This window comes from Macrobrachium rosenbergii, chromosome 42 (assembly GCF_040412425.1).
Source record: "Macrobrachium rosenbergii isolate ZJJX-2024 chromosome 42, ASM4041242v1, whole genome shotgun sequence".
Classification (NCBI taxonomy): Eukaryota; Metazoa; Arthropoda; class Malacostraca; order Decapoda; family Palaemonidae; genus Macrobrachium; species Macrobrachium rosenbergii.
Genome location: NC_089782.1, coordinates 60474723 through 60546811, shown reverse-complemented (window position 1 = coordinate 60546811; position 72089 = coordinate 60474723). Strand labels below are relative to the sequence as shown.

Sequence of the window (72089 nt, the reverse complement as noted above, 5' to 3'; positions counted from 1 at the left end):
TTTGTGCATAAGTAGACATTTAGTACTTTCATAATATCATCCAACGATGCTAACCCATGCAAGTTTTCTTAAATTGGCATCTCAAAGTTGTAAGCAATTTAATTTCTGGCATATGAAAGTCTATAAATTTTCCTAAACCTACGTAGCACGTATGTAGCCTCATAGAGAAAATTACTACGCAAAAATTACTTATAGCATTAATCATTAAGATAGTAGTAGTAGTAGTAGTAGTAGTAGTAGTAGTAGTAGTAGTAGCTGTTAGCAGTAGTTGTAACCATAGGACCATTGCCCTTTTGACAATTATTCAAAGTCTTTTGGTGATAATAACTTTGTGAATAAAACTGCTAAGAATTCGTGTTGTCTTTAATCCAATTACATAATTCGAAAATACTCAGCGCAAAACCCTACCAAACACAAAACGAATTCGTTGTCCTCCACACCAGTTTAATTGTTTGGTACAGTCTTATTGGCTGGAGAACTTGTTCTTAAACATAATAATGTTAATGATGTGTTTGAGGAAAAAATCTGATATACTCTTATGTCTACAGAAATGTTAACAAATAATCCTTACTTTACCAACCAATGCTCTCACAATCTTATCACCTTTTTTTTTTTTTTTTTTGCACAAACCACAGGTTTTAGGAACTTCCTTTTTCGATATCATCTGGGCAACTTATAGCTGAAAATGAAAGAGAGAATTCTATTCACAGTTGTTACATATGTTTTAAGTATTAAAGTAACCGAAAAAAAGACACTGAGAGACAAGATAGTGAAGGCAGCAATGATCTAATAGACTGTTGATATCCCTTTTACCCACTGGGAAGTTTAAGTCTTAGACTGCACCAAAGTGACTCAAAAGATAGCCTTTGTTTTATACAGCCTTTAAAGATTGATTTTTCTTGAGCACCTATTGTGAATTGTCATCACAATATTTATTCTTGGGTCAAAGGAAAAGTATAAGAAAGAAATTAAAATCTAAGGTCCATAATATGGCTGTAAAGTTGTAATCAACCTTTCCTTTGTCCCAGAATAATCGCTCTTTCATGAGGGTTCAGCTGAAATGTCACGAGGTCCGAAATTCAATCTCGGTCGCCTGGGCAAGCTCTTGTTTCGTCGGTGGATTCTCTTGCGTCTGGAGACGCCTCTCTCTCTCTCTCTCTCTCTCTCTCTCTCTCTCTCTCTCTCTACGTTTTATCTTTATCTTACTCTCTTTGACCACATTTGATAGCTTAATTGATATGAAAATGTCCTTTGTCTTACTCTCTTTGACCACATTTAATAGCTTAATCGATATCAAAATGTCCTTTGTCTTACTCTCTTTGACCACATTTAATAGCTTAATCGATATCAAAATGTCTTTCCCGGATTTTGTTTGCCACTGATGCTATGTTATCATATCCATCACTTGATGAATATATTTTTACGCCAAAATATAGTTGTATCATCTGTTATATAGTCAACCCTGCATCGTCGTAGCCGATATTTCTGATTTGACCTTTATTTTGCTGAGGTAAGTAACAACGTTTTATCTCTACGATTAGTTTTACTAATTTGACTGCTTTTATGAGCGCAGTTCTGAATATACGAATCTTTCAAAAGATAATTAGGATGAAAAAAGTTAGAAAAAAATCTTAGAAACAAATCGAACACCTTTCCATAATATCCCAAAGCTAAAGGGGAACAGTTAGCGGATATATATTTGTTTCCATGGCAATGGAGATTTTGGGAAAACTATTTTTCACTACTACCTTTGTATGATTTATAGAGTAATCTGTTCGTACAGTAACTTTTTTCGCTGGGGATTTCGTAAATACACGGTATTTATTGATTAAATATTTTCAGCAGTCGAGAATTTCGAGGAAAAATGAACTGGATTTTTTCCTTTCAGTTTATTGCATTTTGCTCTATGCAACAGCAATGATTATAGGCCTCTCTATTGGATACAGTTTTTACTGGGATATGTGCTAACTCAGGGTAGAATTTTATCTCATCTTTTTATGGGATATACCGTATATTTCATTGTACTGTAAATTCGTGACTTTTTTTGTTGCGATTTTTTTGTTCATAGTCAGAAGATAGTATGTTAAAGTTTCCTTTAAGTAAAATTATCTATTCTAGATCTACATAAATAAATCTTGATTATATATTATACAAGAACAAGATGAATAAACCATTATTTCAAACTAGTATAGGGTAAAAATATATAATGTCATTTTTTTTTCTATCACACTGTGAAGCTACATATAACCAGAATCGTATCCTTTCTGGTATTGTAAATGAGTTGTTGGCGTCAAAGATTAAGCGTTTTCGTTCCTACCTGATCTCTTTTCCTTGCAATTTACAATGCCCTGTTTTCCTCTCAGTCATGCGGAATTATATAGCTAAATCCTCTATCAGAAACGAGTGTGTGTCTGTATGTGTGCATCTGATAAAGAAATAATTGATAAGAAGGTAGATGTTAACAAAATAAATTAGCTGTACTCATTTTTCAGCTGATTAAGTTTTACAGTGTCTACAGAATGTTTTAGGATTATGTCAATGTTATGGCTTGTTACGATGGGTCTCTCAGATGAAACGACGGATAGAATATCCTTCCTATTATGCAAACCGGACAAAGGAACAATAAAAGTTCATTTGGTACGAAAAAGAATAATTTAGTTTACGGACATACTGTAAGTCTAAGATTTTAGGCTAACAAAATTACAGAAATCTTTAATCATCCTGTTTTTCTTTGTTGGTACAAATTATATACAGTTTTCAAAAGTTTCCCACATCGGGATATATCCAGCCAAACGACATGATGAAATATAGATGCAATATACATATTTATCTTTGGTGACGCTTGACAGAAGGAGTAAAAGAGTCATCTAGTTTCAGCACAGCACGAAGAAATTTCCAACCAAAGAATTCTGGACTCAGAGAAGAAGCTTTGGACGAGATTTATCTTCGTGTACAAATTGCCGAGTGTTGACTTCAAGAGAAAAGTCAGTGGAATGAATTTCTTTCGTATCCGACAACAGGGAATATCACAATATCTGGTTTCCACCTGGATTCAGTATAGAAATACATTGTGATTAGAGTGACCCTGAAATATCTGTTGCCTTCTGGATTTCAGAGATTAGATTGCAAATGCTACCGTGTCATCTCCTCGAGGTAAAGAAAATAAATTCTTTAAATTCCCTGATTTCATTTGCAACGCGAATATGGAGCAAAAGCATATTGCTTAGGTTTATAATTCCTATGACACAATTGAAGAGAAACTATAAGGTTAAAGTTCTCCTATTTCAGAAAGGAGGAGAGGAAAAAAATGAAAGGGAAATTCAAGGGGAATTAGAGATGAGGTTCGGTCATACTGATTTTTCTGTTTGGTAAGTTTTATTGGTCTTCTTGAAAAACTATTTAACCATTTTTTCTTCACCAAAGTTTGCGTCCTTACCAATAAAATATTTTGGAATATCCTGAACCCTTGTCTTTACCTAATCCGTTTCCCTTTGATTTTGGGAAAGCCTTGCATCAATGCTAAAAGGTTAAGAATAAAAGCATCCGATACATTTTAGTTTTTGGTAAAAGAAAACTAAAGTGCCGGCTTTGTCTATCCGTCCGCACTTTTTCTGTCCGCCCTCAGATCTTAAAATCTACTAAGGTTAGAGGGCTGCAAATTGGTATGTTGATCATCCACCCTCCAATCATCAAACAGATGAAATTGCAGCCCTCTAGCCTAGGAAGTTTTTATTTTATTTAAGGTTAAAATTTAACCATAATCGTGAGTCTGGCATGCAGCACCACAGACCACCACGCCCAGCTGAGAGTTTCATGGGCCGTGGCTGAGAGTTTCATACAGCATTAGACAACGTACAGAAAACTCGATTGTGCCGAAGAAACTTTGGCGCATTTTTTACTTGTTTTTGTTAACATCAAAATGTGGAGGGGGTTGACCCTCTGAAGTAAAAACTAAAAAGAAGAAAATATTGAAACTGCATAATTCCGTGCTATCATGAGGTATAAAGGAAACATTATTTCATTGCTATATCTATATATGGTACAAGCGAGAGGAAGATAAATTAACCAGGGAGACAGTGACTTTTTTATAAACAGGTAACGAAAGTCTGATATAATTGACATTCTGTATATTTCTACCTTTTAAAAACGACGGTGAAAATTCACCGCCACTGAAAAGGGTGAAAAACGTTGAGTTTTTAGGGATGCCTCCATCTACAGTATGTTTCCTAACCAAAAGGCGCCGTTTCCGATTTGGTGGTCCAGCTTTACTTACTTTTTTTTTTTTTTTGATCTAGTTATCTTGTTTCCATAGTTTTGATTTTCTTCAGCCTCTACTTTCTAGATGATAATTCTCACTTGATGCTTCACGTTTGCAGAACTATTATTTTCATCATTGTAAGTTCTCTTATTTCGATTTTTTCTCAGATTTTACCTCCTTAGTCAAATCTAGTTCTCTCTCTCTTCTCTCTCTCTCTCTCTCTCTCTCTCTCTCTCTCTCTCTCACATACACACACACACGCACAAACACACACATTCACTGTAGAAAGTCTCATCAGGCGTTTGTCCAGGTCTTCATGGTACCTTTATGCAGAAATCTCCAGCAAACAAATAATGGATTGGTATTCCGTCTTGGGATACGAAGCAAAATCTAGAGGATATATAATGTCCTGGTCCAACTAGCTTCTAATTTGACGGATGACAGGAATTTTCTAAGGAATGAAGTTTTTATTTATCTAGAATATTATCATCATGATAAGGAAAGAAGATTGTGGAATGCACACATGCAATCAATGTTTATAACCTTTATATAATTGACGGCCTTCATTGACTGTAATAGAAAGGGAGATGGAGAAAAAGATAGGGAATAAGAGAGAGAGAGAGAGACAGACAAACAGACAGACAGACAGACTATAGGCGTAAAAATTTAACAAGAAAATCATGAAGATTTTAATAGCCAACCTCGTCACAACAAACAGGTTTATCGTTTGATCCTCACCATTTTGCCATGTGAATTTTATCTGGTATCTCACGTAAAGTGAAAAGGTTAAAATCAAAGGAGCCTCCAAAACGTCTGATATTGAGATGTGGTGTCCCAAAATTCCTGTTTGTGATAAGGACTTCGGTTAATGCTGGATTAAAGTTGAAGGTTAACTGGACCTGAGTGGGGAAAAGCTGACATTCATTCCAGAAATATAGATATAAATTAATCTACATCTTCAGATACACATTTCATATTGATAATCGATTAGCCTTTAATGATATTTAATTTTACATTCCTTTTCCTGAAGTGTAATTTTAATCATTGGCTATTATGATTTATTTTTAACTGGAATCATAAGACACTGAACAGTTTTAGTACTTGTTTTCACGTAGATGAACTTTGGGTACTGAAAGTCCGTTATTTTGTATTCCCGATGAATGGATATTATCAATAATTATATTTTATATATTTTTTGCATGGCAGGGAACCTATGAAGAATCATGGATTAAATGAATCAATAGAATGTTTAAAAATTTTTGGGACTCAGATTGAATGATAGAGACAAAGATAGACAGATATTAAACGAAAGTCAAAATACATGACAAATTTTGTTTCCATGCCTCTGTCTCCAGTTTATCACCCGTTGTGAACCCCAGACTAGGGCACGCTTTCAGTATTGACAAGGGTTTCATACTGGATAAACACTCATGTTTAAGAGGCTGTTCTGATGCGAAAAGACTTATTAATCTCTGCACAAATTCTGAGGGGAAACATTTTTTTTTTTTTGGAAAAATTATAGTAGATATTTTTAGGTTTTAAGCATGACATATCAGAGAGAGAGAGAGAGAGAGAGAGAGAGAGAGAGAGAGAGAGAGAGAGAGAGAGATGTATTTTTACCAAGCAGTCAACATTTATTTTCTCTACTGTTTCAGTCTTTCTTTTGTTTTTTAAAGAAATCTCATTAAGAAATTTACATGTAGCTAATTAAGGTGGCATTTGGCTCGTAGTCTGTAATTAAAGCTGAATTGTAAAAAAATAATCATGTGTTTATTATTAAAGAAGAAATTATTATTGATTTAAAAGGAATTTTACCACGTGAATTTCAAACTAAGTTGCCTCATAAGATCAGGAGATGTTTATAAGATTTTGGCGAAAGCTGTTAGCAGACAATTTCAATTAAAATTTTGTAACCAGTATCCCAAACAAAGTTTATCAACTTAGCAAACGGCTGGCATACTTAGAAGGAAGGCAAATTTTCTATAACGCTCTGTCTCAAACGGAGAGTAAAAGCGAGGGAGAGACAGACCGACAGAGAGACCAGAGAAAGTTAAAATGCTGCTCGAATGACCATCTATTTACAGCCTTAGTGCCTATCATTAATCGTTCCATCTATAACGGAGTTATTTAATCTGTGATTTTATCAGTCAAAATAATAAAATCCTAGGCGAAACTCAGTTCTTGTTAAAAACTACCTCGAATTTTGCAGCCCACTGCAACCAGTTGTTGTAGAATGGGAGGAGAAAGAAGTATGCAAAATCAAGCAAAATAATATAGCTTTTTTGTCTGAGCATTGCTTTTTGGGTTTCTTTCATAATACTAAGATATACAATTGATTTCTTCATGATCATGCAATACTCACAGAAGCAGTTCTAAGAAATAGCGAAACAATGAAAATTGTCTCTGATTTTTTTTCTATGAAAATTAAATATAAAATAGGATCCCAGCTTCTTTGCCTGGCAGAGTAATAGAAACTGCCTTTGTGAAGCTGATTTTGAGTTTACCCTTAATGCTGATGCCGTTTCTGTGGAACAGGATGCAGATAATGAATCCTTGCGGGGATACTGGCCTTGGTGAGAAACTTCCCTTGCGCCTGATGACATCTCAGTCTGGCGTCGATCATTCGCATCGTCACGTTGTGCCCGTTATCAACGGCCGTGGTAGTTGGCGGTAAGTAAAGCCCAGCAACTCAGACTACACGAACCCCCGAATTTGGCCCTTTATAACTCTGGAAATATTCAGCTGACTGGGATGAAACTCTGGCTTTAGAGGTTTCCCACTAAGGTCTTTAATTGTGCAAAATTTCATCGAAATCTGTTGAGCCGTTCCGGAGATCCAGATATTGATTTTTGGCGTTCAGGGAATGTGGTAGGAGGTGGGTGGGTTGGTGAGGGTCCTAACATTCTGTGGACCAATAACGGTAAAAGATACAGCCGTGAAACTTAATTTTCTGAAAGGTCGTATTCTGGTTGGGTGCCCTTCGGGGCTTGTTTTTTGAAATAATGAATTTTAAAAGTACAGTGGGCCATTCAAAGTAGTCCCCAAAATTCAAATTTCCTGATGCTCAGGTAAGTACTGCTAACAACATTAGAAATGACGCCGTTTTCGTAATGTGTGTGAATAGTGAGTGGTGTTAGGAGAGGCTGGTCTAAGAAAACTATATCTAAAAGCTAAACAGGCTCATTCTTTTGGTACCACATTTTTCCTTAGTCTACAGTAGGGCATTGTCATTGAAAAAAGGGACTGAAATCACAGGCAAAAAGGTGACGAAATCACAAAAGTGATTTTTAAAGCCCAGCCACAAGAGACAAATATGAATGTCAGGGCTTTACTTCGCATCCTGATAAATGGTGATGAAAGATGAAAAGTAGAAGTAGGAGTCTTTGCTCAATCAGTATAGAAAGCGAATGCCATTATGATATGCATACTGAAAAGGCTTTGGTTTGTACGAACCACCGCTGATGATGTGAAAATTAAGTAGATGCACTTACTTACTACCCAACACTGACCCGGCCCAGGTTTTTATTGAACATTATTCTAGTCTCCGCAACAGCAACAACAACAATTGAGATGAATTCACCGTATTATTCTCGACGACAAAGAAAAAGAAGAAAAAAAAATGTCACCCACAAAGAAGGGTTGCGTTTATATGATCGCGCACTTCTGATTGGATACATTTGCGCTATGTCTTCAAATTGTATTGCTTGAAGAAGTGCCAGTGTGCGTCTCTTCAGATATAGTTAGCGTTGTGCGTATTATAATGGCACTCGCTTTCTATAATGATTGAGAAAAGACTCCAACTGCTGCTTTTCTCTTCCATCATAATTTATCAGGTTGCAGAGTAAAGCCCTACGCCCTAGCCGTTACTTTGTAGTCCCTGACCTCCATATCTGTCTCTTGTGGCTGGGCTCTACTACCCCTTTTGTGATTTCATCACTTTTTACCTGCGATTTGTTATAAGGGGGTGCTGTTGTTTGGTGTTTGCCTCCTGTGGGTAAATGATGCTGGTCACCGTGGAAAGAATATCTGAGCATCAAGGAAATTCTTCATTGAAAGAAAAGTGAGACAGTTCGTTCCGTTCATTGATACTCACGAATAATATAGATTTTCTGTATAAAATGTTCGACTCCATAAAGTACTTAAAGATTGTTGTTGTTGTTTAATAATTTATGTTTTTGTGTGGAGGGGGCTTCTTAGGTTCTCCAAAAGCGTCTAAACAGGGGTGATCGTTTAAATGCATAATGTCTTCATAGTATATTAATTTAAACCTCTGCTGAACATGTGTTGTTTCTGAGAAAACTAGGCAACCGGTGCTCTTCATCAATGTTGGGATGCTGTATGAACTACAGTACAATCCCAGCTGGAATTGTGGACAAATATGTAAAATACTGTAAACAATTTGTGCATTTACATAGTAAAAATTCTGTTTCAAAATATTATAAATCTCTATACTCACTCATACACTAATATAGTAATGTTGGTAAGCAAACTTTATCAGTACATTATATTAGCACACGTGTTCAATATATATATATATATATATATATATATATATATATATATATATATATATATATATATATATATATATATATATATATATATATATATATATATATATATATATATATAACACACCCACACACACAAACAACACACACACACACACACACTATATATATATATATATATATATATATATATATATATATATATATATATATATATATATATATACTATATATATATATATATATATATATATATATATATATATATATATATATATATATATATATATATATATATATATATATATATATATATATATATATATATATATACATATATATATATATATATATATATATATATATATATATATATATATATATATATATATATATATATATATATATATATATATATATATATATATACATATATATATATATATATATATATATATATATATATATATATATATATATATATATATATATATATATATATATATATATATATATATATATATATACATATATACATATATACATATATATATATACATATATACATATATACATATATATATATATATATATATATATATATATATATATATATATATATATATATATATATATATATATATATATATATATATATATATATATATATATATTATATATATATATATATATATATATATATATATATATATATATATATATATATATATATATATATATATATATATATATATATATATATATATATATATATATATATATATATATATATATATATATACATCAGGACAACCAGTGGGTCGTTATGCAGGTTCTTTAATATACTCAGGACGGGCTGTCATGACTGACGGCAGATGCAACAAACAAAGGAGGGGAAAACAACAAAAACAATAAAATGAGCTTAATATTAATTTATTTATAATATTTACAAAGTGAGTCAGGTCTGGCAAAAAGATAAAAACCATAAATACAAAAAAAAGCCAAAGGCAGCACTAAACAAAATCCAGTTAAAATAAACAAAAAGTAGCTTTAAACAAAAAAAAAGGCAAAAATAAACAACAGCAGGCAGAAAAAAAATACCAAACATACGTCCTCCATCGGGTCACCAAGACAGCCCTCAGCTGCACAACAGGGACAAGACCCCACAAACCAGAATGCCCTGATGGAGACGTCAGGACAGCCTCACGCTGTCATCAAAGATGAGCAGCTCGTGGTCACACGACTACTCATGGTCACACTCCACCTCTACGTCGTGCTCCACTTCGTAGCCGTGCTCCAATTTGCTGCTCAAAACTCGACCAACGTCGACTCCAAAAACTGCCTGCTGCTGCTGCCACTGCCGCTACTCTCGCTGCCCTACCAGATCCGACTGAAGCAAGAAAACGGCAGCTCACTGACGAAAACATCAAAACAAAAAAACTTGAAGGTAAGAGGCAGCAATCCACAAAGGGAACGAGCGGGGAACCAGCAGTTCCGCAAAACCATCACTTAACGTGACACCTCCCCACCTAAAAGAAAAAAAAAAAAAAAATTATTATTTTTTTACACTCATGATCCCCTCCAATGCAGTAACAACCCGCCAGCCAAAAACAGAGCCGCCCTGTCACAGTCGCCATTGTAACAACGACCCGAGTGGGTCGTTATGCAGGTTCTTTAATATACTCAGGACGGGGCTGTCATGACTGACGGCAGATGCAACAAACAAAGGAGGGAAAACAAACAAAACAATAAAATGAGCTTAATATTAATTTATTTATAATATTTACAAGTGAGTCAGGTCTGGCAAAAGATAAAACCATAAATACAAAAAACCAAAAGGCAGCACTAAACAAAATCAAGTTAAATAAACAATAAAAAAGTAGCTTTAAAAAAAAAAAGGCAAAAACAAACAACAGCAGGCAGAAAAAAAATACCAAACATACGTCCTCCATCGGGTCACCAAGACAGCCCTCAGCTGCACAACAGGGACAAGACCCACAAACCAGAATACCCCGATGGAGACGTCAGGACAGCCTCACGCTGTCATCAAAGACGAGCAGCTCGTGGTCACACGACTACTCATGGTCACACTCCACCTCTACGTCGTGCTCCACTTCGTAGCCGTGCTCCAATTTGCTGCTCAAAACTCGACCAACGTCGACTCAAAAAACTGCCTGCTGCTGCTGCCACTGCCGCTACTCGCTGCCCTACCAGACCCGACTGAAGCAAGAAAAACGGCAGCTCACTGACGAAAACATCAAAAAAAAAAAAACTTGAAGGTAAGGAGGCAGCAATCCACAAGGGAACGAGCAGGGGAACCAGCAGTTCCGCAAAACCATCACTTAACGTGACACTATATATATGACATATCCCTATATATATTATATATAATAATATATAATAATATAATAAATATTTATATATATATTATACATAAGATATATATATATATATATATATATATATATATATATCATATATATATACATATATATATATATAAATATATATATATATATATAATATATAATATATTACAATAATATATATATATATAAAAATATATGTAGTTATATATATAATAGATATATATATATATTATATCGAAATATAAATATATACATAAATATATATATATAATATATCATATAAGGAATATATATATATAAATATATATATAAATATATTATATAGCAATAATATATATATATATATATATTATATTTATTAATAGAATCCTAATATAAAATATATATTATATAACAACTGATTGATGGAATGCCAGATGATGTATAAATAAAAGAAAATGCTGTTGAAACAACTCAGAGTGATTGCTAATACCTTTAGACACAGACTGATGAAAGATATGAAATCAAAGTTCTCAGAAATCTCGTATAATTGACAGATGATAACAGATATCTCTGAGGATGGGGATTATACGAGGATTTTTTGCACCTGGAATCCAACACAGTTGAAAGAATTAGTGGACCTATCAAAAACAGGCAAATCTTTGAGAGGCTTTACAAAGGATTAGACCCAATTGGCTCAAGAGCAGTGGAGGAATCAATTAAATGATAATATAGGGAAGAGACCTACCACCAAAAATGACCTTTAAATGAATAAGCTGATTACATATTTAAAAAGCACGAACCTTAATATATTCTCCTTTTGGTAAACAATAACAATATTTGCAAAAAGAACATTTTCAAAAAACTATTTAACATGCGCATACATTGAAAATATATATGAAGGTAATTAATTAGTAATTAAGCCAGTGATTTTATCTTTAAGGTCATTCTTGTACATTTTACGGTCCAAATAATGATGCCAGGGCTAAAGTTGAAATTACAGCTGGAAGTGAGTTGTATAATTGCAGATTCTAAAAGATTTCGTGAAGAGAAACCTTTCCATCTGGCAATCACTGAACTGTCAGTCCAATTGATCCTGAGTGTGTTTTCGCTTAAATGAATGAATGTTGTATTGCATGTTTACCCAGTTTTCACTGAATACTTATGCTCCTTAATTCTTACTTCTGAATCCTTACTGGATTGACTTATATAAGAAGAGCAGTCCAAGCATAGATTTTATATATTATGTTGTTGTTTTCCTTGGGGCTATTTTTTATTAGTATTCCTTTTAGTGTGTTAGTATAGAGGTTTCTTCCTCCATGTTACTTTCACTATAAAACTTTGTGTGGACTTTATTGTAGCAGTTATCTAGTATATGTGAAGGGTAACATAATTCTGTCCCTATTTTTCTAATGTATCCGATTTCTTCTTGATCCAAATACTGGGAACTGACAATGTGCACTGCTCGTAAAACATAGAAGAAAAAATGGATGATTTGAAATTAAAGTGGTGGCATGGATAGAAATGGACATAAATGAAATTGTTGGTTGGTTAACTATAAATATTGAATTTGCATTGAAATGGCTTTCTGTGTACTAAAACATCTAAGAAAGGAAGGCAATTGTCTTTTTCTAAATCTAAAATAAATTTAATGGTGGTATCTGGTTATTCAAATTGGAGAGTAAATCATTTTGCATTATCCCAGCAGGCAAAAAGCTAAAACATCATGAACATATCTATACCACTTCGAGGGGTATAAATGATATTAGATAAATATCGTTTTTCCAAAAATTCCACATGCAAGTTTGAGAGGAGTGGGGATGAAGGGTTGCCCATTACCATTCCAAATATTTGTTGGCAGAATTCACCATCAAATATAAATTTACAATCACAAATGCACAACCTAGTGAGGGAAATAAATGGCTGACAGTGGGACAAAAAGTTATTTTGTTTAATTTATCAACTAAATCTATAGTTATTATATATGTGAGAATCAGGCAGATCAAGTAACGGGGAAAGGGGCTTGGTAATATATTTTGAAAATTTATATGATATTGTTTTGGTAGGTTCACTAATTCTTCAACTGTGCTGGATTCCAGGTGCATCTATTCCTTATAATCACCATACTCAGGATATCTATATGTAATCTGTCAATTACACGACCTTTCTTGTAACTTTACTTTTTATCTTTCATCAGTCTGCTAAGCAAAGGACCATGTGTTGAAAGGCCTGCCAACCATTCCATTGTTTCACTTTTTCTTTGTATTTGCTTTTATTATAAATTATTATATATATATAATATAAATATATATATATATATATATATATATATATATATATATATATACATACATAGCATACAATCATGAAGCTACAAATGTCGCTTAATATCGAAATTCACTCTACCTCGGTATATCTCCGTTGGAGAATTGTCATGAAGGGAATTTATATAAGTGATAAATGAATTGGAATCGTCGGGACACATATAAATTCCCCTTCGGCGACAATTCTCAACGGAGATATACCGAGGTAGAGTGAATTTCGATAAAAGGACATTTGTAGCTTCATGATTGTATATAAATCATTGTGATAAAATTTCATATATATATATATATATATATATATATATATATATATATATATATATATATATATATATATATATATATATATATATATATATATATATATATATATATAAATTATCAGATTGACAAAATATATGTACATACACTAGCTGACCAAACCATTTGCTGCCCAGAGGAACTTTGAAGAACTCAGAAAATTTTTCCTTCATCCCTTTGAATTGTTTTGTCATGTAAAATAAACCCGTACTATCATAGAAAATACAGTTTTCGTTCCTTTTGATTAATAATTCTGTCTTCAATTCATTACTTTAAATAAGCATGATATAAACATGTACACATACATCTTGGCATTTATCTGATTTAAAATGGTAAAAAGAGAGAGAGAGAGAGAGAGAGAGAGAGAGAGAGAGAGAGAGAGAGACAATGACTGACTTTCAGTGGGAAACATTCTCGTTCTTTTTTACTAGTATTCATATAGAGAATTTATAAATGAGAGAGAGAGAGAGAGAGAGATATTGCAAGCCATGAATTTAATTGCAATAGTTAAAAACCTCATGGATAAATTCCATTCCAGATTCTTTGAGTGATGCCTTGAGAAAAGGGGAAAGAGATAGAGAGAGGACGTTTGGTAGAGGTGGTATGGTCAATTATTGGCGTAAATGGTGGTGGATTGCCTAACTACACGCTAATTAATTTCAGACCTCATTTAAACCGACTTTTTATAAGGAATACATTAGCGTAGCGTCACGAAGCAGTCGCTACAGCGAATTCCGAAGGTAAAAACGAGAAAAATAAATATTGTATGTGTATAATTGACAGATGACAACAGATATCTCTGAGGATGGGGATTATAAGGAACAGATGCACCTGGAATCCAACACAGTTGAAGAATTAGTGGACCTACCAAAAAACAGGCAAATCTAGTAGCTAGTCAAGATACAGTGTCCGTTCTATCTAAATATTAAATTATTATCATAATTGTAATTTTAGACACCGTAAAAAGAGCTGCAAGTGTTTTCGATTTTCTGTACGTGTTAAGGAACATGTTTCAGTTTCCTTCCAAACGTTTCTGAATAAAGTGTAGGCTGAATTTTGAATGGTCTAATATAGAAATTGTTGATAAATGGTGATTTTTAGTGGATTAAGTAAATTGGATATGATAATGGTAATACATCAAGGTACTAAAGAATTTGTATTTTTCTTAGCAATATATAATTAAGATACGTTTGGCTTAAGATGAACACTGAAAAAATTTGGTATTTTCATCAACGAGTAATCATTAATGAGTGGTAGTTTTATCACAGAAACATTTAGTCTGCTAATACGGATGTGAGAATGGTAATGGATTTGTTTCGTCTCGTCGATGAATCATTTATTTCTTGACCTCCAAAGTTGTGATCATAACTACGAAGTTTTTTTTTTAGGATTGAGAAGTTAGATATGATGATGGTAATACCACAGGGTACTTGAGAATTTGTATTTTATTGGCAAGGTATGATTAAGATACGTTTGGCTTAAAATGAACGCTGAAAAAAGGTGGCAATTTCGTTGCAAGTAATTTTTTAATGAGGGATATGTCTATCATAGAAGCATTTGGTCTGTTACTTTTTCCGTGGAGAGGATTGTAAACCACATTTAAAATAAAATAAAATAAAATGAATGGTGGAGAAAAGGAGGATTTACAGTAGAAGAAATGTTTTTCTTTACTATATATATCCATTCACTACTACTACCACCTCTGCCACTACATAAAAAAAATGTATTATTCTTGCTGTTTCGAATATCATGTTAAAAAAAAAAATTAAAATAATCATCTTCGAATGAAAAATTGATCGGATGATAATTTTTTAGGCATACTTTTGCCAAATTTGCCACACATTTTGTACTCTTTTCGAAAAACTTGTATGAAAACATAAAAAAATTACTGTGATTAACATTGAAAATTTTATTTAGGGGATGATGTATAAAGTAAATATGTATGTCAATTATTTCACAAATGTCTCCATTTGTGATATTAACTGATGATAATGATATTTGTAAAAAGTAATTAATAATGTCTTTATCTAAAAAGATTCCCATACTTTTGGCTATGTTTTTAATACATTTTTTCAATGTTTTAGTACATGACCTTTACTTTCTTCTTCCATTCATCTTTTTTTAATGAAGAGAGAGCGGAGGGGGTTAGTAATAATTTTTATGTATAAAATATAAGAGACATTAGGGTTGGGTTGGCGGATGGGAGGTTTATAAATATAAAGTATATATATAATATATATATAAATAATATATATATATATATATAAATATATATATATATATATATATATATATATATAAAATGGGAAAAGCACGTTAAAGAAGAAGAAGAAGATATATATATAAATATAATATATAATATATAAATATATATATATATATATATATAAATATATATATATAAAATAATGGGAAAAAAAACGTTCAAGAAGAAGAAGATATATACATATATATATATATATATATATATATATATATATATATATATATGATATATAATATATATATATATATATATATAATAGGAAAAAGAAGAAGAAGAAGATATATATATATATATATATATAAGAAATATATATATATATATATATATATATGGTCGATAATAAATATCATAATTAAAAAATAAATAATATATTTATATATAACATATATATACATGTAAACACAGAACTTGTATGAATAAAACAATTTCTTTCCTTGAAATTTACAGGCAAATGCGTATTGGTGTAAATGACTTTAGTAAATAAACGTTTTTTCTTGTTTTGTTATTAAATTTCACGATGTTTTTTTAACCCAATTTCATAAACAATGATTGTTTCCTCCTTCCCGTCTTCTCCGTCAGATACAAGAGTTAAGGGTATTTCTCGTTTAACTTTTAAATTTCTGTCGTCTATTTTTTTTTTTTTTTTTTTTTTACAAATTTAACGTGATAATCATACTCAAAATACCCTTTCTCAGTAGAATGTAGAAACTGCAAATTCTCTTCTTCGTTTATTAAATAATACCAAAAACCTTTTTTTAAATCTTCGTCGGTTTTTCATCTTTTGATAATATTTTATGTTTATTTATTACATCGATAAATTCAATATAACTACTATCCTTCATATTCCACTTGTTTGCTTGAGTTTCACACGTAATAATTAATCTTTTACAATACTTTTTTCCATCTTCAGAAACAAGAGTGAAATGTTTTTCTCGTATTTTTTTAATAAATCTTTTTCGTTGATAGCACTGTCTTCGATTTTTTATGAATGTCTAACATAATAGAATTATCGTCTGTAGAATTAATAAAGAAATCATCTTTTCCTTTGTTAAATAAAACCATTTACCATTTTTTTTACATTTTTTTTCAGTTTTTTCTTATTAATAACTGTTGACGATAATTTTTGATGAAGAGGAAAAGAGTGTTTCATTTCCTATCCATTATCACATACACCTACCATATATTTTATTATTATATATTTTTTCATAATAATATTTTTTGTCTGCCTATAAGAAACAGAAAATTCCGGCATGTGCCAGCCATATTTTTTTTATCCATATTGTTGTAAACAACAAGAAAACCGCTTTGAAAATGTATTAAAAAAAGTTTACATTAAATTTTGTTGAAATAGAATAAAGCTCGGAAAACAAAATTAAAAATGTTGTATAATAACGATGTATTTTTTCTATCTAATCAGTTTTATTATACGCCCCTGTCAATACTATTACTACTGCTTTTTAACAATATTTTTGTTAAAACAAAAAATAAATTTGAGTTATTATGAAGCTCTTTATATTTTTTTTTATTTATTAATAAAATAATAAAAGTTATATTATTCAATATACATAAAGATAAAATATAAATAGACCGCACCTATATTATAAAAAAAAATTTCGTGACCATGGAGATGGCTTTGGTGGATAAACAAAATTTCTTCTTCTGTTATTGTTATAGAGTCTCACGCTGTTTTTTAAAGTCATTTTCATAGATAAATAAAAATACACCGCACTTGTATAATTAAAACAATTTCTTGTGACCTTTACAGGCAAATACTTATTGGTGTAAATGGCTTTAGTAGATAAACGTTTTTTCTTCTTTAGTTATTTAATTTCACGATGTTTTCTTGACTCAATTTCATGAATAATGATTTTTCCTCCTTCCCGTCTTCTCCGTCAGATACAAAAAGTTAAGGGCATTTCTCGTTTTACTTTTAAATTTCTCTCGTCTATTTTTCTTTGCAAATTTAACGTGATAATCATACTCAAAATATCCTTTCTCAGTAGAATGTAGAAGCTTCAAATTCTCTTCTTCTTCCTCTATTAAATAATACCAAAAACCATTTTCTACATTTGCGCCGTTTATTTTTTTTATCTTTTGATAATATTTTATCATTGTTTACTGGATCTATAAATTTAATATAACTACTATACTTTATATTCCCCCTGTTTGCTTCGGTTTTGTCCCTTTACATATTACTGTTTAACAGATGATAATATTGGTGATGATATTTTTATTCATACTTTTTTACAAAACTGTAGGGTGGAAGTTGAAAAATGTATTCAAAAAGTTTTCATCAAATTTTGTTAAAACAGAATAAATTTTGTAAAACAAGTTAAAAATGGTGAATTTATTTTGTTATTCTATTTGACAGATTTTATTACACGTCCCCGTCATAATTATTACTTTTTGATAATTAAAAAAATTTATGAAAATGAATTTGAATTATTTTATTATAATAAAGTCCATTATATATTTTCTTATTTATTAGAAAATAATAAAATAATATATATATATATATATATATATATATATATATATATATATATATATATATATATATATATATATATATATATATATATATATATATATATATATATATATATATATATATACTGTATATATTAGCGCGAAGGTGGACCATGGAAACGTACTCATCTCAACATAATTCTTTATTTCCAAGGTTTCGTAATAAAAAGCTATAAAAAGCTTTATTACATCATCAGGGAATCTGTTAAATAATGAATAAAATTACTTAAAAAATTGCTCTGAAATTCAATAAAATTCATAAAATACTTCACAGTTAGAATACAAGATAGAAAAAACGAAAAAACAAAAAAAAGACATAAAAGCAAAACCAAAGACCTCTAACCAACCTTATACCAAGAAGGCAGAAAACAGAATGCATAAAAAAAGTTAACTCAGGTACACTGAGTGGAGGAGGTCTGGGTATTTAACTGGGGAACTAGTTTAATAAATAATAATTCCACGATAGGCAGTTCGCAAGCATTAGTTGTTTGGCCTATGATACAGAAATCGTTTCTATCAATATATGTTTTACAAATTTTCGAATGGTTTCTTATGCTTGAATGCTCGGGATTGGAGAGCCTACAGCCAGTCCGAAAACTTAATCCCCGATGAGAGTCGATTCTGACCATCAGTAACTTCCTCGTAGATCCGACATATGTCCCCGAGTTACACTTAGGGCAAGTATACTTATATACCACATTAGAGGTCAAAAGAGGGTTTAATCGATCTTTGTACCTGAAAAAGGAACCAATCGTTAGTGGGTTTTTAGGGATTAATTTATGAACAATTTGTGCGAACCTTTGTCGAAAAGAATCATCATGTAAAAATGGAAATTTGGCATAAAAAGTTAATTTTGGTACTGTACAAGGTTTGGCGACATTCATGAATTTTAAAATTAGCGCCCTGTAATAAAACTTTATCCTTAAAAGAGTAAGAATTGCAGAGAGTAACACCATTTTTAGTCAGCGGTTCTAAAAGAGGTACCAAATATTTAGCTAACTTATAATTAGGTGTATTATGATGCCAAGATGGGTCTCATAGGTGTATTAGGCTTAAGATTTGTTTGTCACCGGATCATCCTTTGGAGTTTTATACGGTCTCCCAAAAATACATAAGCCTAATAAACCTATGAGACCAATCTTGGCATCATATAATACACCTAATTATAAGTTAGTTAAATTTGGTACCTCTTTTAGAACCGCTGACTAAAAATGATTTTACTCGGCAATTCTTACTCTTTAAGGATAAAGGTTTATTACAGGACGCTAATTTTAAAATGGCTAGTTTAGATGTTGAATCTATTTTTACTAATGTTCCTGCAAAAAGAAACTATCGATATTATCTTACATAAACTTTTTCCTGAACCAGATTCTGTTTTAACAATTTTAATCGTATGTTTTTAAAACTCTTTTTAGAGCTGGCAGTGCTGGACACTGCCTTTGTTTTGATGGCAAACTTTTAAACTAACTGCCAGTGTAGCCATGGGCTCTCCTTTTGGTCCTACTTTTGCCAACATCTTCATGTGCTCGCTGGAAGAGCGCATGTTAGATGAATGTCCACTTAGGTTCCACCCACTATTTAATGGTAGGTATATTGATGACACCTTCGCCTTATTTAAGAATGATTGTGATATTGACTCGTTTTTAGCATATGTTAATACTAAACATAATAACATGAAGTTTACCGTAGAAAAAGAGGTGAATAATCATTTGCCTTTCCTAGACGTTCTTGTTACTTTTATCTTATTCAAACATGAGTTCGATGCAGACCGGTTCTTGGAGTTTTCTAATAATTACCATAATAATATTAATTTTACAATGGAAAAAGAACAAATTCAAAATTAGCCTTCTTAGATATTTTGGTCTCTAAGGAAAATGACTATTTCTGTACCTCAATTTTTAGAAAGAAAACATTTACTGGTCTCGGTTCCAACTTCTATAGTTTCTGTTTCCTCAGTTTCAAACTTAACTCTATATATACCTTGCTCTATCGTTCGTTGTTTCTTACCCATAACTGGACTCTCTTCCACAACGAAATTACTTTTCTCCTCCAGTACTTCTCTAATAACTGCTTTCCTTCTAAGACCTTCTATAAAATTTTAAATAAACTTCTTAATAAAAAGTTTTCTGAACATCCTTTACGTTTTAACGTCTCTTTATGCCAGTTTCCCGTATCTACTAGATGACAATTTTCGGAGACATTTTACTAAGATCGTACATAAACATTTTGGAGCCATAAATCTAAAGCCTATACCTAAGAATCCTAACACCATTGGCTCGCTCTTTGATGACGTCGGGCGTCGTTTATGAATACACTTGTCCCAGATGTAATCTGGGAAAATATATTGGATCTACCCGGCGTCATCTCAGGGTCAGGGCCGATTCTCATCGGGGCGTTAGTTATAGAACTGGTTGTAAGCTATCTAACCCGGAAGCTTCTTATATAAGGAACCATATTATCAAATGTAAAAGTACCATCAAATATGAAGATTTAAAAATTATTGGCCAAACAAAGGAACTCAACAAACTGCTGATTTTGGAAACGTTAAACATCAAATTACGAGTTCCGACTCTAAACAACCATTCCTCTGCTGTGCCGTTGTTTTTAGCCTAAATTTTGACGTTGTTTACTTTTAGTGTGTTTTTATCTTTGATGCTGAAAGGTTGGTTGTGTGTAGCTGTCTTCAACTGTAGTTTTATGAGTGTATAATTTTTGCTTTTTATTGTATGTGTTGGCGTTCTTTTTATTTATATATAATTTTGCCGAGCTATTTAGATGTTCGTTTCGTTTTTATATAATTTTTTTTTTTGTACCTCTAGTCTCAGTTTTAATCAAGTGTGCATGTAATTTAAGTCTGTAAGTTGTAATTTTACCATTAAAATTGTTTTAGCTTTTTTCAACTACTGGATCTTATAATCAGCTCTTATTTTATGTTAACATATTATATTTTATTTTGTAGAAAATTCCTGAAGATGTGGCGATGTTGTCAAGAAACGTAGGATTAAAACAAAATGTGTATCGCATCGTATTCTGCCCTTTATCTGCTTCATCGTATATATATATATATATATATATATATATATATATATATATATATATATATATATATATATATATATATATATATATATATATATATATATATATATATATATATATATCAAATATATACATATATACACACACACATATATATATATATATATATATATATATATATATATATATATATATATATATATAAATATATATATATATATATATATATATATATATATATATATATATATATATATATATATATATATATATATATATATATATATATATATATATATATATATATATATATATATATATATATATATATATATATATATATATATATAGATATATATATATATATATATATATATATATATATATTTATATATATATATATATATATATATATATATATATATATATATATATATATATATATATATATATATATATATATATATAGATATATAGATATATATATATATATATATATATATATATATATATATATATATAATATATATATATATATATATATATATATTTATATATATATATATATTAGAAATATAATAATTTTTATTATTTTGTAATAAATAAAAAAATATATAAATAACTTTATTATAATAAAATAATTCCAATTAATTTTTAAAAAAATTCAAATGATCAAAAGTAATAATAATGATGGGGACGTATAATAAAATCGATCAAATAGAAAAAAAAACAATAAATTCATATTTTTTAAAATTTTGTTTTACATAATTTATTCTGTTTTAACAAAAATTTGATGAAAACCTTTGTTACAAATTTTTTCAAAAGTGGTTTTCGTGTTGTATAAAACAATATGAATGAAAAATATCATCATCACCAATATTATCATCTGTTAAACAGAAATATGTAAAGGGACCAAATTGACCAGTATAATTTTTATATATATAATTTTCAACGTAATTGTACTTTCTATAATAGTAAACACCTTTCATTTCAAAGTATAAAATCTCTTATTATTATTATTATTATTATTATTATTATTATTATTATTATTATTATTATTATTATTATTATTATTATTATTATTATTATTATTATTAAAAACTTTTTATTATTCTTCCGGTAACACGAATAAAATATCCTCTACGCGGAGACTAAAATGAGAGTAATAAATATGCTTATCATCCCACATGCAATACAGTCGATCTAGATCTAAGGGGAGAATTCCAAAAGATTTTAGGTAATTGTTTTCATCAATCCAATTTCCCCTTTCCGAAGGAGGAATGCATTTTTAAATAAACGTTGGAAACTGAAAATCTCCTTGCAGTAAGTATTTTGCAACATATCTACGCAAAGATGTTCCATACTTGGTTGATTGATGGCAACTGGTGTTTCATAATAATAATAAAACATCTCTTCATCCTCCTCTTCATTATCAAAATCTCTTCAAGAATGCAGTTTGTACGTGGTTAGAGCATTCTAAAACGTAATAATTATTATTATTATTTATTATTAAATGATCTCGTATTTTCGAATCTCGTTGACTATCTAAGCAAATGAAACAAAGTTCAGAATTATGAATATATTCGTCGCTTTTGGGGAAATTTTTTTAAAGTTTGAATATGTTGTTTCCATTTTATCTTTTTATATATAAGAATAAGTAAAGACAAAAAAACTCTACTAATATTAATATAAAATAAAATTTTAACTATAGATTTCTTTATTTATTTATTATCATCGTTTCTATAATTATATATTTTAATAATATAATTATATATATATATATATATATATATATATATATATATATATATATATATATATATATATATATATATATATATATATATATATTATATATAAAAGTCTTTGACGAACTATGTGCTGGTTTCGTCAGAAACACATTGCAGGCGCAGTTGTGTCGATGTTGGAGGTTTAAACGGTTAGGTACAACGAGGTGCCTGACGCATGCGTTTGTGCTTTCCTGACCATGATCAGGATTTAAGTATGTGGAGACAGCGTGATCTTCGAACACTGAACTGGGGTCGTCACATTTCCAGGAAGTAAATAAGTGAGTGCGTATGTGTGTTGCACTCTCTAATGGTATATTATCTGAGGAACAGACACTCACAGGGGAACTTCATTTTGTGATTGGGTGTGATTTGTTTGTGGTGTAGTGTTTAAGAACCACCACCGTGAAAATACCTTATCTGTGGCCATAGGAAAGTGAGTAGCATAAGTCATGAACACATATCTTTTCCATACATTAGTGGAAATACCCAGTTGTGCTGTAGTGAAATTCCTCTGTGTCTCCATTATGCATTTTCCCATCCTGTTCTCCATTGTACATTTTTCTGTTTTGAATATTGATGTCATGTAACACCATTTCAGGTTTTAATATATGATATGTTTCTTTTAACAGGGATTCTGGGTTCATTCTGTGAGGACGAATATTTTGGAAGTGGTGTTTATTTTAACATACTCTATGACATTTATTATGGTCTTAAATAATTATGACCTTTTTACTTTATTTGGTGACCAGGGTGTTAGTCACTAGTATTGGTTGGTCTAGAATCATTAATCTGAATGTTTGTGAATCAGATTTTCCTCTAGTGATGATTTCCCTTTATAGGGGGTGGAATTCCCTCCATTTCATGATCGTAGCTTTTGCTGAATTACTTTCGTTAAATTTGCAAATAAAGTCTAATTTTGTACCTCAGTGTATAATTCCAGTGGGCCTTTGTTTGAGAGTAGATTCAGTGAGAGGAGTCGACGGGAGGGAAGGAATTTGCTGACCCAAGATAGGCCACCGCTACCAGAGAATCTTAGAAAAGTAAGATGACTGATGCTGTTCTTAAAACAGGTACAGCAATAGAATATGACCCTATTTGACCTGGGGATAGGGTCATTAACGCACACACACAAACACAAACACACACACACACACACACATTATTATTACACACACACAGACACACACACACACATATATATATATATATATATATATATATATATATATATATATATATATATATATATATATATATATATATATATATATATATATATATATATATATGTGTGTGTGTGTGTGTGTGTGTGTGTGTGTGTTATATATATATATATATATATATATATATATATATATATATATATATATATATATATATATATATATATATATATATATATATATATATATATATATATATATATATATATATATATATATATATATATATATATATATATATATATATATATATATATATATATATATATATATATATATATATATATATATATATATATATATATATATATATATATATATATATATATATATATATATATATATATATATATATATATATATAGTATAAAAATAATAATTAATTATTAAAATACACAGTAACAGCAACTCTCCCATTCGATGATGATGAGTGGTGGGTGCTAATGAAAAAAATAATAAAATGAAATAAAAGGATCTCCATGTCTAATGTGATAGCTTCCTTCCTTTTTCTTTTTTTTAATCTCATTTAGTTGATGATAAAGATTGTGATCTCTATATTCTAACAACAAAAAATGCTTAGTTTTTCTAATACACTCTTAATTTTATATGTCAGTTAATAATGATAAAATATATACTCCCATTCCACACACCCTTTCTTTACATATCTATTTATAAAATAAATTTTTTTTTATAAATAAAATATATATTTCACCAAACAATAATGACTTAATTCGAAAGATGCAAATATTTTTGAATTACTTTCATAAGACTGATGTTTATTACCCAAAAACGTTATAAAAAATGAATAGAATGTGTAATTTTACGGGAATTTTTTTTTTTTTATTGATTTCAATTCCTACTAGGGGCGGGAAAACCGAATCATCACTATACTCAGCTTTTTTTTCACCGAGGCGCATTTGCCTTAGAACTCACTGGCAGGGATGCCTTTTTAGCTCGGAAAAGTTTCCGGCGAGCTGATTGGTTGCAAGTATTGTGTCCGAATAGCATCATTGTTTTCAAATAATTACCAAGTAATGTGAATCGAAACTTATTTACTAACCTAAATTTCTCCCTCAGAAATGTTTTGTCAACAAATAATGTTAACGAATAAAGACATTATAAAGTATTGTGATGGTAATTCTAAATTTGATAACAACATCCGCTGAAGTCAACAACAGGAGCCTACTTTCGGATGCACGCTCATAATTTGTTTACTTTTCACATATTTTAACACCAATTGGGATAACTTACACTAAGCATAAGAAACACATGTTATTATAAACTTTTCTTGAATACCAGAATCTACGAAAAACATGGAATTAATAAAACTCGCTATTGGTGAAAACTTCCGGGGAGGTAAAAGAACAGCCTGTGGCTTTATATAAAATTGCCTAGATAGTTAGGCCTAGTTATTCATATGGTATCTACATGCCAGCAAATGTTGATGGGCAAGAAAACTTTCCAGATACATATCACCTTTTATAGGCTTTTGTGCTGAAGCCTTTTCTTATATCATTATGATAAATATGATGATAAATATGAAGAGGCTATTTTTTCTTTAACATAATAATAATGTACTTTCCTTATTATGGCTTTATTTCTTGCACACATTTCAAACTAGGCAAGCCTATGTCTATGTGTCTTACACCATTTTTTGACAATTGCAATAAATTTTGCTTAACTCTTTAAGGTAAGGAGTAACAGTAAACAGTAGCTGATGCTTGATATAAGTTAGGCTAGGTGTATGTAGGCCTATGATGTAAGTCCGTATAGAAAGGATTTGCTAATTATGTCGTAAAGGTATAGATTCTATTAATAGCACTATTTTCGGTTTGAGGATACTGTAGTGTTCCATAAATTGCATAAAAATCACAATTAAACGAATTCCTAATATCACCGAGTTACAACCGCGATACCCCTCCCTCCCCCTTCCATCCCCGCCTCGGTATTTGACAGTTAACGCCTATAGCCTACTAATCCTCAAAATGTATATGTGTATAGTACATTTTCCACGCAGTCACATATTCTTTTACTTCTCAAAATATCCGCAGAAACTCGTGTTAACCTTATATGTGTCCTGAACAGAACGCAAAATAAGAAAATAAAAGGTCTTCTTTTCTCGTATTGTCTGCTGTAACTTACATGAAAGAGTAAGTTGTTAATTTCTGCGAAATATATTTTTATTAGTGTTCACCTACAAAAAGAAGCATAGAAACTATTTAATTGCAGATATAGCCACTAAAGTAATCTCAATAACATAACACTGATTTCAACATTTACATAAATCAGGAAAAAGCTGCAATGACAATCAGCTGGTTTTCCCGCCAGGCCGCCAAAGGCTGTTCCTTTTACCTCCCCGGAAGTTTTCACCAATAGCGAGTTTTATTAATTCCATGTTTTTGGTAGATTCTGGTATTCAAAAAAAATTTATAATAACATGTTTTTATTTTGCTTAGTATAATTTATCCCAATTGGTGTTAAAATATGTGAAGAGTGAACAAATTATGTAGCGTGCATCCGAAAACAAGCTCCTGTCATTGACTTCGGCCGGTGCTGTTATTAAATTTAGACTTACCATCACAATACTTTACAATCTCTTTATTCGTTAAAATTATTTATTGGCAAAACATATATCTGAGGGAGAAATTTAGGTTAGTAAATAAGTTTCGATTCACATTACTTGGTAATTATTTGAACAATGATGCTATTCGGACAAAATACTTGCAACCAATCAGCTAGCCGGAAACTTTTCCGAGCTAAAAGGGCAACCCTGCGATTGAGTGCAAATGAGAATTGGTAAAAAAACTGAGTTTAATAACATAAGTTTTGAAAAATGATGCACTGGAATGATATGTAAAAAGATTAAAATTACGATCACAAATTATAAATATGCCGTTGACGTCGGGTTTTAGTTTTAGCCTCCGAATATCTCGGGATAACGAGGAAAATTTATCAAAGTCGAAAAGAATACAAGGGGCCGAGTCATTAAATCCCCTCAATCCATTTTTTCGTAACAATACCGAGGTCACGATTGATTAAAATGATAAGAACACCCATTTTTTTTTTTTTTTTTTACAAAAATTAATAAATGGTTGTATTGTTTTTTACATTGTTACTTAATTTTCAATGGTAGATGTATTACGTGGATCAAAACATATTTTTTTATATTGTTATAACTCTCTTAAAGCGTATTCAGTCTCCTTCATGTCGTGGAACACCGGGCTTGTGAACGGCAAACTGATCTCAGATATATATATATATATATATATATATATATATATATATATATATATATATATATATATATATATATATATATATATATATATATATTCTTTTTTATGATGTTGCCTTGTAATACGTATATCCTCCTATAATTTTGACATATTTATTTTTTTTTTGCATGTTTGTGTAATGATAATGATTGTTGAAGTGCCATATTTAGTTTGGCATCAGATCTCAAAAGAACTAATGATTAAATAACTTAATTGCGTAATTTAGAATTGATAATACAATTTTAATAGTAACATAGTTTAGAATGAATAATGTCTTTCTTGAGAAAAGTGTAGTATATGAACACGTGTGTGTCCAGCAGACTTGTTTCATTTCAATTGTCATAAGTTGAGATAAGAGAGAGCGCTTTGTTTTGTGTCATGATGATAGGTTTGGATAACAAATGCCAATTCGTCCCATATGGGCTCAAGATGAGTGATTTCATGTTGTTACATGAGTTGTTCGAGTCATGTATGCCACTCTGAGAGAAAAAATATGTGTCTTGACCAGATGCACCACGTTTTGTAAGACTGCATTAAAAACGTTTTGCTGGGATGAAGTAACTTTCCTTCTAGAAATTTCTCCATTGATATCTTGCACCCAAAATGCTTTAATGATGTCAGCTCCCTGCTTTTAGAACTTTTGTATTTGTACCCTGCTTTAATGACATCATGTAACCAATTAGAATTCTAAAATTTGGTTCTGATTTCTGAGACCAGTTCTCTCTCTCTGTCGTTCTTAGAAAGAGATTACTTTAATGTAGTGTTTTGTGGTCACGTATTAGCATTAACTTTGAGATCTGAATTTAGTAAAGTTATTTAGTTGTAACGGCGCCTGGTAAAAAGTGTGTTTTATGGTAACGCAGCTGCAGCAAGTGATTTTACAGAGGTTTTCACAAGTTTGTGTAAGGTAATGTAAATTTTACTTATTAATACCATGGTATGATAAGTTAGGAAATTTTGACCGAGTGAAATCATTATTGATAAATCATATGTGTATTTTTGTTAGTTTTTCTATTTACAATCTTTTATTTTCAAATTTTTATGTTTGAGATGTAACATTTATTTACGTAGCAATTTAAATATTTCTTGGTAATTTAACATTACATACTTGATTTAATATTTCATTTGTTAAGATTTTCTTTTAAATCTTGAGTAATTCTTGATAGTTTAAATTTTGCTTGATTAATTTAAATTCTGATAAAGTTTTTGTGAGTTAGTTTTGTTTCATAATTTAATTCAAAATTAATTGAGTGTTGTGTTATTTTCAAGTAATAATAAAATTTTTCAGATTGTGAATTCTAATTATAAACTTTGAATTTGAAAATAAATTTTTATTTAACATTTTTAGAAAAACAGTGTTTCATTTATTGATCACCAGTGAATAGGATTGATTGTGTGTATATAAGGCAAAGTGATAAACATGTTTTGTTCTTTTAGTTTTACTAAAGTGAATTAAGACCAGGAAACAGTTAGAGTTGTTTGATGGAGTGATGCCCTGTTTAGTCACCAATTCGGCGCCAGGATAGTGTTTCGCGGCGCCATTATTCTATAGTCTCCGTTTGAGCTTTTTTCTTTGATTGACTTCCCGTTTTCTTCAAGCTCAATTAGTCACGCTTAAAACGTGCCAGGTCACGTATTTTAATCATTTTTACTTTATGGTATTTATCTGGAATGTGAGGTATATTTTTGTGTTATCAGATTGTTCTTCATTCACAGGCATCAAGACTGTATCTGACAATATTGTAGCTCTGTATATTTTGTATTGTAATTTGTACTCGTTCACTGCATATTATTGTTTATTGTTTCGACCTCAGGTCACAGTCAATTCCATTGTCTCTCACGATATCCGGCCAGTCGTGTTGATAATTTGGATATTCGGGCACCAATTATCCTTTACGTCATACAAATTGAGAGGTTCATCTTCCTCAGCGCACAAATAGGCACAAGGTTCCGTCAACTGGCCCAAGAACATTTGAATTGCTGCGCTACTGCATAAAAGAGGATTTTGTTTGTCTTTTTCTGCAGCAGTAGCCGGGAATTACATAAATGATTTTACATGCTTGCACTGACGGGATGACACAGTGTGAGCTCAACTTGAGCTGACATCTTTTGATAGGCCTTGTGGCGCACACACAGACACTCATTGATTGAGATCGCCTTGCTTGTCGCGAAACATCATCCTTCAGTAAATCACAGGATGTATATACTTTTGCTGTCTAATCTATACCGTAAGCGAATGTCGTCCTCATCATATGAATCAAGAGGACTAGTTCTGTCTCTGAATATGCGATGCACACGGTGTTGTTTAGAACGTTCCGTATTTTTCACAAAAACGTACAGCGCCATATTCAAAGCGACCACAATCAAAATGGGCACGTCAAGGCCAGTTAACGACTGCTTAGAGGTTGGTCAGACTCAAAGCAACACTTAAGCAAAGTCGCTAAAATGACATTTAACGCATGCATAAAATCTAAGGAGTGCGACGAGTTACACTACCAAAACTGAAGTACTGGTTAACGACCATCTTTATCTAAGAGCTGCTTCACGACCGCTTCGAGTTACGCGCCCCAGCAGGCACTTTGCACCAGGACTCTTATAATTATGGACATTACACCCCTTTCATTTCTGCTTTGCTTAGTCCGGATATCAGAAAGTTATAAAAAAAAAATCCTACATCTTTTAAGTGACTCCACTTCATCTATTGTGACTTATATTAAGCAAATTATGACCAGAATCTGGGGGAGTGGGAGGGAGGCTTTAGAGAACCATATGCTACAGCGCCCTTTCCATAATTCATACCTGCCGAAAATATTGCTCATTTCATATGAAACTTGGAAGGGAAGAGAAGAGAAGAGAAGTGAAATATTATACACTTGTGGAAATATAAATTTAGGTCTCTATTTCACAAGAGGAGCGTTGCAACCGTAATGAACCATTAATACTGTGGCGTAATTCTTAGTTACATTAATCGCTGAATGAATTACTAATTTCTTGATCAATATGATGTGGACATCGTTAGATATGAAATGTATTAAATGAGAGATCACTAGGAGTGAAGTGTCATCAACCCCGTGTTTTTCTTGTGTGTGTGTGTGTGTGTGTGTGTGTGTGTTTGTGAGAAAAGGTAGTGAGTAAATGCTCCTCTTTATAAGTAGAAATATGTTTTACTATTATTATTATTATTATTATTATTATTATTATTATTATTATTATTATTATTATTATTATTATCGAGTTAATCATAGTCTATCATAGATAATACCTATAACTGGTAATTTTCCATAAATGAAACAGCACCTATTCCGTAGGATAAAAAATAATAGAAATCTATGTATTGTGTCTCAGTTTTCGTTACTGAATATTGATTATTTAAGCTGTTTCTTTATTTACTTGTTTACCTGTCCTATCGAAAGTGGTCTCAAAATGAAAGTAATTTTGTTCTAATAAATCAGGTACATTGTTTTGTCTCTGCTTCTCCTTTTTCAAGAGAGTTTTTATTACTCAGGGGAAGAGTAAATATATGTTTACACATTACTTTCATAGTGCGGGATCCAATCCCTGGAAGGGAGATAATTAGCTCACATTTACAAGGCTTCGGAAAACTGGTTTTGTCGCTGCTACAAAAAAGTACGAAAGAATACCCATTGCAAATTTCAGGTTTCTCATTAAGAGCCAAATGTAATATACATATATTATAATTTTACTACTCATACTATGTCAAGCAAATTATCGTTGAGAGAGAGAGAGAGAGAGAGAGAGAGAGAGAGAGAGAGAGAGAGAGAGAGAGAGAGAGAGATTAATCATAGGCCAGAGTATCTCCTCTTGAATAAACAGAACTTTATCCAGGGAGACAAAACGATTATATTCGAATTCAAAAGGATATCATGATTGTAAAGAAAAAGCAAGCAAAAAAAAAAAAAATGATATGATGAAACACCCCATAACACACATGTTCCCACATTATGATGAAGCATTGTGATGAGGCACCGTATGATAGTGTGTCTGATCGCGTGGAAGGTGATAATTTAAGATCTCATGATTATGGGTATTGGCGAGTCCATGAGAATGGTGTATGAAGAAGGTTGGGTTTCTAAAACTTTCTTTTATTATTATTATTATTATATTATTATTATTATTATTATTATTATTATTATTATTATTATTATTAAATCACACACTTACAAGCACCTAGCGCCAAAAGCCACGAGGTGTGTAGTAACGTACAGATAAAAGTAATGAAAGCTAAATTAAATCATCTCCTTATCTCAAATCTATCAGTTTTCGATACATTTAGAGTCTGATATTTTCGGTACCTTTAGTCTAAGTAAATAACATATGGAAAGGAAAAAGTTTCAAATTGGGATTTAAAGACGACAAAATAGATCTCTAATCAAAATTTGATACGGTCGTCTTATCGAACGCCCAGAATTACTCCAAGGGCCTCGCATCATCTCACAACCACTTCCATTACTTCCCGGACCCTACACTCATATAAAATTGGTTCATTTAAGGAACCCGTGACCTTGTTTTGAAGGTCACTGCACTTTCCTCTCTATTTAAATGATATAAAATCTGGGGCTGGAGGCTGAAAAACACACATTCAGCTTGATATTCCTTATGGAAAGTAAGTATGTTATGCGTATATGGCTTCCAATTTTCCTCTAGGACCGAAATTCCTTAGAGAATATGGATTTCATGTGAATGAATAAATTCTTTTGTTGACATAGTCACTATAGGAGCGGCAACTCACCTCTTTTCATCACCCAGCAGTTTGCTGAAGCGGCTCAGTTTCCAGCGGCCGACCTGGTTCTGACCGAACCAGCCACTCTCTTCCTGAGGTTACGAGGCCCCATTTGATCACGAAGCATTGAGTCACTCACCTATCCTCTGAGCTCATAATTTATCCTGAATGGGATACAAGAAGCCCTTCGGAGTGACAGTCCTTTCATAATGGAAGCTTCGTTTTACACCACACTGGAAGAAATTACCTCTCATTAGTCTTTCTCCACGTACGCCTTTTTCTCAGGACGATATCGGTGGGTCTGTAAAACTCGGGGGAATTTTGCTGTGATTCCAAAATCAGTTGTAGGGATATTGCTGATCTCATACAAAAATGTCTTCCAGTTCCAATAATTCCTTTATAAACGTTTAGGCTTACGACTATTAATATTGTACCTGCCAATAATACCAGTTATAATTCAATTTGTAATAATAGGTTTTCATCCCCTTGCAGGGATATTATCGTAACTTTTCGATGTACGTGGACATCAATTTCATGACTGTTATGTTTTCTACGTAAAATTCTCAAAGTATGAAATTTACTGATTACTGTGCGTATTACACATATGTTCATTGATAAATTACATGTATACGGTAGCAATTTGCTTTGCAGCGTGTAATCAGGCATTTGATAACATTTGAAGGTTTCTAAAAACAGCTGAATTATGTGCGGTTCCCCTTTCTTCGCAAGTTTGTTAATAAATATTGTTGAGTTTTCCCATGTGTTTTCGTCTCCGCTGACCAACTATTGCTGGATATTTGCTACCATTACTGACCCCTCTATTATTGTGCAAAAGAACTTGCACTACGGCCCAACAAGGGTCGTAACATCAAACTAAAAGTTTCAGTAAACTTAATCTTTTTTGGTCAGCTTTTAGGACACACTTAATCTTATCTTTTATCATATTCTTGACGCAGTATTCATCATTATAACCTAATTCCTTAAAAGAATACTGAACCTCTATTCTTGAGAGTTTTATTGGACAAAAAAAAAAAATCGGAACTGACATACCTTCTGGTCCTAAAAAAAAAAGCACAACACTTTCTAGGTAAAAAACTTTCTGTGACACTCTTTGTAGACAAAGATCTCAATGGAACTGACTCTTTTTATATAAAAGCACACTCTGGATAGATAAAAACTGACTTTTATGGGCAGAACACTGACAAACAAACACTGTCAAGTGAAATGAACAAAGTAACATTTTTGGCAAAAAGTCTCCACTTCCTGGGTAAAATCAACTCTGGCTCCCGTACTGACAAACTTTGTAGACAAATGAATTCCATTTTCTGTGGAAAAACTTTCACCTACACTAACAAGCAAAAGGAAAACTCATAACAAAAAAAGAAGTGCTAAAAGACTCCCTGACCAAGAAAAAAAAGTTAAATTGATATACTGTGTTGAAAACTTGCAAACCAACATACTTTCAAGCCCAAAAAATCACTGTCTAAAGTAATAATTTCCAGTCAGAACAAATACCTCCCTTGAATCAACAGAACTGTCTAAAAAAAAAAAAAAAAAAAAAAAATTTAGCTCAGTTTAAATAACACTTCCTAGGCGAAAACAACCTCGGAATCGATAACACTTTCCAGGCAAAAAATACTTTCAAGAACTATCGCAATGGACAAAAATCACTTCCATTTAGCGTATTCTCCTGGCAAAAACCTCCCTAATAAAAATGTTTAAGCAAATCTAACACTCCTCCAAAGATACACATATTTTTAGCAAAAAGTCTCTCAAATAGACGACCTTTCTAAAAAAAAAAAAAAAAAAAAAAAAAAAAATTGAAATGGCCTACTTTTGGGACAGCTTCCTGAGCATAAAATTCACGAAATATAAAGGCATTTTAAGAAAGTGACGCATGAAGCCTAGTAGGAGCTCTCAAAGTAATAGGCATTCTAATCAAAAACTCTCAAACAAGAATATATACTTCTTGGCAACGAAAAAAGCAAACTAACAGAATTCTGTGAAACCACACACACAAAATAACAGACTTCACAGCCAAAACAAACTCCCTAACAGACTTTCTTGCCCACCCCACCCCCAAATCACTAACTACTGCTGTACGTTTTCTAGCCCCCAAAAATTCCAGACTAACAGACTTTCTACATCAGGAAATACAAACTAGCAAGACTCCCAAGAATGATCAGATAATATTACTTACAGACTACCAGCAAAAACTACAAAGTAACAGACCTACTAGCAAAAATTTTAACAGACTCCTTAGGCAAAAGCCCACAAATCGCACAGCCTTTAAAGTTAACAGTCTTCCTGAAGGCAAAACAGCCACAGACGAACAGGCTAAATGAAAGTACAAGCAACACAGACATTTGAAATAATAATATGGCATAAACTACCAGAATCACTTCAGAGAGAATGTCACAAATTAGTGCACAATCTAAACCCAAAGGTATTGCAAACCAAGGAACTTCCTTAATACAAAACATGGCAGACTTTCTGAAAGCAAAGTAGCATGGAGAATCAAGACTTCCCCAGACTAAGTTTCACAGAGCAATTGACTTTCTCAAAGTGAAATTATCACGCAATGACAAACTTCCTGAAAGAAAAAGTGCTACAACAAACTTTCCGAAACTTCAGTGAAATGTGAAAGTATCACAGACTAAAAGACTTTCTAAAACCAAAACTACCATAAACCAAGAGCCTTTCTAAGCTACAATCTACCAGGGAGGAAAATCTTCCCGAATCCTAATTGATCTTGAGCCAGTATTTTTCCTGAACCCTTGACTCGTTTCAGACACCAGCAAACCTCTCCTGCCCTTGAAACTTTGCATCATGTATTCAGATGATACTAATTTTGGCGAATCCTGATTCTGTCATCGCCCGCTAAAAAAAAGACAGTCCCGGATTATCAAAAGCAAGGCCTGGGGCCTGAACTCGTGTTACTAGAATTCCAGGTTGTCACAAACACTATCTAAATGCTCAACACCAGTATGCCAAACTAAATCTGTCTGTATTTCATACCCCATTGTCATAAACCAGTTTTTTAAAAGTTCCACATGATGTACCTTCCACAGTCACTATCCTATTCCTGTACACCAATATCTAATCCTACACACTGAAACAAATAAAGTACAACTCTTAATATTAACCAAACCTATTTTCGGCATTAGTTTAAAAACACCAAACTTCGATCTGTCTTGTATTGCAAACCTTTACAATAATGGAATAACACTTCGAATCCCAAGGCATCACGAATAAGGACTTAATTTAGCCACAAACCTACATCATAAAAAAGGACTTATTTATTCCTAAACTACGTATCAGTAGGCTACTTGAATTACATTACCATATCAGGATTCGGAAAACCTCTGCACAATTCCACTGACATCCAGAAAGATAAGTTACACATCATTATAAAGCCCAGGAAGTTATTAACCCACATTATGACCATTGTCTTAAGTTAGACAAGATCAGGTATATCAACTGTAAGATCAGTTGACATTCTAGTGACTTCTCAAAGGTACCATGATTCAGGAAGGCCTGCCTATACAAATTCTGGAGCAATGAAAAGGCTACACGAGTTATACATCTGAATGTGCACAAAACAGTAAAATCAAGCCTCAAATCACATATTCTCTCAGCAACCAAGTGGCCAAGATAATACCATACCACCTTTACTTATGCACCTAACATCAGGGATATGCATCTCCAATTCTGAGAGCCAGCACAAAGCTCAGTAAAACCCACATCAGTAATATGCATCTTCAGTTCTGAGAGCCAGCACAAAGCTCTGTAAACCTCGCTTCAGGGACATGCATCTCCAGTTCTGAGAGCCAGCATAAAGCTCTGTAAGCCTCACATCAGGGATTTGCATTTCCAGTTCTGAGAGCCAACACAGAGCTCAGCAAACCTATACAACACTTTCTCTGTCTAAAAAAAATGACGACGAAACCTGTCAGTACATGACGCCACTTAACCATTATAAACTGACGCAAACATTTAAAAAATTTGCATTAAAAAGTACTGCAGTGTTTGTAAGGAAACGACAACTAGCTTCTCTAAGGCGTCTGATTCGTCTAAATCTTAATCAAACTTTTCACGGGATAACTTTCTATAAAAATAAAAAATGAGAAACAGTTTCCTCTTCTAGATAAATGACAAGGAAAACATTTATTCTGAACGTGTCTATGACCTTTCACAACCTCAAAATCTCAGCAAGTCTTCTGGTAAGGTATTTGGTGATATCATTATGACCTTTGCAGCATATCAAAGGCCATATTATTACACATTAGCCGTGTTAAAGCCTTGTTAAATAGTTCGGTTTCTGTCAGTTTTAGGCCAAAGACTTTCATAAACATTTCTGCAAGATTAACACACACACACACCCAGTTTTATCTAACTAACTGACAATGTTATGAACTTTACAAGTTTTCACACATACTTCTAAAACTGGCCATCGTGGTATTTATCCCTTCTTTATTTCAATGACACGAATGTAGTGCCAAGCTTGAGACATGAAGGTATTTAAGCCCCAAGCTGGTACCCCCTTTTGAAGCGACGGCATGTGTCCGAAATGTAATTAAAAGTTTTATTGTACACGTGACCAAAAGGTTAACTTTCAACTTTCTAAGTGTTCTGATAAACCTACTTTAGAAGTGATGACATTTGGTAGGTTATAAATGATAGTCAGTGCTCAGAAATAAACTCACGAAGCTGCTCCACGTAGGATACTATTAAAAAAACAGCATGTGGCACAATTAATCGAATCTTTCGTCAGCAACTATGACAAATTCTTCCCCAGAAAATAAATTCTCTAATCCAGGTAAATGATGTTCTACAAGCTGGAATTTTCTGCAGTACATCACCAAATTGACATAAATTAGGCCAGGAAATGGTATTTGAAATAAGGGAATCTAATAATTAAATCATAACCAAAATGTGACAATTCAGAATAAAAATTTCTCCAGAAGGGAACTTTTCTTAGATAATAATCTGAGATTTTAAAGTCATACATATAAAGAACTTTTGCAATTTTAGTCAATTATCCATAAAAAACTGACTCAGTATCATATATAAGTACTTTTGAAAATAGATCAGATATCCATATCCACAAATGTTTAGAAGTAAATTTATACCCAGCTCCAAGGGAAGACTTCTGTCATATACAAAGCCAACCATACAATGATTAATACAGTCGAAAATACATCATAATCACAAGTCTGTTGCTTAATGCTCCTCGTTTTCTACGAGACTTATTACAAGACTCAGACTATGTAACAAGACGTGGGAGAAAATCCTTCTTGTAATCTCAAAAGAAAACAGGAAACAGAATGTCAAAATGTCTGATAGCCGTAGATTTTCTTACAAGTTATTTAGAGAAAAATAAAAAAAGGGGATTCTTTTTGGCCATTACACATCGTTTGGTACAAAAATTCTGTAGGCTCAAAACACCATATCAAGACTCTACATGCAAAGCAAGCACTTGCTTATGTACAAATACAGTCATAGGTGTATTCGTAAGACAAGGATTGTCTTATTACACCCACCTTGGACTTTCTGTACAATAACATAATTCTTCGACATTTGAAGGGGTCTAACAGTCCTCCCTAGAGACAGAAAACTGAAAGACATCTGGGAAAGCACACGCGAAGTATTTATAGGGATTTTTCCCATCAGTGCCAGTCAACTGTCAGCTTATTGTAGAACACTTAAGCCCTTTGAGTGGACTGGCTGTATACCTCCTGCTGGGGGCACTTCCCCTCCGGGGCACTACACTGCTGACCCCAAGGAGTCCTTTATTTTCATTTCCAGTTTTCTAATTTCGCAGCATATAAATTTACACACACACACACAATATACATATATATATACATACATATATATAATATATATATATATATATATATATATATATAATATATATATATATATATATATATATATATAATATATATATATTATATATAAATGACGACTTCTGTACTTCAACTTGCATCCCTTCATATTTTCTTTAAACTGTTCAGATTTACAGTTTTTCTTTTTATAGGCACAGCTCCAGTTCCCACTATGTACACAGTACTAAAAATAAAAACTCCTTTCTCAAATATTAACTTAAGGCGAAAAACCTACACACATTGCAAAGCATGACCTACTCCAAATTTACGACAAAAAACTCTGGAATCAACTTCAGAATAGTGACAAAAGAAAGTATCTTTATATCTGAAGATTTACTTGAGTTTCATACCCTACCAGTCTAAGATCCAAATGTCTATTATCATGCACAAATGAATACTTATAAATGTGTAGTTCACGAGTGTGTTTAGAGTAGGAATTCAAGTGTGAAAATGGATGGTTAAGAGTGAGGTATCTAATCCCTGTGTCTGGAAGCAACGGCAGAAACTCCTTGGTGTGTAGTTTAAGCGTGTTTCGAGTAAAATATAAGTGTGAAAACACTAAGAGTGAGGTACTTAATCCCTGTTTCTGGAAGTAGTGGCAAAAACACCTTGGTGTGTGTTTGTGTGTGAGTATGAGTTTATAAGTGTGTGTGTGTGTGTGTGTGTGTGTGTGTGTGTATTAGTGTTCAATATAGCAAGTCAAAATTAATGTCCGTAGAATCCTCTAGTAGAGAATGATGCTTTAAAACTTGTGAGGCGTACAAAGCAACTTCGGTAAACTATGCAATGGTTCTTCAGATAACTTTGGCATGGCACAAAATGTGTTGAGTTGATTCTGTAAAACACACACACACACACATACACACACACACACACACAGAGAGAGAGAGAGAGAGAGAGAGAGAGAGAGAGAGAGAGAGAGATGGAAATCTCTCTATAGCAAAAGCATATAGACTTTATTATAGCATGGAACGTGCAGGATTTTTGTTCCCAAGTGCTCAGGTGATCAGAACTGCTTCTACAGTGCAAAACGAGTGCAGTTCTGGAGTTTCCATTGTGCTGTAAATTTACGAAATGCCTTTGAATGTGCAGTGTATGAATTTAAGTTCATATAAAGAGAAGTCTAGTCAGAATGGAAAGTTCAGAGGGAGAAGTAAGAACAATATCTTAGTTATTCACATGATTTTGCAAATTTATTTTGTTTTTGTAGCTAATAACTTTGCAAAAAATATTGGCACTTCATAGTTCTGCAAACTCTGGCCACTGGGGAAAACTGTATAGCTGTGAGTCGCCAGATTCAAAGTTTATCTAACCTAGACTGCAATGTCCACACGGTGTACCATAAATAATGAGGCACTGTATACTGATATAATTTTCTTGATTTTTTGTTGTGCTGAGAAATAACAAAGGCAATAATTACCTTAAAGGCTAAGATTTGATGAGAACTGACAAAAGAGCCGAAATACAGTAGTCCTTATACAGTTAAATCAATACAATTTAATATCACAATACTTTTCCCATTATTCCAGTTTTAAATCAATACAATTTGGTATTACAGTAATTTTTCCATTTTCCATTATTCAAATTTTGAAGTTAAATCTTTAACTATAACTTTCAACTGATTAAATCACTTGAATTCAATGGGTATTGCAGAAAACATATAAATACAAACAAAAAAGAAAATACTGATACCTTAACCTAAAAAAATCTCCATATGTCAAGACACTGTACCACATGTTATTCTAGAATCTACAAAAACCTATCGTTCAGAAAAAAACAAACGCGAATTTCTCAAACAATTTATGTTGAAGTCAAAAGCAGGCAAGATAGACCTTGTTGTCATGGAACTACATTGTCCACAATGCTTTCCTTCCTAAGCTGAAACTGAACTCTTCTGGCAAGATTTCCCTTGTGACAACTATTCAAAATTTCCTTGATGCCAGGAATGACTTGTACTTTATATGATTGCTTGTTTACATGGCTTCTTTCTGAGTCAGTCTTAAGGAATGTCTACATGTAACCATAAGCTCTAAGTAATGATATCAGTTAACCAAACAACTGCTCTCCTAATTCCTGAGAAGTCCATTAAGAAATTTCCTTGGTGCCTGAAATGATCTGTACATTATATGGCTACTTGTTTACATGGCTTCATTGTGAGCCATTCTTATGGAATTTCTGCTTGTAACCATAATACCTAACTAATAATATCAGTTAACCAAACAGCTACTCTCCTCATTCCTGATTTTTCCACTAAGAAATTAATTTCCCTTTCATAGCAAAGATCTAGAAAATACTCGGTGCTCTAATGAAAATACTATTGGCTAGTAACTAAGATGATTTTAATCTCTTCCAAAAATTCTGTTTATCATTGCAACATTCATTAAGACGAATAAATCCTTTATATAACTGAGAATGCCTCTTAAATGTATATTAGTTCATATACCAAAAAACATTCAGAACTGAATCTCCCCTTGAAAGAGCACTTTCGAATTTACGTATCCATATACCTAAGAGACCGCTGTTAACAATAACTAACCTTATTTAAAGGAACGCTTTCCTCACTGTTCATTTACCAAGACTAGAATTTTCATAAAAATCCCAAATATCCTCAAATAACGCATTCAGTGTCACTGCATCATTTACCTAATATACTATTGGTAAAAGTGCCACATTCACTTTAAAGTAACGCTGAGAATTTGAGTTTACTTATCAATTCATTCATCTACAATACATTTAACAATAATACCAAACTGCTCTGAAAGTAACACTTTCAATTTGGAACCTTCACGTGCCACCAGTGTCTTGAAATATGCAGAGATACCTTGATAATGATGCTCTTGATAAGATACTCTCCAGTAGTCACAGTATAACTTCTAATTGATGCATGTTTAATGTTAAGCAAGATGCATTATGGTCATGGCGAGCTTTGTACAATACTCAGAGAGATTCGTTGAATCGCTTGAAAAGAATGACAAGTTATTTATGCCATAAAGTTTGAGATAAAACTAATACAATAAATTCTGAAATGCCTCCTGTCTTAACAGTGCAAGCATTTCAATGCTTCAGGCTGAGATATCTCTCCTGTATTAAACGAAGCCTTTCAAAACCTTTAAGCTTTAAAGTATAAGTACCAGTGCTTACATAATATTGCAATAGCGCAAGACCTCAACACAATTACAAAATTAATCCCAAAGTAACTGATATAAATCAACAAAGAAACAAGCTATGGATTAAGGCTATATATATAAAAAGCTAAACCCCAAGTCCTTGCTATGAAGGAAGCTAGTTCAAGAATATCTATAAGATTCGTTAAAGATAAATAACAGAAAAGTTTGTACTTTAGTCTAAAATATTACCCACTTTATAAAGGTTAATACCTCTAAGGTTCTTCTCCACACAACTATTCCCAACTATATCTGCTGTCGCGAAGATGTTCCATGAAATCAGCGAAACCTATTCCGTCTAACTGATGAACTTTTTACTACTGATCATATATGAATGAACTGAAAATAAAAGCATAACCTACTATTAACCTCATGTGAAGTTCGTATCGTGAACAACGACCTCCTGGATACTGCAAATCAAAGCTGATGAAAAAGTTATCCTTAAAACACGTGCTTTTTTTTATATGAAATAGCAAAAATGTAGCCATGACTAATAGTGCAGCAGATTGATGGTAAATCGTTCAGATATTAAACAAATGAAATTTGGCACAAAATTCCTAAGATCGCTCTCTTAGAAAAGGCTGCTGGGTACCTGAAAATCCAAGATGGCGGCTATTTTTCAAAATGGCAAGCCATCTAACTGTAGATTCACTGGTTTGGGAGCATCTATTGGATGGAATATGCCAGTTTTTTTTTAAACCTCGACTTTTAGGTTATAAAATGTTCCATAAACATTTTATTGAAAACCCAGGTACTAAATGAAATAACCAAAATGGCGTACAAAATGGTTGCCATAAAAGTTTTTTTTTCTATCCACAGCGCTAGCAGACATAGAGACCAACTGTTTTATTTAATGGTATATTCATGTGATCAGACAGTTTAACTAATATGCTATTTTCAACAAAATAGTAATGGTATGGTCACATACAACATTGTGTCTAAGACTGTAACCATAAAAAGAAAAGTAATTTTAATACTGGACTAAACTGCAACCAATCTATGTATAGGTCTCTCAACCTACACCTTTGAAAAATTCGAGGATAAGGAGGTAAGGCATAGCATGACACGTTGGATGCTCAAGCTAGATTATCTACTGAAGAGAGGGCAATATTTATCTAGACTTCACATTTGCAAGTGCACAGAGCTGTGCAGGAAGACCCAGCTTGTAGCACTTGCACCTTTCCCGACAGCCTGCTTTGCATCCACATTTGGTAAGCTGTTGGCAACTCTTGGCTAAGGGCGAGTTGGTTGTCAGAGGACTTGCCATGCTTCACCAGACTTTTGCCATCCCCACTCAGCAGGGTTCTCTGGCTGTGGCTGACACTGGGTGGCCTGCCCCCACACAACCAGCCTAAAACTGCAGCACCTGGTGTGTTGGAGGAGAGCTCCTGGTTGGTGGAATGGCCTCATATGCCCTTTGTTTTCTGGCAAACATATCAAGTCTAGCCTCATCCACAGTGCCAGCAGTGCTGGATCTTTCATACATAAGTATGACAAACCTCTCCAGGACCTTCAGGTCACTCTCTTCCACTCTGAGAGGGTAGTGACTCAGTTTGGAGAACACAGTGGAGGCCTCTGGAAAGATGTTCCATGTCTGCCAGGCGGTCTTCTTGCCCTTGCTCCGGAAGGCTGACACTGTATCACAGCCTGTGAACGCATGGAAGAAGAGCATGCCATTCACCTTCTCCTGGCCCAGAGAGTTGCACAGGTCATGCACAGCAATCCAGCGCAGGCTCTGGCCTTGGCCAAATGCCACCCATAAGCTTCTCTAGCCCTAGATTGTGGAGAGTGGAGAAAGCACTGACTGCAACGACAAGAACATCTGTGTCATTTGCTTTTAACCGTGATGGTCTTGGCTCCATGTTCTGTGGCATATTTGGCATGGAGAAGATGCGGGTGTCAGCTTCCTCATGAGACCAGTTTTTCCAGTCCCTGAAGACTAGCCTCATGAGTGCTGAGGACAGCAGACCCTTTCGTGGCAATGACAACATTTTTGGCAGACATCTGGGCAACTTTGTCTGCCAGGAACTGGAACAACTCTGTCTTGTTGGCATCGTGTCTTAGGAAATTGCGCCAGTTGGATGGAATTGTGTTCTTGTCTGTCACCTTACGCCTTCCTCCTTGACCACGTTGGAGCCTGGTCTCAGCTTTGAGGCTGGATGTATTGTATACATCAAATACAAGATGTGATGATGTGTACTTGCTGCTATAGGATTGTATCACAGGCAAGAAGTCGCAAAGTGCATAGCCCTCAAAGGTCTTTCCTTTCTTTGGTGGCAAGGCATGGACCAAAGCTGATCCATCTACAATGAGGACATCAGTCTTTGGTTCTTTGTCTTCTAGTGTAACATGACTCTCAGGACCGAGGTCAGCTGAGACTTCTGACATGTGTACAGCCTACCACCCTCACTAAGGGAAGCTGGGAATGTTTGATTCTCGTGCTGGAAGAATTCCTGCAGATCACATTCACGGCTCTGACAGGATATAAATAGCTTTGAGAAAAGCTGGCAATCCTCCTTCAGAAGTTTCTGCTTTGACTGTTCTACAGGAGCAGCTTCTTGCCTGAAGAAGTCAGTTCTGTTCTTCTTTATCGGCTCATAGAAGGAGACTGCATTGTTTGCCAAAGAGTCTGAAAACTTCTGAAATTTAGTCTTTCGGCCTCTGTCAAGGTGTGTCTGTAGAAGTTCTGCTGAGCTGGGGTGGGCAATGTCTTTGTTGTCAATGGAATACAGATCCTGGCTCTCTTCCTGAAAAGGACTTCCCAAGTGTTGCAAAGCCAATGACAGCTTGCTGACTCTCTCCAAGAATGTCTTCTGTGCATGAGGTGTTTGTTCATGGTGTGTTGTCTGCTCATTAGACTCCTTACTTTGAACCTCTGGTTTCGTATGCAGACACCAAGCGGATGATCTCTGGGCCAGCCACCATCCATCTTCTGAGTGCTGACGGATCTTCAGTCAGCCCAATGGCTCCGCCATCAGCCTTTATAAAGGCATTGGTCTGCTCATGAGCTTGGTCAGGAGCCATTGCTGAGAATATCTTCGACTGGTCTTGTGCACAACAAAGTTGCCAGCCTTGAACTCCTTGTGCAACTCTGGGTGTGAACTCTCTAGGGTAAGCATGTCCCTGAGGTGAATAGGCAGCCAACGAGCATAGTTTGTATTATTGTTGGAAAAGAAGTAGGGTATCAGCTCATGCAATGCCTTGTAGTAGAGGACAAAATTGGCCTCACGGAAGGACCTGATCAGTAGGAATATCACAAGTTCCATAGACAACACCATGTGCCAGAAGTGGAACTGTGGACTCTGCTGTCTTCGAAGGTCACACCACTCCTCAAACTCTAATGCCTGCTCATTGTTGTTTGCTTTCTCAGCACAGTAGTCAGTGTATGCTGTCCTCAGGAGTTTGTACAAACTAGAGGCTGTAACCTGGTGCATCTGCCGTGTCCTGGTTACACTTTTGCAGCTGACAGGAAGGATTCTGCAGTTCCAGATGAAGCAACTCCTGCCTCCACCAGAGCTCCTGTCCAACCACTGCCATGAAGAAGAGTACCAAGAGATGTCATTGCTGCCATCTCAATGTGCAGACCACCAAACATTACCAGATACTTGTCTTCGCCATACTGATCAGGCCACTGCCACTGCAACCTGCTTTGCTACGGCATAGATTGGCTGATCAGCTGTGATTATGGGTATCTGGCCAGGGTTCAGAAAATCAGTGACATCCTGCACTTTCTGCATCACGTGTTTGATCGTAGCAACAGAATGAGCCTGATCACGCAGGAGAGGAAGCAATGAAGTTATGGTTACTTCAAATTCTGGGCTTCTCTTCATTGAAGCGTGATGAGCTGACCACGTCAGATTCACTGCATCATCTATTTCCTGGGTGACTATGACCTTGTCTAGCCACTGATACTCCAGTGCAAGCTGTGGCCCCAAGATATCTGTGGGTGGCTTTGGTATTGCAGTGTTTGGTGGCACAGGGTTCTTTGTTTGAAAGGAAGCTGGTGAGATGTTTGTGAATGTGTCCGGCAATTCAGGCACCGACCTCACTTTCTCAGGTGCAAACTTTAGTTGCTGTCTTTCCTGTCCAGTGTTCTCCTTGGTGGGGTGCTGAAATATGGAGATGCTAGTTCCATGGAAGGAGGTAGTGGCAGTAGTTGCAGATGGGTTGTGGTCGATGTTGTCCATCACTGCAGTGGTGAACAACCCTTTTCGCAGTACTGGGGACAGACCACACCCTCCTCCACATATTTGCTAACTGTGGCATCTCCTAACTGTGCAGAGACCTCCAGTACTCTGTCATAAGAGATACTGAGGCCATACTGATGTAGCATTTCAACCAGGTTTCTCTTCCTGGTTTTGGCATAGACTGAGAGTCCCATGTAGACTGGGAATGGTGTTTCTCTGTCTTTGGAGTGTCTATGAGTTGTTGCTCCTCTTTGTATCGGGGAGTAGCAGTTGAACTGCATGAGCTGTGCAATGGCCTGGTCTGACTTTGATGCTCCAAATCGTAACTGTGACTTGATGTCAGCCCCATGCTCAACCATCCCTACAAACTGGAGCAGGAGAGGAGGCACAGAATTTCGTATCACAAGCCTCAGAAAATGTGCCATCAAACCGTGACTGATGATCAAGTATAGACTTTCTGAGAATATTTGCTGCTTTAGCAATGATAACTGCCTCTGAAAGATCAGATGATTGAGCAAGTGCTTTTCCCACATCCTTTTGAAATAGGCAAGTAATACATCTCTGCCAGATTTATGAGCCTCAAGTTCTGGAATTTCTGCCAGAAGTTTGTCTTTGAGTCTCGTGGAATTTACACTTGGTGACTCTACACCTAATTGTTCCAGACGTTGTTGGTAGAGGTGGCAAATATCTGCCAGCCGAAATGTGACTGGATCATCTGAACAAGGTTGTTTTCAACAATGTATGTCATCAGTTCTGACAGAACTAGTGGATACACATCTGATTCTGACTCAGTGCTACCTTGGTCTTTCTCAAGGCTCCTCAGGTAGGACCTTTTTCTGTTTGTAGAGGGCACAAAGACAGGCATGGTGATTTTAAACTCCTGTGCAATGACATCCCCACCAGTCAACTTAGCAAGGAGCTTGCCATCACTAAGTATCTCTGCACATTCACGCAATTTCAAGTCAAGGCCCTTAGTACTAGCCTGTCTGAGATCAGATGCAGGTGCCACTTTCTCACAGAAAATGCAAACTTCATTGTCATGACTGGTTCGGCGCAGTTTTTGCACGACTAGTCTCAGTGTTGCTGGTCTGGTCATTGGATTGTCGCTTTCTTGCACGGTCCAGTTTAGTGTTGTTAAACAACAAGCGACAGTTCACATGGTATTTTGCTGCATTTTTCCTGAGAGTGGCCTCTATGCCATCACCTTCATCCAGCCTTGCTGGATCCATTATCAGTGGCATTTCATTAATTTCACTGAACATGGGAATGTTCCTTGCCAGCATTGTGTACCCATCATGGTCTAGGACATGATGGCTTGGAGGTGATGTCAAGTGCTCACCTCTTTTGTCCTTCTGACAAAGACAACACAAACTCCAGTTTGTTTTTCTACTGCTCAATATTGGATTGGCATCACATTCTGCCATGATTTCACTTTTGATTAAGGCCGAGGGTTATCCTTTTACCACCTTAAACAAAGCACACATTCCTGTATGGGGATTCAACTAGGTTCGGTCTCCTACACCTAGCCCGATCATTCATCCAGTGCCATTTAAGTCCCGTGTGATCTGTACACCATCCGGGTAAGTACATGAACCATCATGTGCAGCCCCCCCATACCCTTGGCTCGGCTCTCCGCGCTGGCACATCCTGTCTATTCAGGTGCGGCTATCTAACTATAGCTGGTCTGGGGCTGTTAGAAAGCATTTGGGACACTAAACTAAACTATACTACAACTACTAGTCTAAGACTACAGGATTAGTAAAGCTGGATTAGCTGGCACTGAACCCCATGCTGAGTTACACAGCAGTGATGTCACCAGTGTGCCCTGGTTGTGTGCAGACATACACTCTTTTACATTTATTAATTTTCCTTCAAAATTGATGAGTTATTCGAAAGAGATGGCCTCATTAGGATCTAAAACCACAGAAACCAAGATCCATGCTTAAAACGATAATTGTTGAACGGGCATTATTTCTCATTATAATTATTGTTTCTACCTTTTCTTGGCAGCCATATAGCCCCCATATTTAAAGGTAAACTGTACTGGGAAGCTACAGAAACATAATATTCACAAGAAATAGTATGGAAGAGCTTTACCATATTGTTAGAAGCAAATACATGCCATTCTAGTGAAAAATTAGCCAAAATCTGTCGATACTGGCCGCCATCTTGGAATTTGGCCGCCATATTAAATTTTTTGCGTGGCCAGCGCCCCTTTTCTGATAGAGGAACTTTAAAGAGCACTTGTGCAAAATTTCATGCTTGTTTCACTATCTGAACGATTCTTATGAAATATGCAATTATCTGCTGCACTATATCTAACAGCTGATATTACGCTAAGATGGAATTTACTGTGTTATGTACTAAGGTACTTGGTAGATGATGTCAACACTGCTGAGAAGTTTTAATGAAGATTTTGTATTTCAAGACATGACTGTATCAAATATAGGCTATGTATCCTGAAACAATGTTTTTTTTAATATTAAACTTACGAATCTTATGCAAATAAAAATGTATCTTGAAAAATGCCAAGTAGATAATATCGAACATGAAAATTGAATCAACTATGTATCCGGACACCCCAAGCTAATTGTGGCTGCCAAGAAATTAATACTATATTCAAGTTAAAACAAAACTATGTATCCTGAAACGTACAGAAGAACTCATAGCCAATAGTCATTTTAAACTAGTAAGAAATTGAAATAAAACTATCTTGAAATACATTGAAATATTTAATTTATGGATCTTACGTAGAAAGGACTATGTATTTTGTTGTATACTGACGTACCACATAGTTATTGTTAAACTTACAGGAAAATTAAGCAACAATACATACATGCCAAGACATTGATCTGCCTAATAGCTGGTAGATAAATTCAAATGGAAAATAAGCCATGTATCCTGGCGTATAATGAATTAACTGACAGCAGATACCAAAGTGACAAGAAACTTAGCGAGACGACTAAGCATCCTGAAGCATACTGAGCAGTAATTATGTTACCCGATAATGAACTAATAAAAATTCCAGGTAAGTGCTCATTAGTTCAGATTGTGAGATGATATTATGACCTTTAGGTAAAATAGTCTATACATCCTGAATAAAACTGAGTTACCTGATATGTACATTAAACTGAGAAGAAATTAACTTAGGAAATATATATTGAAATATTAAACCAATAGCAGATTTCAGTAATAGAATATCTCTCCTGGACGGCAGTGAACTACTTCATATGATAAAGACTTATATAGTTGCTACTTTGAAAATACAAGAAGCAAAGATGAACTCTACTCGACTTTGGGTCAATAGGCACAGCTATGACCCTGATTAACTAACACATGCTGGCCAATAGGCACTGTTATCACCCTGATAAACTAACACTTGATGATCAATAGGCACTGCTATGACCCTGAAAAAGCAACACTAGCTCGTGACTTGATAGTACTTTGCAGTACTATCATAGTTTTAATAGTCAATTTCTTTAAGATTATAATCGCCCTATGTGAAAGTCTGGGAGTTTAACATTTATATTAAAGGAGTAATTTGTTTCTCCTGGGTGATCCTGGCTTAAGACAGCATCAGAATGAAGAGGTTTTTAATTAGAGCACTTGCAGCCTGTCACACCTGACTTATATAGCTTCCTCATTTATATCATTTCTTGAAATAACTACCTTTCACCGACTTTTTTCTTCATAAAAATAGTTATGCGATGTCATATTCTGTCCTTGTGGCTTTTTCTGCAGCAGTAATTTTGGCTGTTGTCTTCTCCCAATATCTGTTTAAAAGTTTGTAGTATTCCTGATTTATAGAAATTCCCAGGGGCTGTATTTAATCTTCTGCCTACTTTATACACCATCAATCGATTCATTTGCTTTCATTTCACCCAGAAAGCCCTGTAGCAATGAGCCTGCAAAGTAAACAAATCTCTGTAGAAAGCAGAAATTACTTGAATACTAAGTGACAAAGTTTAAACCTTTCCATAATGAGTTGTAATAATAGTTTTTCGTGCTTCCTGACTTAATGCAGCGTAGTGTGGTAAGTGACAGTGACACCAATTAAAATGGGAAAAATATAAGTAAAAACTATATTGTAAAATTTATACAGTTAATGGCAGATAGCTAATAAACATTAAAACACTCAGTCTTGCTGGCCTGGAATGTCATTTTTAATTAAAGCTCACCTCAGTGCTATAAAAAAATAAACTATAACCCCTTTTGCAACACAAAATACACTACAAATGACTTTTTGAATTAGTGCCGTAACAACTCAATTTTGCCACACTAAAGGTTTAATCAGTCTGGTTCTTAACTACAATCACTGTATTGTTGTGTCACTGCACCCTTGTTACTTCAGGTCAATTGGTTGAAATGGCTTTGAAACAAATTAGATTCTAAGCTGGTCATAACAGTATCACAGACCTTTTCTAATATTTCCCTGAAAAACAAAGAACCAGGTTTACTGGGTGTCCAGTACAGTACGCATGCCGAGCAAAGATTACAATGAATTACTTAAAAGAAGTAAGATGAAAGAAAGAGGATATGAACGGAGGTATAATAAAATGAAAGAAAGGGGTTGCAGCCAGGGGCCGAAGGGACGCTGCAAAAGAACCTGATAATGCCTAAATTGCACAGCGTTGCAGGTGCACTGATAAATTTTCTGGAGTTAGGACAATTGGTCGTAAACATATTTGCCGTAGGACAATTGATTGTAAGACTTTCTGGCCGTAAGAAAACTTGCCCTTACGGATATTTTTTGCCGCTGGACATTTCAACTGTAAAATGTATATTTTAGTTTTAGTCTTATTTCTTTAGATATCAAGTAACTATATTCATATAGTTATCTTGAAGATATATTTATCACTTTTCATTGATTTTCATGTATTCATTTAATTATAATTATATATTTTGCTGGATAAAAAACTGAAGACCACACACTTTATTTAAAAAGTTTTCTAAAAAAAAAATTCAAAGCTAAAAATCATGTAAGTTCATAGCAATTGCTCGTAAATAATGTTGTTTTTGCATTTTGATAAATAACCTCTGACAATACTTGTATGCGCTTATAAACTATTGTTTCTTGACTGCTGTTTCACCTCTTTCTGCACGATTATCTTCTTTTAGAAAGATATTCTTCATTTTTCAATACATTGATGAGTTTCCATAAATTTGGATGCGTATTGGTCACAGATGCTTGAAGCGCATTATGGAACCCTTCTACTCCATTGTTGGTATTAGCCAGCTGATCTAGGGTTCTTTGATAAACATTCCAAAGTTCGATAGGAAAAGTTGGAGAAACTCTACGACGACTGGTCCCTCCTCTCTCTCCCCCAATGTAATGAGTTTCAAAATATGCAACTAGTTCTTGTGGTAAGTCATCGTCATCAACCAACTCTATAAATGCATCAATGATGTCTGAAGGCAGTATGAATGCAAGTGCCATAAGGCTCTTTACTTTTGTATTAAAAGCACAATCACTTTGATATCGCAACCTTAAGCCCAATATCTGTCACTTTTTCTGTAAACATTCTTACAGAAATGAAAATAACAGCCAGTTACATTTGCAGAAGGGAAAATGTCAGAAAAACTTAAAAAACTAGGTGGTTTGAAATCAATCATTAGATTTTCAGGTTCTAGGGACTCGAGTAAATCTTTTAACCTTTTGAAAAAACGTATTGTAAGATTCCTTAGTCTTATTCTGGAAGGAGACCGTAAACTCGTGGGATGCATGCATGTCCTATGTTGACATGTAGATTATATAACTGATAGAAGATTTCACTGACAAACCTTAAATGTTCCATAATGCCCAATTTCAATGTCTTTCTAGATCGTGTAATATTTTGCAGTATACCAAAGATCAACATTCTGTTTTCATCTTGAATTCCACTACCATAAAGTAAAATTCTTTCTCCGTTCTGTAAACACGCAAATTCTTCGGGAATTACATAACCGATTCTTGTTCTTGGAATAGGAGGGCCTTTTCTTCTTTTTGTCTCCATCTTCTTATGTTTTCTTGACAAATTTGAAGTTGATGGCATAAGAGAGCGTCCTGCATTTTCTAATTCCTCGCATGCAGCACCAATCAATGATCTTGAAGCTAGCTGGGATTTCAGTGCATTTTCTTTCATATGTGCAATTGTTTTTTTGCATTTTATGATTGCTTGGGTTCGCTGGATGGGTATGCTCACTTACAGTTTTACAGATTGAAATCTCTTCAACATTCCGTCTTGTATGTACTCTTGCTTTGCAGTTTTTTCAACACACTTCCAATAAACCTTGCCTCCATATTCTCTTTCTTGCCTGTAAATGAAGTTGGAATCATCTACGAGCTTATCACAACCTCTGGTGCTTTTGATAGTGTACGGCATCGTAGGGGTTTAAGTTTCAACTGATAAAAGTAGATAATACAAAGGTTTAAGATAAAAAAAAAAACAAAATAAAAAATATGGTAAACTACCGAATCTGTAATGACCCCATTTAAACATTTAACGACGGTTGTCAAAATTTATAACGACCCTTCTCACTCCTCACTCACCACTTTCCTCTCTCTCTCTCTCTCTCTCTCTCTCTCTCTCTTTCTCTCTCTCTCTCTTCTCTCTTTTTCATTCATTCTTTTTTTAATCTATACATGACAAAGCATGTACATTTTACGGCGAAATGTCCTTGCGGCAAAATATCCGTACGGCAAGTTTTCTTACGGCAAAATGTCTTACAATCAATTGTCCTACGGCAAATTTGTTTGCGGCAAATTTGTTTACGGCAAATTGTCCGGTCTCCGCGCTATCTACCCTACGAGGTAAATGGAATGTGGTTTATGAGAATATCTTTCTGTGCAAATGCTAAGTAGAGGCTACTGTCTTATGATCAATATACCATTTTCATACAGATTATATACTTAAGAAATATCTAAAATGCAGAATTTCTAACACTGATCGTGTTTATATAATGTAAAGTGGCATTTCTGGTTCAAAGTTTAGACCCCAGTCATCAGCAGATCTTATTAACCTATTCTTAGCACAATGGTCTTACTTTTAAAAAAGAATTACTTTTCAGTAACTTCAGCGTTTTTATTGCAAAATTGACATGAATATTTTACGAAACATAAATATAAATTATTGCATTCGTATCCACCCTTGAATTGTCGACAGATTAGTGGGCTTATTTCTGAAGATTATCTGACCAGATACAAAAATAAACTCACTGATTGCAGTGGTTGAATCCTTCCACGTGGTGAGGGTTGAGGAGCATCCTGCGCCGACACCAGTTCCTGGTCCCTAGTTCCTGGTCCCTAGTCCCTGGTTCTTGGTTCCTGGTTTCTGGTTACTGGTTTGTGGTTCCTGGTTCTTGGTTTCTGGGTTCGTGATTCCTGGTCCATGGTTCCTGGTACTCGATCCCTGGTCCCTGATTCTTGGTTTCTGGTTCCTGGTCCATGGTTCTCGGTTCCTTGTCCATAGTTCCTTATCCATGGTTCGTGGTTACTGGTCTATGGTTCGTGGCTCGTGGATCCTGGTTCCCTGGTCCCTGGTCCATGGTTCCAGGCTCGTGGTCGATGGTTTCTGGTCCCTGGTTTTCGTTTTTTGGGTCCTGGTTTTTAGTCCATGGTTCCAGATTCCTGGTTCTTGATCTCTGGTCCTGGTCCTGTCCTGGTCCCTTGTTCCTGGTTCTTGGTTCCTTGTTCTTGATCCACAGTTCCTGGAACCTGGCTCTCATTTTCTGGGTCCTGATTCTTGGTCCTTGGTTCCTGAGTCTTGGTCCCTGGTTCCTGGCTCTTGGTTCCTCGTTCTTGGTCACGGTCTCTGGTACTTGGTACCTAGTTCCTGGTTCTTGGTTCCTGGTCCATGGTTCGTGGTTCGTGGTTCCTGGTCCCTGGTTCTTGGTTCGTGGTCCCTGGTTACTGGTTTGTGGTTCCTGGTTCCTTGTCCATGGCTCCTGGTTCTTGGTTCCTGGCCCATGGTTCCTGGTTCCTGATCCAGGGATCCTGGTTCCTGGTCCATGGTTCCTGGTTCGTGGTCCATGATGCCTGGTCCATGGTTCCTGGTTCTTGATCCCTGGCTCCTGGTCCTGGTCCCTCATACCTGGTTCCTTGTTCTTGGTCTACGGTTTCTGGTCCCTGGCCTCTGGTTCCCAGTTGCTGGCCGTGGCTTATGGTTCCTGGTCCATGTTTCTGATTTCTGATACCTGGCTCCTGGTTCATGGTTCCTGTTTCCTGGTTCCTTGTTCTTGATCAACAGTTCCTGGTCCCTGGCCTCTGGTTCCTGGTTACTGGCCGTGGTTCGTGGTTCCTGGTCCATGTTTTTAATCCTGGTACCTGGCTCGTGCTTCGTGGATCCTGGTCCCCTGGTCGCTGGTCCATGGTTTTTGGTTCGTGGTCTATGGTTTTTGGTCCCTGGTTCCCGTTTTCTGGGGCCTGGTTCTGGATCATGGTTCTTGGACCTTGGTTCCTGATTCCTGGTTCTTGATCCCTGATTCATGGTCCTGGTCCTGTCCTGGCCCCTCTTTCCTGGCTCCTGGTTCTTGATTCCTTGTTCTTGGTTCACGGTTCCTGGTCCCTGGTTTCTGGTTGCTGGCCCTGGTTCGTGATTCCTGGTACATGGTTTCTGATTCCTGGTACGTGGTTCTTGGTTCATGGTTCCTGACCCGTGGTTATTAATCCACGGTACCTGGTCCATGGTTTCTGGTTCTTGGTCCTTGATTCCTGGTACCTGGTTCCAGGCCCTTGCTTCATGGTTCCTGGTTCCTAGTTCTTGGTTCCTGGCTCTGGCCCAGGTTCCTAGCTCCTGGTCCTTGATTCCAGGTTTCTGCTCCATTGTTCCTAGTTCCTGTCTCCTGGTCCATGATTCCTGGTCCATGGTTCCTGGTATCTGGTTCTAGGTCCTTGCTCCATGGTTCTTCATTCTTAGTTCTTGGTTCCTAGTTCCTGGTCCCTGATTCCTGCTTTCTCCTCCACTGTTCCTAGTTTTTGTCTGCTGGTCCCTGGTTCCTACAGTCGTTTCGACACACCCATGAAGTCGCTTTGATACGAGCCCAGCAGTTTCAGTTAAGCGAACACTCAAATTTGACTGATAAAAAAAAAAAAAACATTAAATTTAATTAACAAAACTGGAACAAAATTTAAGTGATTCAAATATTTCGCATCTTGATTCTCTAATAATTTCTCGATTCTAATTTGCTAAAAATATCTCAAGTATTTTTTGTAAATCTAAATGTGTAGGGAAATAATGATTTATTTCGCGATTCTAATTTATTACAAAAAAAAAGTTTAATATTAAAACAAAATTAACAAACTCTCCGAAATGGACCAAATAATATTTTCGATTTACTAAGAGACATATCTTAGTTCTCTGGGAAGGGATTGAGCTGACAGGTTTACAGGAGAGAGAGAGAGAGAGAGAGAGAGAGAGAGAGAGAGAGAGAGAGAGAGAGAGAGAGAGAGATATTGAAGTGAACCGGCCTTAGGCCTATGTTTTTAGGCTTCCAAGCAAAGACTTGTCTGTAAAGAAAAAAGAATAATCTATATACATTAATTCATTATATATAATCAATAATTTATCAGAATAGAATAGAATATACAATTTAGGCCGAAGGCCAAGTGCTGGGACTGATGAGGTCATTCAGCGATGAAAGGAAAATTGAGAGCAAAAAGGTCTGAAAGGTTAAGTAACAGGAGGAAAACCTCAAACCAGTTGCACCATAAATCAATTGTTGTTAGGAGAGGGTGGAAGAACAGATGGAAGAGAGAATATGAAAGGAAGTACAGTAAAAGGAATAAAAGGGGTTGCAGCTGATTTCAAATTTCTCTCTTCATAACAGGAAAAATGCCTAACTATCATTCAGTAATGTCTACTGCAACTGACAGTAATTATCATTGCCAATTTCCGATATTAAATAAGACACTGAATTTATCTTATACTCGTAGTTCAGAATCTGCACACGATTGACATATTGTAACAGGCAGTGTGTCATTTCCTTCATAAAATACAGCTGATATTTTGGTGGTTCTATAGTAGGCGGCTACCTACCTGTTTCTACACTGCTTCGCCGTGTTTAGTACTAGCCCCTCGGGATCAAATGTCATAGCTAAGCCCATTTGATCACATTTGATTTAAATAAGGGGCTAGTACTAAAACAAGGCGAATTGCATTTGAGCCCTTAAATAGACATCTTACTACAGTAGCACCGATACTTTAAATATCAATTGCGTCAAGATTTTGCAGCATTTATTTCAGCTACTTAATGTATTGGAGTGAACTTTTTTTATATAACATTTCGCATACCTCCATTAATGATAAATGATTGACTCGACCAATCATTACATTCTCATAAAGTATTTCCTTTAGATGGGCAAGCAGCAGAGTGAGGAAAACGAACAGTTTTGACACAGTCACATTGCCTCACTTTTGATTACATTTCCCAGACTAAGTCTGGCCGAAAAAATAAGGCCACATGCAAGTTGGGCACTTGAGAAAATTGATGTTATCTTTTTTCAGACGTCAGCAACTCTAGCGAACTATGAAAAATTGTCACCATTAATTTCATAGCTCGCACCCTATATCTGTTGTATGAAGGTATTTCATCAGAAATTCCCTCATGTGTTTGGTTATAAGGACTGTGTTTGGAACTCAGTCAGAGTTTGGTTGTGACATCTTCATTTTCTCCATGGCTGTAGAATAAGACTGTTTTTGGAAGATCAGACCAATGTTCTGCAGGAATTCAGACAAACTCCATAGTGGTTTTTCTTGTATTTAGTATAAAGACTATATACAAAAGAATACAATTGGTCTGCACAGGATGATCTCCCATGTCGATTTAATATCTAAGCTTTCACACTTTTACATAGCAAGACTAAGATTCACACACACGAACAAACATATGACCTCGTTTCCAAGGACTTCCCACGGCTACGTGACTTTGCCTCCAGCTCTGATCAGAAAGAGAACGCTGAGCCTATGCAAACGCATGCTAATGTATGATGACGCATTGTCTTTAAGATACTACACAGGTACTTATTGATGACGTTTGCGTCTGGTTTGATCGCACTGAGATTTCGCAATAGCATTCCTTTCATGTGCGACAGATATATATATATTGGGAAGTATCTTAGATTTACTAAGAAACGTAGTTTATTTAAATGTGGCATAAATGAAATATGACATTTGCTCGGCCACGTAAAACACAATAGGAACGAAATCACCAAAACAGGCATTCACTAGCTAAGCATAAACTCTCAGAAAGCAAAAGAAAATATACGCTTCCAAAAATCATTATACTCAAAATGTGAATGAGGATACATAGTAATTACTGAAGACAGCAAATACTGAAATATGTTGCATATTTGTGAACACAAGTCTTACTAAAATGTAGCAAAGTGAGAAAAAAAAGGTAAGTTATATAACTCAAATATTGATTATACTGATAATGCTAATGATTAACATATAAATCATATATAGATAATGTAATCCGGATAAATCAAATAAAATAATGCAATTCAGAAATGATAATGCAATCCTGAAATGATAATGCAATTCGTATACGAAGTAAAAACATTTGTGCACAGATTATATGAATACACTTGCAATGATAGAGATTGAAATCAATGCTTAAAAAATGTATCCAAAAGTAATAACCATATGGTAGGTTTATATAAACAAACAGTTATCCTGATAGATTAATCAGTATGGACAACCAAATTACTAAATGCAAAATGTTGAATGAACAACATGCTACTACACGCAATTGATACATACATATGTAGTATAGGTTATTAAAGAAATAAATGTAGATAAATGATAACACCAGAAATGTTCAGCTCTTCCTTACATATATTACCACCGAAAATAGAACCTTTTCAGTCTTTCTCTGTGTATACGAGCTTTAATGAAAAAATGGCCAGTAATTCCATTATCGAACTCGGAACATATAATTGCGCCAGTCCAACGTTGACCTTTGAGAATCAGCAGATTTCGCAATGGTCTCCTTCATCTCTCGTGCTTTTTTCCAAAACATTACGCTGACGATTACGCCTACGGCTCCCAGCAACATACCAACGGCAATTAATGTGTAGAGGAGAAGAAAATCATGGTGATCAGAAGAATGGCTCGCAGGAGACAGCAAGTCTAATGATGCAATAGCGTTTTCGACGGGCCTGCTGTAGGGAATTGTTAGACCTTGCAGCCTAGTGTTTCCCACGATGTGTTGATGAAGAAATTACGCCCATGGATGATCGATGTCTAGCTCGGATGAAGAGTGACGACGTTGTTGCAATGCAGCCATCATTAACGACGAACATGTGTCCTGTTGTCCTAGTACCATCTGGGCAAGTGACGATGTATGGTTCTGCAGAGAAGACGAATGACGTGCCATTCACGAGCCTGTGACGAAACTGATTGTCACGATACCGTACTAAACCAGCCAAACAATGTTCACGTGTATGGGGAGAGGTTCTGTTAAGTACCAAGTCCAATTCGCATGAATTCAAGGACGTAACGGATACATTCAAGAATTCAAACAAATCGATCCTGCACACTACATTATTCATAACATCATGGCAATCATTTAACAGTGCTTGGTCTCGAACTACCGTAAAAGCTTCCTTATTGGCGGAAACCAATACTAGAGCTGACAGATTATTAATAATAGGTGTCGAGACGTTAGATACATACGTGGGAAAAGGCGAAATTTTATACGCTTTCCACGCGTCTGATGGGTTGAAAGGAATGTCGATTACGATCTTATCAAGGTCAACTTTAACTGTGATCAAGCTGTAATAAAATTCAACTTTATGAAAATCTACTACTGGAACATAGCGCATTTTATCGTGAGCATTATTGATAATCTGAGTAAGATCCTTAATCGGTAACAAATGAGGAGACAACACGCCTTTAGCAGCAAGTGTTATAGCTTCCATGTAATCTTTTGATTTTTCGATAAAGCTTGAAACTCTCGAGTATACATGATTAATTTTAGCATGATAATACATCAAAGTTGCTAACAAAACTTGAGTGTCATGAACCTGATTGAAACGTCGTGACTGTTCATTTACTTTACTGATTACGCTGTTCAAAGTTTGAATTTGTTTGTTTAGTTCTCCTGCTAATACCTCTTGTTGATGTTCCAGATTTTCGATTTTAACCCCGTGATCGCGAAGTTTCAAATGATTTGAAATCCCTAACCCAAGACCTGCTACGGAACCAACCAAATTTAATGCCGCTAGAACAAGTGGGTTACGCCTTTCTGTAACGTCATGAGGTATTGACCACATTAGCAAATCACGAGCCAAGATTTCAGCTTCGCATGTTTTATTCCTTAATTCCCAGAAAAGCATATTAATTGTGTCACTGACTTGATTAGGCGACGTTGGATCACTGCTAGCTAAGAATGATTTATGCAAGTCTGCCAGAGATTGATAAAAAAAGAGTCAATTCTGATTTCAAAGTCATTACTTCATTTTCGCTAGTAAAAATGGCGTTCATATTGACTTCTAAAACTATATTACTGCCAGTTAGAAAGAAATTATTCATTTCCTCTACTATAGAACCATGATGTAAAGTTATTTCAGAACTCTTCCCAGCTACGATAAACATTGAGAGGAATAGTGCATGGTATAATTTGACAAGCTTCATGTTGGAGCCTGCAAAAAAAAATAACTTGTAAATAATGAAACAAAAACATCGCATCATTCAAATGATGTAAAAATTCACACAATAATTAACTTTTTCATAACAAACCATTGTCTTAAGCTCTCACATGAGAGATAGATACTGTTCGAACATCCGTTGAATCGGACTGATTCCGAATTTTAAGTCGGTTACCTATTAAAACTTCTATAACTATGAAAGGACCTTCAAACTTAGGCAATAATTTCCAATTTAGCCCTTTTCTAACATAGACCTGTACATATACTATATCTCCTTCTTGGTAAGGCTTTGTGACCTTAGCTTTTTATCATGTGCATTCTTCATTAACACTTGAGCCTGTAAGAGGTTTTGATAAAGTGTTTGATATCTACTTCGGCTAACATCTATTATATCCTTCAATTGATCTGATAAACTAGATGTCGGGGATAAGATGTGAAAAGGTGACCTAGCAGGTATCCCATAAACAACTTCATGGGGAGACATACGGATTGAAGTATGATAATTGTTATTTAGGGTACTGGACACAGTGGGTATTGCAATATCCCAGTTTGGGTCCATACCGCCTATGTTTACACGCAGTATGTCTAGCACCTTTCTATTAACCCGTTCTACCAATCCATTAGATTCAGGATGGTATATCATCGTATTGACTTTCTTTATTTGCAGAATTTCGCACAATGAGTTAAGGAAGTGATTATTGAATTCTCCACCTGAGTCAGAGATTATTATATTTGGAATTCCATGTCTGCATATATAGCACTCGTAAAACTTCCTAGCGCACTCAATGGCTGTTTTACTTTTAGTGGTATTAATTCAGTATACCGTGTAAGGGCGTCAATTATAACCAAGAGGTTTTATTCCCTGGTCTGTCTCGTAAAATCCTGTCAATAAATCAAGGTGTACCCTTTCAAAAGGTTTGCTAGGCACGGGATAAGTTCCGAGACCTACAGGATTCTTAGTATGGCCCTTGTGACGGAAACATATATCACAGTTTTTAATATATGTCCTAATATCTTTTAACATAGTAGACCAGTAAAATAATGACTTGGCCTTTTGAGAGGTTATTTCGAACCCAGGATGACCATGCAAAGGATGGTTGTGAAGCCATTTCAGAACGATTGGGATTAATGTGATAGGTACAACCACCTGGTCGTTAGTTAACTGTGTTGAACTCCTGGTTCTTCTAGCCACGGATCGGCATAGAATGTTATCCTTAATCAAGAAATATTGATTCGTATATTTCACATATTCCTTATCATCTGGATTCCTATTTAATGCATCTATTATTACTCTTAATTTCTGATCTTTCATTTGTTCTTGTCGTACTGAATCTAGATTCCATTCTATATCTGTAATATTCTCTGTTGTTTGGGCTAAAGATTGACCATTTTCGATAGCAATTTTCATAGCTTGCGAAGGAATTGGAATTTCTTCTAGATCAGCGAAAGGTATTGAGTGTGTTGGTACTGGGTTACGAGATAGCGCATCTGCGATTACGTTTGCTTTACCGGGTAAGTATCCAATTTTAGCTCCAAAGTCCTGGATAATCATGTGCCACCGAGTTCTTTTAGGACTATGATTGAAACCTTTAAAAAAAAGTCAGTAAGGGGCTTGTGATCAGTTAGAACCTTGACACTATACCCATAGATTATATATTTAAAATGTACCAACGAATTAGCAATGGCGAGGCATTCCTTATCTATTACTGCATATTTCTTCTCAGACATTTTTAATTTGCGAGAATAAAAAGCAATGGGGAAAAACTTATTGTCATGCCACTGGAGTAACACACCTCCTACTCCTTGATCTGATGCGTCGGTTGCAATAATAAACTCTTTAGTAAAATCGGGAAACTTTAAAATAGGAGCAGAACTGATTTTTTCTTTCAAGGTATCAAAAGCAATTTGATGTTGGGATTCCCATTTAAAAGTTACGTCCTTCCTTATGAGATCAGTTAAAGGAGCTGCTATTACTGAATAATCTCGGATAAACCGACGATAATAACCCGAAACCCCGAGAAATTGCTGTATGGCTTTAACATTAGTAGGAACGGGAAATTTACTAATAGCAGAGATTTTTATCATGGACTACTTTAAGACCTTGCCGAGATACCATGAAACCCAAATAGACTAATTCGTCTTTAAAAACTCACATTTAGAAATTTTTACTTTTAGATGATGTTCTCTTAACCTTTGAAGGACTATTTCTAGTTTACTTAAATGCTCCTCCAAGGTGTTGGAAAATATGACTAAATCATCCATATAAGCATGGAGAATATTCCCTAGTAAATCTCCGAACACTATATTGATCATTCTAGTGAACGTAATAGGAGCACAACGTAGCCCAAATGGCATACGTAGGAATTCATAGTGACCTCTAGCTGTACTAAAAGCAGTGTACTGGGTACTATCCTTAGCTAAGGGTATCTGGTGAAAGCCTTTAAGTAAGTCCAAGGAAGTAAAAATTTATTCTGTCCTAATAGAGACAAAATATCATCTGTGCAAGGTACTGGGAAACGATCAGGGATAGTTTGGTCGTTGAGCTTGACTGAAAGTCAACACAAATCCTCCAGGTTTTGTCCTTTTTGGTACTACTATCAAGGGGAAAATTATAAGGGCTGTTAGATTTCTTAATAACCCCTCTTTTAACATTTTATCTACCTCAACATTGATTTCATTCAGAAATTTGGCCGGTAGACGATATGAAGGTACGTAAATGACCTGGTCCTTATCCTTTAAACGAATTTGATGTTCGATGACTTCCGTTTTGCCTAAAGCTCCAGTACTAGTAGAAAAAACATCACTATATTTGGATAAAAGATCAAAAAATTTCTTGCTTATATCCCTATCTAAGATGTCTGCTTCGATTTTGCCTTTAATTACCTTTAAAAGAGATTCGTCTGTTGCTGATTCAGTGGAGTTAATTTCAGCAACTGTAAGGATTCGATGTTTATATGCTTCGATATTGACAATATGTTGATTTTCATGTACTGTTAAAGCAGCATTTAAGTGATTAAAAACTTCAATGTTAACCCGATGATCAGAATTTACTGTGTATAATGCTTGCGTGACTGAAAGCCCATTGATCTTTAAAGTATCAGGAAGAATTAAAACCTCTGAGCCTGGCAATTTTCTTTTAACCTTGACCGTGAGATACGATGGTGTGTTTGGCTCAATGGTTTGTGCGAACGCAGCAAGGACGGGTGCCTGAGAGTTATGTTGGGTTGCTGTAACAATATCATCGCTTATGAGACAAGTGACTGGCTCTTCGATATACGTTATCTTCTTACTCTCTGTCTCCTTCTGATCCAAAACAGATTTCAATGTGTGTGAAGACTGATAGAATTTCCCTTTTATAAACACTCCGTGTTTTGCGGGTGTTAAAATTAGGTTATGTAATGACATTGATGGATACCCCATAATAACTACTGGGTACATATTAATATTGCCAACAATGATAAAGGTATCTGTAAAAGTACGTTGCCCCAACCTGTATTGTATCTGAGATGTACCAATTACATCTAATTCGTTATTGCCTATTCCTGACAAACGAACATTGGAGCGTTCGATGGGAAATCTTGAAAATAAAAGGTGATGGGTACGTAAATCCATTATATTACGTGGACTACCTGAATCAAAAAACAAGGTGAAATGCTTGTGTTCTAAGCTGACTGCATGCAAAGTGGGTCTAACTTCTTCTGAGCCAATAATAGCGTGTATTTTGCAAAAATCTACGGGACCGTGCTCTGCATGTTTGGGAGACTCTACCTCGATTTCTGGAAAATTCTTGTCTTCACACATGTCTTGGAGAACATTAAAATTATTATCTGATTCAAAAAGTGATGATAACCCAATATCACTCTCCTCCCCCTTTAAGCTGGCTATGTGGTGTTTGTCTGCCCGCCGGCATTCGGAAAATTCACTGACGCATGGTTGTTTGGAACTGCTGAGCCTGATGTTGGCTTTCCCGAGGAACGATTTGAATGTACTTGTTTCTGACCTGCATTACTGTTCTGCTTGTAATGTTTGTTCTTTCCCCATGGTACTGTTGCTTTTTAGCGTCATTACCAGTGTTTTGAATGTTTGTGTTACTGTTTAAATTCTTCTTCCTTGCATTTGTAATGACTATACTTATGATTCGTACTGTTATGGATTGAACAATAGCGGGACCTACACTCATTTATCATATGACCAGGTTTTTGCAGTTAAAACAAATGACTGCTGATGGATTATTAGTGACTAAGTTAACCTGTTGCGGTGATGTAGACGCATGATTTTTGTTTTCTTGCTTTGTAAAATCCTGAATTAGAGAAGGATCGAGATCTGTACACTTGGACAAGTGTTTCCGAACTTGCCTATAGATATCTAATTCTGAGCTATCTGATTGTAATTTCTCATCAAAACACTTAACCAAAGGTTCAGGTAACATCGCTGTTACAAGTGTTAAATAGAATAACCTGCAGACAAATTTGGAACTGATATGCAGATTACCATTGACCCAACTTGAGCCATCAATCTGTCCTTTATACTCTTCGAGCCTATCTCCTATCAGAGCTGCCCTATCTGCTATACTTAGATTAGTCATAGATGTGAGTCTTATGATGTTGCGTAAAGCAAGAACTTCATCCAATGCATCCTCACTCCCATAAATGGAACGCAGATTGGCTTTGAAACCATCCCAAGTGTTTGTTTCTTTAAAAGATATTCCCCGCAAGTACGCACCTGCATCTCCCTTAGCAAAATCTATGAAACTCTTTTCCTCTTGCAATTGTAAAGACGGATCGGTAATGGATTTTGCCGTAAGGTGTACGTCTATAGACGAAATCCAAGATTCGACACCCTGCGTCAAAAATCCATTGACACGACCTGCGAATGGTACAATTGGCGATCTAGCATTAACTACCGTAACTACAGGATTCTGTGGGGAAGTGGTGGGGTCGCTCCCACTTGGGGTTGGAGGAGTCATTTTCCTACTAAGTTTCCTATCCGCACGCCTACTCTCTAAGTGATCTTGAAACCTATATGAAGAAACACGGCCGCTACATAACCTCATAAATCTAAACCAGGAACGCAAGTAAATAACAACCGAGATTCATATAACCGCTAAAAAATAACATCACTTATGAAAAATGCATCATAAAATACAATAATGATAAGTAATAAATGCACTTTCCTGAAAAAGAACAGAGTTAACAACGTGTCAGGCGTAAAAAATAAAAGAACACAAACGTATGAAAAAAAATGAGGTATCAGGAACCGCTACGTCTGCAAGGCAAAGGTATTAATCTACGGCGCTGCTCACCTTATATCAGCAACCTGCCACTCGAGACCCGAACACTGTAAATGAATATACCAACTGTTATAAATAATGGCTGTACTTAGCTTTTTATTGGATTCTGGTAAGTAGGTCGACGAGGTTCCTCTGCTGTCCGACTTCCGTCTGGCTAGATACACGTCACCGAAGGGATGTTATTGTGGATGTTGAACTTCTTATGTTGATGAACGTTGATTGCAGAAACCCTCAAGGAACAACGTGGAGTGTTGATGTGCAATGTTGCGTAGATTTGTGTAGATTTCTCTCTCTCTCTCTCTGCCGTGCGTTGGGGGAGATGTGTTGTGAAGGTCAGATGTTTTCCTCGCTTTTTCGTTGTTGATTGTTTTCTTTCCGCTTCCAAGGCGTTTTGATGCATCGAGTTGTCCGTCCGACTGTGACCATGTCGTTTATGAAGATGACAATTGTCTATGGTTGTTTGGGCATCTCGCCGTATCGGAGCTTCCGTTCCACCAATGTAGACGCCATGTAGAGGTGCTGCCAGAAAGCTCTGTTGTGACCGCTGTTGTGTATGCTGCCACCACTGTTGTATGAAGGTATTTCATCAGAAATTCCCTCATGTGTTTGGTTATAAGGACTGTGTTTGGAACTCAGTCAGAGTTTGGTTGTGACATCTTCATTTTCTCCATGGCTGTAGAATAAGACTGTTTTTGGAAGATCAGACCAATGTTCTGCAGGATTTCAGACAAACTCCATAGTGGTTTTTCTTGTATTTAGTATAAAGACTATATACAAAAGAATACAATTGGTCTGCACAGGATGATCTCCCATGTCGATCTAATATCTAAGCTTTCACACTTTTTACATAGCAAGACTAAGATTCACACACGAACAAACATATGACCTCGTTTCCAAGGACTTCCCACGGCTACGTGACTTTGCCTCCAGCTCTGATCAGAAAGAGAACGCTGAGTTTATGCAAACGCATGCTAATGTATGATGACGCACTGTCTTTAAGACACTACACAGGTACTTATTGATGACGTTTGCGTCTGGTTTGATCGCACTGAGATTTCGCAATAGCATTCCTTTCATGTGCGACAGAGATATATATATTGGGAAGTATCTTAGATTTACTAAGAAACGTAGTTTATTTAAATGTGGCATAAATGAAATATGACATATCTAGGCGTTTTTCCAATTAAAACTCAAACCATGCAAGCGTATTCTCATACCCGACCTATTTCTGAGTATTTCTCAAATTAATGGAAACCAATATTACTCTACTGACAATTTGAAATGAAGTCACCTAAGCAAGAGATCAGTAACTTTTGAATGCCTCTGAATATTATACTCTCATTAAAATGACATACCAATCTTATATAATCACTCTTGGCCATTAAGCAAATCAGTATGGCAGAGATCGCCATCTGTCCTTTTAAGAAAGCAATATATTTGACATGAGGCAGACGTCGATTTAGAAGTAAAACCAGCTAATTAACAGGTGAAGAAACTTGAAGAGTATCTAATTTCTGTCAAAAATTAAATTAAGAAAAAAGGTCATAAACCACCTATCATTAGTGTTGAAAACTTTTCACGACTTCAACATTCAAAAGACTTTGAAACTAAGAGAGAGAGAGAGAGAGAGAGAGAGAGAGAGAGAGAGAGAGAGAGAGAGAGAGAGAGAGAGAGACGAAAATCCATCAAATAAATCTTAATCTAATCCCGGTCAGAATCGAGAGAATCCTGGATTTTTTCTTCAAATCCCAGAGTGATAAAATAAGAGGTGGGCGTGGCAGGGACTTCGAGCTGTCAAACTTGTTAAAAGATGATTTAAGATATATCGGGAAGCTTTCTCTTCGTTTCTGATAAAAGATACAGAGCTGTACGAATGCAAAGGGGGTGCGCCTGACATGCGCTTGCACGCGCGTGCGCACGTGTGTAAATTTACCACTCTCACCACCTGGCATCCATACATCCTATCCCCGGAGAACTTGGGCAAAAGCAGATACGATATATTGCTATTATCATTCAGAAGATGAAGATGAACCCTGCTCATATGGGACAAGAAGCCCACCAAAGGAGCCATTGACTTGAAATTGAAGCTTCCAAAGAATATGTTGTCCTCTTGTGCTTTTGATGGCCATATTTGATAAGCTCATAATATTACTACAAAGACCTTAATTTAATCAGTTAAGTGTAAGTTGGGTCTCAATAAAAGCTATCATCTACCATTCAGTAGTAAAGCAGTTCGCCTGTGATCACGGTTGTTCCCTTAATTCAAACAGTACGTTGCAGAATCGTGATGCTTATTCAACAGGTATTCTAGTAATTGCTACGTTAAATATAGAAAGATTGATGAATTAAATTACGTATTCATGATGCTGGCTGTTGATTACCAAAGTCACCCAAATAGAGAAACAGTAAATAAACCCTATTTAACAACCCCCCCCCTTTTTTTTTTAGACTTCAAAGGTGTCATTTCAGTCCCGTATTGTTTGTGCGTTTTCCCTCACTTGAATATTACATTATTGGATAGTAATCATTGCCTGATCTACTTTTGCTTCTTTTAACGATCGGTTCCTTGTTTGATAAGCAACTTCACTTGTTTCGAGTTTAGTATTTTTGCCTTGTTAGTGCTTTTACATCACCGCGTCGGATTGAAAAGTGAAATCGAACAGATTCCCGAAAGCTCTCTGTATAGATTTATTTCTAATTATACGTACCTATACATAACTGTGGATTTGTTTCTCCTCAATCATTATTAAAAAAAAAACACCTATCGTACTTTTCAGTTTGGAGATCTAGAGCACATTAAACCGAGATAGTTGGATCCTTGCCACATTGCCCGAAATAAATATGGACCATCAAACATCGTTTGTGTTGGTTTCAAGAGAACAGATGTCCACACCAGGCCTCTCACCTCTTCAGCACCCTGCTACACTTACAATAAACGCTCTGCTTGGACGCCCCAATGCAGATACGTTTAAGAGTCTTAGAACTGTCACAGAAATTTGGAAAGACACGTTTGAGTGAGGAGTATACACTGGCCTTCCAGCTTAGAAGGACTTCCCAGTCCACAAACATTTCTCGAAAAGTTAAGAGTTGAGATTCTGCGACCACTATACTTCTCTTGAAATGCCTTGTTCTTTACCGAAGTCCTCTCCTTCATCTCGTGAGGTTGTTTACAAAAACGTCCATTACTCTTAACGTTTAGAAGTGCACTGAGTCTTCCAAAATAAGGACAGGAATTGCTTTGACCAATCAAAGGCCTACAGCATAAACAATGTTTCTGACGCCTCCTTTTATTGGATGAAATCTTTGGGTTTTGGTAAAGCGTCTTCGTAGATGATTCCTTATTGGCTGGTGAGCCGAAAACCCATTTTCAGAAATTTCTATGAAGATTTTCATTACCTTCAGTATTAAGTGAAAAGAGTTATTAACAGGTAAATAAATGAATATAGACACGCAAATACAATAACCGGAAATCCTCTTAAAAATTCAATATAATAATGATTAAAATATGTAAATACTCAGCTTGTTAATCATAAAATGAAAATTGGCCAGAAAATCTTTATTTCAGCAGACGCAGCAAATGATTGGATATGAAAGGCATCTAAATTTCTGCCATTGCAATGCAGTGGTCAGCCAGTGACTGCCGGGGGTCTGATGAGGGGTGGGGCATGCCTAGGAATTTTACCTCTGGGGCATTATAAATTATTTATATATATATATATATATATATATATATATATATATATATATATATATATATATATATATATATATATATATATAATTAGCCCAAGTTCCCTTTGTGAAAAGTTAGGATAAGCCAAGCCTGACCAGCTGATGTGATTAACATGTGGCATTTTCTAACATCAGGTTTAATACATTTTTATTTATTTATTTGTTAATTTATCAGTTTTTAATATTTATCAGCTTTTTTTAAGTCAATGGCCTTTGTCCGCTAGTTCCATATGAATAAGGTTCATCTTCTGAATAATAATAATAATAATAATAATAATAATAATAATAATAATAATAATAAATAATAATAATAATAATAATTCAGTTTGACAGGAGTTTTAGCTGGGCCCAACTAAAATGTGGAATAGTTTGCCTAGTGCAGCATGGAATCCTCTGATCATCAACTACAGTATTTAAGCGAGGAGCAAATAATAATTGCTTTCTTTAATAATAATAATAATAATAATCTCTCTAATAATAATAATAGGTTGATTTCCTTTTGGATCCCTCTTGGTTTTATTATAGTCTGTTGACTAATCCATAAGGTATTCAGCTGAAGTTTTAAGAAAGAAAGGAGCTACAACTAAAATGACAGAAATCTAGTCTTCAGCAACTGACTAATAATAAAGTTGTAATAAGTTACCTGTAAAAAATAATAAAACACGTGTAAGGGACCGCATGGCGGTCCTACGGGCACACGTGCGTGGGAGTCAGCCATCGGACAAAACAAGACAACAAAGCGTCTCGCTCTCTCTCCCTCCTATGCGTCAGCAGCGATCGCTCGAAGGAACGCACTTCTATCATGCAATATTCCTGTCTATTTCTCTCAAACCATTGTTGTCTCAATTCATGTACAATTTCACTACTTGCATTGCCATTTTCATTCTGATCATGTACTCATAATGTTCCACCGAATCTTCTGTATCAAACTGTATGTATGTTCTTGTTTTGAATCACCTGTCTCTCTCTATTTTAAACATATTACGCTACTGCATTGTATTCATTAATCTGTCTCGAATCTCATCAAATGTTCATATGTGGAATTTCCTATTTCCATTGATATACGTTTTATCATTGTACGTTTATTATGTCTCACTCGCCATCTGGGTTTCGACAGCTGAAGTTCAAGAAATCTCTGTTTTGCCTTGTCTGTGAGAGGAACTGACAGAATCGCGCCAGAAATCAGTCTTCCGAAGATTCTGTACATGTATTCAAAGGAACCAGTGTAATAACAACACCCAAAAAATAACTCAAAACTTACACGCGATCTTCATGCACTCACAGATTGTCTGAGAAATGGACTGACTTTCACAATGGAATGCTGATCCTATGGAACTACACAGGCCCATACAGCTACAGCTACAGCAATAACACAGCAGGAATCAAGCACGTGAACGTAGGAACTACAAAACTACAGCAGAGCGCAATCTACCTTTCCTGGCTTCTTTCTCAGCTTATGGAAGATATCAAAATAAGCTTTGTATAACTCAGGTCAAAACATTTTGAAAACAAAGCCTTTACATTTTACATAACAATTTCAGGACAAATTTATGATTATGGAACATAATTAGAAAATAACAGAGAGAGAGAGAGAGAGAGAGAGAGAGAGAGAGAGAGAGAGAGAGAGAGAGAGAGAGAGAGATTCAGTGTTATTTTTTATATTCTCTCAACTTAAATCCTTTTATCCACAGACAGAGAGGGAGATATATAGATAGATAAATAAACAAACAGAGAGAGAGAGAGAGAGAGAGAGAGAGAGAGAGAGAGAGAGAGAGAGCATAGTTTTCAGTGTTATAATTGTCATATACTCTCTCTACTTAAATCCTTTTATGCATAGAGAGTGAGGGAGATAGATAGATAGACAAATGGATAAACAGAGAGAGAGAGAGAGAGAGAGAGAGAGAGAGAGAGAGAGAGAGAGAGAGAGAGAGAGAGAGAGAGAGAGAGCCAATATCTATGGTTATCCAAATATCCTAAATTACCATTTTCTATAAAAACAATTTTCCTAACTGGGTAGAAAACGTAAAAATTATTTAAATGGTTAACTATAGAAATCTCGTCTGCCTCGCTTTTAAATTTCATAAATCAACTAAAATCATTATAAAGATAAAGATATTTATATCATTATATGACGAAAGGCATTACTAGTAATACAAAGAAGATTTCTGCTTGCTAGTGATACTAAATAAAAGGTATTATGTGTTAGTAATGGCAAATATTAGATATCTTTTATTGGGAAAAGTTTTCTCAAGATCGTACACTAAAGACATCTATTGAGTGCTATGACAATCTTTGGATGAAGTTTGGTTGTTTGAAGACGAAACTATTATATATTCATTTAGTGAGACCACGAATAAATCCTTTATCAATATATATGATAACTATTATGGTTAAGAAGTTTGTATATATTTCTAAAATTGATCTTTAATTAGGGACATTTTGAAGAACGTGAAAAGTTTTCAGCAAAGGGACGAAGTTCGTTCTGGTAACAAACAATGGCTGCTCCTTGTCCGGAGAGGAAGCAGGATTACCAACAACATTAATAGAGGCTTTAACCATTTTGCACTTAAAGGCCGAAATGACGAACTATTCTTTATAGAAAATCAGTCGAACGAAAGATGGTCAACGATTCTCGTAGGAATACTTCGTCATTTTCGATCAAAAAATTAGCAAATAATTTGGAGAAAAAGTAAGAAAATTCTCTCGTTTAAAAGTCTAAAAAGTTGGCATTCATGACACATCAAGGACTAATCGAAGCAAACTTCGTGAATCCTTTAAATTCTATTTTGATCGAAATTTTGCCAATTTGGAGATATATTCAATAAAAATAATTGTTTCTGGTTGAAAGTATGTTTCGAGTTTGCTAAAATTCGTGGAAATTCGAAAATTGAGGTTGAAATACGTCGGAATTTGTAACTCAGAATTACCAACCTTAAAAATCCTGGATACGATAGGAAATCGAGAAGCAGCCCTGGGGATATGAATAATACAAATGGAATGATATATATCATAAACAGATGTAATTTCCATCAATTTGTATAAGAATTATACCCAATTTCTCCCTGCAAAAAAAAAAAAACTAAAAATACATTTGCATTTGGTAATCCTGTTACCCATATCAGTATCACTATCATTTTAAGCATTTCCTGACCTTTTTATTGTACTTTTTCTTTATATGATATTAATATAGAGGATATTCTGACTTCATTACAGTTCTAGGAGATAATTCAATCTTTATAACCTTGTGGAAGGTTATGAGAAACTTGAAGGACAAATTATCATTCTTTTAGGATATCAGCTATGTAAAATCTCGCATATTCAGACCATTATCTTCAAGATGAAATACGTTAATGTACGGAAATTTGTTCCTTTATAAAATGCATCATCGAAGGAGGTATTTGAACGTACCCAGTGATGGTTTTCTGGACTCATTTAGTCTGGAGAAAACTTAAAAAGAATCGCAGTGCTGACACCCTGTAGCTACACCCTGTAGCCCTGTAGCCAGCCATACAAACCCTTGAAAAAATTAAAAGTGCGAACCGAAAGAAAAATATCATTTATGTGAGGTTTTGCAGAGATTAAAGCTAAGAATAA

At 34.8% G+C, this 72089-nt stretch overlaps 1 protein-coding gene across 1 annotated transcript; it reads right to left on the bottom strand.

The window, feature by feature from the left end:
- Positions 1 to 53909: 53909 nt before the first annotated feature.
- LOC136827866 (golgin subfamily A member 6-like protein 6) lies at positions 53910 to 54689 on the bottom strand. The gene has a single exon (XM_067085326.1). It carries the CDS (start codon positions 54687 to 54689, stop codon positions 53910 to 53912), a length of 780 nt encoding a protein of 259 aa, XP_066941427.1.
- Positions 54690 to 72089: the final 17400 nt, after the last annotated feature.

Coding starts and splice junctions, on each gene's coding strand:
- LOC136827866 (XM_067085326.1), bottom strand. CDS start 54,689: ATGGACCAGGAATCATGGACCAGGAGACAGGAACTAGGAACAATGGAG.